Raw genomic sequence first — 72,089 nt, 5'->3', positions numbered from 1 at the left:
TGCGGGGGATTAAAATAGTGAAGACTCTGACTATTAATCTTCTGACCTCCATAGACCCTTCTTAATGTCAATAAAATGGTCTATTCGTACACAAATATCAAGGAAAATGTGTCCCAGTATTGAAGGGATTAAAAACCTGAATGTGTCATCGATAGAGTTGATGCAGGAACAAAGCCTTTCAAAAATAAGGATCTTACTCTGGGAATTACGGGAAAGTCATAAAAAAATAAAAATAGGCAAGGACACGCAGACGTCACACTGAAATGCGTCAGTGGTGTTGTGAGCCATTGTGTGGTGTGTGGTAGTCAGGGGGGTGTTCACCTGCCCCCACTGCTGACCACAGCCTGTCACTGAGCGGGAACACAGCAGATAAGTGTGAAACATGACGGTAGATTAATCCTCGATAGTAAATCAACGAAAATAATGAGTAGATGAGACAATGACTGCAGAAATGAAGAAATCACGGTAGGGGACATGGCAAGATTGCGTGAAATATGAAGATTGATTTATTTTCAATAGAAAATCAACAGAATAATGTATAAATGAGTAAATGGATGTTGAAATAAGTACTGTGGTAGAAGACAATGCGATAAGTGTCAACATAATAATAGTAATGACGATAATGAAAGCAGTTAATGATTACGAAAACTGGAAAATTCATTGAAGTGCAGAATGAAATTGTGTAAATGAATAAACATAATCTCGTCACAAAACTAGCATAGCACCACACATGAAAACGAACAAAAGAATGAATACAGTAACCAATATAAATCAGATAAACAACTTGACAAGCAGAGTAAACGAAAAAAAAAAAATCAAATAAGAAAAAAGAGGAAACAATAACCAAGAAATAAAGAATAATAACAAAAACTAAAAAAATATGACCAAATGTAATAATGACACATACGAAATCCACCAAACCAGTAAAATAATCCAGTAAATACAGAAAAGAAGAGACGAAAGTTAAACAGAGAGAGATAAGCAAGATAAAGGATTAATTAGATCACTGTAATAGAATATGGGTCGGAAGAAAACGCAGACAGATAAGAGATAACAGACAGATAGTGAACAAAGGGGGTCACAACACACTAACTGGGAATCTCTCTCTCTCTCTCTCTCTCTCTCTCTCTCTCTCTCTCTCTCTCTCTCTCTCGGCAACATTTTTTTCTTTCATATTATTTTTATTGACAATGCCTTTAGTTTCTTTTGTCACCACTCGCGTCCTCTTCTTGTAAGGACGAGGATAAGGACAGCCACGAGGAGGAAGACGAGAAGGAAGAGGAGGAAGAGGAGGAGGAGGAGGAGGAGGAGGAGGATGAGAAGGAGGTTTTGCTATTCACGGCTAGCAACATGATTTTCTTTCTTCTTCCCCTCCTCCTCCTCCTACACATCTATTACTACTACTACTACTTCTACTACTACTACTACTACTACTACTACTGCTACTACTTCTAGTACTACTTAACTTATTCTTCCACTATCACTGCCACTATCACTACCACTACTACTGCTTCTATTATTATTACTACCATCACTACTACTACTACTACTACTACTATACCACTGTCACTACCACCACTACTACTGCTACCACCACCACCACCACCACCACAACCACCACCACTACTACTACTACTACTACTACTACTACTTCTACTACTGCATGTAAACCAAGGACAGAACGAAGATAATTACAGAATGGTCTTTAAACCACCACCATTACCACCATCACCAACAACAACAACCACAACAGAATCACGACCACCTCCTCATCCTCCTCCTCCTCGCTGTCTATGTGTCCGCACCCGCATGCAAACAGTCCACCTCACTCAGCACAATCTTTGAACTTTGTAATAAGATCAATACAACATGTTTGGATTCCCTTTTATCTAATCGCGGGGTGGGACGAGAGAGAGAGAGAGAGAGAGAGAGAGAGAGAGAGAGAGAGAGAATATGAGTACTGCACTCCATCTTAGGTCAGTCGTCTCCTCCTCTTCTTCCTCTTCATTCTCTTTCTCTTCCTCCTCCTCCTCCTCCTCCTCCTCCTCCTCCTCCTCCTCCTCCTCCTCTTTCCTTTTTTTCTCCTCCTCCTCCTCTTCCTCATTGTATCTCATAATGATGTGGGTTAAGAGAGAGAGAGAGAGAGAGAGAGTGTACAAAAGCAGTAGTTAACCACCAGTTCATCTCTTCTATACTCTCTCTCTCTCTCTCTCTCTCTCTCTCTCTCTGAACAACCAATAGCAGGGTCGAGTCCGGCAGCCAATAATAACCGAGATCATTGCATATAATGTTTGCATCCCGTTGCGTCTGTCCTCCCTTGATTAACTCTCTCACTCCTCCGCTAGGGGACCAACGCTGCTACTTGCCTACTTCGGGCTTCCACACAGCCAGCGAGGGTGCGAGCTTAAGGTTCTTAATCTCAAACACTTTCTGCGCTTCACCTATACTATTTCAAAAGGCTTTATTTATATGTACACGAGTTTTTAAGGGTGTTTTTACGGTTCTAGAGGCAGATTAACAAGATGTATACATCATTAACTGCAGAAACACTTGAAAACCCGACAAATCATCTCTGTGGCCTTGGAAAGTAGTCGTGGTGCGAGAGTAAACCATTTTGTTATATTGGAGAGACGCTTGCATGATGTTTCTGCTGTTCTAGAGGCAGATAGACAAGATTTCTACATTATCAACTGGAGAAATACTCTTGAAAACGCCGTCAAATCATCTCTGTGGCCTTGGAAATTCGTCGTGGTGGGAGAGCAAAGCTTATCTTAATACTGGAGAGACGCTTGCATGTATACTGTACGTACCTACCCACCTTTCTTCGCTTGCGTGTTGTGGTCATCAAGAGAGTGGTTTCAGTGAGGCTGTGGTTGAATTGTTCTTCGTTCTCGCTATCAGGATGAGAAGCTTTTGCCCTTGACCGGCGTAATAGGATACAGTCAGTTATTGTGAGGGAAGGGGCGGGTCAGTCCGATGTAGAGAGAGAGAGAGAGGAGGGGGGATGGAGATCAGGGTGAAGAGGAGAGAGAGAGAGACTATTTGCGTTCATATTCGTATCTTTGTGTGTGTGTGTGTGTGTGTGTGTGTGTGTGTACATAAAGTAAGGGATGCTACAAGAGGCATTTCCTGTGTAAAACGTTGCTTCCATTATTGCCTACCTACCGTCCCTATCCATATATCCAAGCTTCTTTTAACCTGACCTCTTACTGTTACTTCTGCCTTTGCTTATGAACCTTCCTTTTTTTTTTGTCTCTTTTTTTCAATTTAACTTTATCAAACCGTTATTTCTTGCCCAATCCTAACGAGAGAGAGAGAGAGAGAGAGAGAAATCACCACCACCACCATCACAATACAATAAAAAAACAACACCATTAGTAGATAATCCACACATGTTATGATACCGAGCGTTCACCACAACACAGGCATTTGTCCACCTTCTCATCCTCTCCTTTGACGTGTCCCTACCTGTCTGTGCCTCAATCTCGTATTCTCAAACACTTCTATGCTTCACTTTCATCATTCAAAAGGTTCTGTTTGAATTTGCATGAGTTTTCTAAGTTTATTTCAATGGTTGTAGAGGAAGAGTGATAAGATTTCTACATTATTAATCGGAGAAATTCTTAAAAACCTCGCTAATCATCTTTGTGGTCTTTTAAAATAGTCGTGGTGAGTGAGCAAAGTGTTTTTAAGGTGTTTTATGGTTCTAGAGACACATTGACAAGATTTTTACATTATTAACTGGAGAAACACTAATAATTTCTGTGGCCTTGGAAAATAGTCGTGCTGAGAGAACAGAGCGTTTCTGAATACGGGCCTCACTGCAGGGCGGCAAGACTCACACCTTGCCCTCACCGCCTCCCAAGAAGAAATAACAACCGCAGTGAACTTTAATGAAGAAATAAATGGAAAAGTTTTTACGCCTGTCCTATTGCCCTTGTTGAGAGAGAGAGAGAGAGAGAGAGAGAGAGAGAGACGCCCACCAGGTCATCGTCTCCGTTGTCCGCCTTGCACGTAAACCCACACGAGTGCGTGAGTCACACACACACACACACACACAGAGAGAGAGAGAGAGAGAGAGAGAGAGAGAGAGAGAACAGACAGAGCCATGGATAACTGATAGACTATGATAGGGGGAGTGTCAACTAAAAATAGTACTTATAACACACACACACACACACACACACACACACACACACACACACACACACAAGGAACAAATTATATTACACACTAAAAACGGACAAAAACAGGCACCAATATCACGTGGTTATTATTTTTTTTTCCAGTTTATTTCTTCACTTTGTTATTGCCACACAAGAGAAACTATCACGTGCACAAAGTGGTATTATAACTATCCACGAAAAACAGTCTGAAATTCCAAATAGGTGAGTATTATAAGGGCGTGTAATGCATCTACGTGGTGATAAAGTTACAACACGTACAAGTCAATAAATCAATAACGTTAGCTTGCCTTATAGTATCACACGTCCCATGAAGCTCCTTACTGCAGCTACTTCTAACAATCGGTAGTGAAAGTTACTATAGTTTACATGATTGCAATAATAGTTTAACCCTTTCAATACTGAAACACATTTTTTACCTTAAGATTTGTGTACGATTAGACTATTTTGTTGACATTGAAAAGGGTTTATGGAGGTCAGAAGATTGATGTTCACAGTCTTCACTATTTCAATCCCCATATAAATTGTAAGCAGAATCAATATGAAAACATGTCCTGGTACTCAAGGGTTTAGCAGTTATCGTGCATCATCAGTGGGAATATGACATTAATGAGAGTCGCAATGATCATCTCCATAACATATTGATTTTCACAGTAATGTTACCCCGTTGTAATGGAAGACAAACTGCAACTCATTTGTTAACCATCATGAGACGAAGAGAGATGACGTGAGGAAGGGGAGGAGAGGGAGCTTTGCGCGAACACACACACACACACACACACACACGGTCTCATGTCCTTGTCTTGTTGACGTCATAGTGATGGTGGAAAAATAATAGTAGATTTAAAACTATGTGATTGTTATAGAATAGTAGTAGTAGTAGTAGTAGTAGTAGTAGTAGTGTTGTTGTTGTTGTTGTTGTTGTTGTTGTTGTTGTTGTTGTTGTTGTAAAAGCAATAGTAGTAGTTGTTGTTATAGGGCGAGGAGGGGGAGAAGGTGTGTGTGTGTGTGTGTGTGTGTGTGTAAGGATCTGACTGGTCAACAACACCGAACCGCTGATAACACACACACACACACGCGCGCACACAGTACACGAAGGAAACCCATCTCCTGTCACGTCAGCATAATTTCCTTCCATGCTTGGTGACGAGAACAATTAACACTACTAAGAACAAAGGCAGGGATCGCGATAACTTAGAAATTTACTGCCTCGCCCATCCTGTCTTCCATTTCTGTGTATTCCTCATCCTCACACCATGGTAGTCCTCCTCCTCTCCCTCTACCTCCCCATTTTCCCCCTCCTCCTTCTCCTCCTCCTCCTCATCCTCTTCTTTCTCTTTACTATTAACTCATTATTGTCTCATAAACTCTCTATTTTATTTTCCCTTTCTTTCTTTCAGTCTTCCGTTTCTTTATTTTCTTCATTATGTATTCGTATATAATGAACAAAGAATCAAAAGCCTGATACGTTTTCTTTATTATCGTTGTTGATCCTAATTTCATCGTATTTCAAAGGGATCGGATCTCTTAATTAACAGACTGACGTTGTTAGAACCTTGCGTCGGTCAACTGTCCTCTTATCATAAAAAATCTTATAAAAGTATTACTGTTTTCAATTATTTATATATTCTATATGTGTGTGTGTGTGTGTGTGTGTGTGTGTGTGTGTGTGTGTGTGTGTGTGTGTGTGTGTGCATTTTTTCTTCTTCATACTGTCCTTTCCCTTCGACCTCTTCCTCCTTCACCTCCTCCTGCTGCTGCTTGTCCATCTCATTCTCCTCCTTTTCATCTCTCTCTCTCTCTCTCTCTCTCTCTCTCTCTCTCTCTCTCTCTCTCTCTCTCTCTCTCTCTTTCCGCATCTGTCAAATTCTTCCCAATAATCCTTTCTCTTCCTTTTCCTCCTCCTTATTCTTTTTCCTGTTGTCCATTGTGTCCTCCTTTTCTGGATATATTTATTTTATCTTCACGTTCTTCTCCAATACGTGCGTTGCTCCTCCTCCTCCTCCTCCTCCTCCTCCTCCTCCTCCTCCTCCTCCTCCTCCTCCTACAGGCCTGCAATGAGGTCTCTTGCACCGAGGTTAGATAGACCAAACACAGGCCTCCTCCTCCTCCTCCTCCTCCTCCTCCTCCTCCTCCAAGTATACAGTAGTTCGTTTCTAAGTTAGAGGCATGACATTTCTTTTTTCTCCTTCTCCTTCTTCTTTTTCTTCTTCTTCTTCTTCTTCTTTTCTTCTTTACTTCTTCTGATTTCTTTATTTTTTATTTTTTCTATCTTCTTTTCTTTCATTTCTTTTTTTTTCTGCCGTTAGTCTCTCTCTCTCTCTCTCTCTCTCTCTCTCTCTCTCTCTCTCTCTCTCTCTATTTGCTTGCTTGCTCTCCAGTGCTTTTTTTAAGTGCATTTGCTTTAGTCTCTCTCTCTCTCTCTCTCTCTCTCTCTCTCTCTCTCTCTCTCTCTCTCTCTCTCTCTCTCAGCAATTAAATAGGAGAAGATGAAGAAGAAGAAGACGAAGAAGAAGAAGAAGAAGAAGAAGAAGAAGAAGAAGAAGAAGAAGAAGAAGAAGAAGATGTGAAATGGCAATAGAGAAAAGGCAATGACACACCGTAAGAAGAAAGAGAAAGTAAGTAAAGTAAGCAACCAAGTTAAAGAAAACATTACGTCATTCACCGTAACTTAACTGACAACCTCTCCCCTCCCAACTCCAACACTTACAGCTCACCTCCTCCTCCTCCTCCTCCTCCTCCTCCTCGAAAGGATCTGACGGTTGGTTTTCCTGCGGCTGACTCAGAGGGCGGCTGGTCATTGGTCAGCGCCTACAGGACAAAGGTTACGCCGTCATCCATCTGCTCCCCAGTACCGGTAGCTCACTCTCCTTTGTCTCACCTAAATGTCCCTTGAATGACTAATGTTTGAACTCCCGAGAACCGCTGGGTGTGTCAGGTTCTCACTCATTAACCTCTTCAGTACCGTGACACGTTTTCATATTCATTCTGATTACTATTTGGTGATTTTATACAGCTTCAGAAACTTATGTGGGGATTAAAGATAGTGAAGACTTTGGTCATTAATCTTTTGATCTCCATAGAGCCTTCCTAATGCCAGTTAAATCGTCTAATCATACACAAATCTCATGGTAAAAATGCGTCTCAATACTAAAACGGTTGTTAAAAGGTTCTATTGTGAAACAACTATCTACACGACTTTTCTTTTCTTCTTTCATTTTCTCATTTTAGTAGAGATTTTTAATTAAGAAGTGTACTGTACTTGATTCAATTAGTAACTCACCGGAGAAAGCAGTCATGAAATTAGTTTTTTTTTTTTTTTTTTACGAATATTCAGCTTCATTCCATTTACTGATTACAGGAGAACATCAGGAAGCGAGAATGAATTATTTAATTCCTTCACTACTGGAACGCATTTTTACTACTAGTTTTGGGTATGATTAGACGATTTTATTTACATTAGCTTGGGTCTATGGAGATCAGAAGATTAAAGGCCAGAGTCTTCATTATTTCAAATCCCCACAGAATTTCCTGGAGCTGTATAAAATCAACAAATAGTAAGTAAAATGAATATATGAAAACGTGTCATAGTACAGTAGAGGTTGGCACGAATGTTAGCCACCTATGCAAGATTCAGTTTGTAAAATATGATGACTTCTTTACCACCTTCGGAGTTTCCTTCCAATAATACTTCTTTCAACTTGTTTGGGGAGCGGCACCTCAGTGGGCCTTTTTTCAAATCACAGTTTTTGTTACTCTAGGTCGATTTTTTTCTCTTATGTAAAAAGAAAATCACTTATTTCAGGAGAAGAATCATGTTGAAGGGTTTTTTCTTATGATTATTGCTTGTTTGACGGCTCTAGTAGAAGTTTGTGTGTGTGTGTGTGTGTGTGTGTGTGTGTGTGTGTGTGTGTGTTCAGAAATTTGTTATAATTCTAGTGGAAGTGTAAAAAAAAAAAAACGCGAATAGGTGAAAAAAAATATAATAACGTGACAAATCAGCTCTGTTGTCTCCGAAAAAAAAAAAAAAAAAGTGCAAATGAGAGGCCAAAACTTCTAAGAATACGGACCCCGCCTGATCCTGCATTGGCAAGTGGCGCGAGACTGGCCAGACTAGACACTGGATCATGCCCCTCCTTCCTCCGTCCCTCCTGGCCCCAACCACACCCCATCCCGCAGCGTGTTTGCCTTTGCTCTCTCTCTCTCTCTCTCTCTCTCTCTCTCTCTCTCTCTCTCTCTCTCTCTCTCTCTCTCTCAATATTCCACACTTAAGGGAGTAATATAATGAAATAACAAAAAGATGACGGTATTCTTGAACTAAAAATTATCACTGTCTTATATTCAAAACTCTCTCTCTCTCTCTCTCTCTCTCTCTCTCTCTCTCTCTCTCTCTCTCTCTCTCTCTGGTGTCTGGGGTGTCATTAGGGAGCTGTCTGTCTGCATTCACTGACGCAAAGAAACGGAGAAGTGGACAGGAGACAGACAAGACGTGAAAATTGATGCTTGTTCGTAGGAGCTGCCAGAGAGAGAGAGAGAGAGAGAGAAAAGGAAGGTGAAGTGAAAGTTGTTTTGTTGACACTGGTGCACACACGAGAGAGAGAGAGAGAGAGAGAGAGAGAGAGAGAGAGAGAGAGAAAATTTAACCTTAATGTCTCCTCATTCCTCCTCCTCCTCCTCCTCCTCCTCACATCCAAGGACTCACCTCATCTTTCCCTCCCTCCTCCTATCCCCTCCTCTTCTCTCCCTCCAGTCACTGCCCTTTGGCTCAGAGTCAGAGGCGAGGAATAAATTTTGATGTAAGGCAGATAGCGTCCTCTCACCACCTGCAGACACACTACAGAGACCCTACAGACAAACCAATTGAGCTCATTCGTTATGTATATCCTCCTTCCTTTACACTCTTATCTACCAACGCACACATACATTACCTTTCTCTCTCTCTCTCTCTCTCTCTCTCTCTCTCTCTCTCTCTCTCTCTCTCTCTCTCTCTGTCCCGTAGTCAGAAACGCTTTGCTCTCTCACTTCGAATATTTTTCAAGCCCACAGAATGATTAGCGGGATTTTCAAGAGTGTCTCTCTAGTTGTTAATGTAGAAATCTTGTCATCCTGCTTCTAAAACAGTGAAAACACTTTAAAAACGCGTGTAAATTTAAATAAAATCTTTGGAAAGTGGAGATGAATCACAGAAGTGTTTAAGAATACGAGCTCTCTCTCTCTCTCTCTCTCTCTCTCTCTCTCTCTCTCTCTCTCTCTCTCTCTCTCAACGTAAACACATTATTTTTCTCTCCTTCCTCTTATTTCACTCACAATTATTTTTCTCCTTATCATGAGGCTTGCTGGCACCTTATCCTGGCGGTGACAGTCTTGCTCTCTATCTCTTTGCCTGTCTGCCTGGCTTCGAGTACGTGTTAAGCTGCCACTCAAACTTTGCACATGAAATTGGTCTCTTACTACAATCATCCTTGCTATAGATGAGGTCATGGTGGTGGTGTGGTAGTAGTAGTAGTAGTAGTAGTAGTAGTAGTAGTAGTAGTAGTAGTAGTATATCAATCAGTTACTCAATTAGTCTTTATTTCGTTGTACATCAAATAATTGACTAACAAAATCGATGTAATTTGGTTGAAGTACACATTTGAAATTCTCTATAATTATAGTAGTAGTAGTAGTAGTAGTTGTTGTTGTTGTTGTTGTTGGTGGTGGTGGTAATGTTGTTGTTTCTGCTGCTGCAGTAGTGTGACTATTATTGTATTGTTGGCTCAAACTTTTTATTATTCTTTCATCTTTCAATTATTTTGTTTTTCCAACAATGATTATGGACGTGATGAGCCCCATGTCACAGGACGTCGGCCATTTCGGACGTGTGTGTGTGTGTGTGTGTGTGTGTGTGTGTGTGTGTGTGTAATTCACCTCGGTCGTCTGCTGGCCACCCAGCCAGTCTTCCCCATTACGGAGAGAGCTCAGAGCTCATAGACCGATCTTCGGGTAGGACTGAGACCACAACACTCCACACACCGGGAAAGCGAGGCCACAACCCCTCGAGTTACATCCCGTACCTATTTACTGCTAGGTGAACAGGGGCCACACATTAAGAGGCTTGCCCATTTGCCTCGCCGCACCGGGACTCGAACCCAGGCCTCTCGATTGTGAGCTGAGCGTGCTAACCACTACACTACGCGATGTAGTGGTTAGCACTGTGTGTGTGTGTGTGTGTGTGTGTGTGTGTGTTAGTGCGCTCCATTCACAGCTGCTCAGTTACTTGAGAGTATTGAGCTACTGCCACATATGTAAGTAGTATGTACTGCACACCCATGTAAGTAAAGAAATGTAATAGTGGCGGTGAGGAAAAGGAGTGGTGACCTTCACTCGTCACTTCAGGTGGTCGACACTCCTCCCGAACAGCACCTCTTTCATCGATTGTAGTTTTCCAAGTTTCATGTTTTACTTTGTTGATATAATTGTAAGCAGCAGCTGAAGGGGTGCGCAGTCAGGTTCACATAGCAGAGCCATCGAGGAGGGTGGTGACATCAGAGGTGTAGGTGTGTAGGTGTGCTGTGTAGAGTAATGCCGACCCTCAGCGTGACTCATTAAAAGAACACCTGTGTCCGCCCCGCACCTGCCCCACGAGACCTTCACCCTACCTAACAAACTGGCCGATGCCTCCTACGCACATCTAAACTTGTCCCCCAATATGGATTTTTCTTTACCGTGCCTTCTCTTTTTGGTGTTATGACCTGTGCCTGAAGAGGAACAGTTTTAGGTCGCGCGCGCGCATACACACACACACAAACACACACACACACACACACACACACACACACACACATATATATATATATATATATATATATATATATATATATATATATATATATATATATATATATATATATATATATATATATATATATATATATATATATATATATATATATATATATATATATATATATATATATATATATATATATATATATATATATATATATATATATATATATATATATATATATATATATATATATATATATATGAAAGGTTTGACGCAGGAACAGTTTTAGGTCGCGCGAGCGCATACACACACACACACACACACACACACACACACACACACATATATATATATATATATATATATATATATATATATATATATATATATATATATATATATATATGAAAGGTTTGACGCAGTGTCACGATAAAGCATCCTTGGGCAGCCTGAGAGCGGCAGCCGCCTGGCCCCCACCGCCACTGCCACCCATAGCAACACTAGTGGATGGAGTCCTATCACGTGATGACGGCCGTCAAGGCGTCTGTCGGCGAGGACCGACGTCCTGCAAGATGAAGCTGAGGGAACGCTGAGCTGCAGCTCTATGGCGGCAGCATGGTGGTGGTCAGCAGATCCAGCACTCAGGGCAGGTCTACCATGTTGCTTCCACTCTGCCCTGCAGTGTCACTGTGGCGGGCCCGTGGTGGTGTTTCCTCCGTGCAGTTTCGGGGACGATTGGCACAAACATTCCATTACCCTTGCCAGTGGCTCCTGGCGCCTGGGAGTCCCAAGGCCGCCTGCCGCAGCCTGTAGTAACCTGGCTTGTTTTTTTGCAGGATACCGGTACCGGCCCCCCGGCCTCCTCTGCACCCGCCCCTTCATGTTCTGAGATCCCAGTTCTCAGGCCCACAACACTTACTGGGGATATGTATATGCATGAGAGAGAGAGAGAGAGAGAGAGAGAGAGAGAGAGAGAGAGAGAGAGAGAGAGAGAGATTAATCTATTAATTTTACTATTTAGTCGATAATATAGAAAATTAGACTGGTTACATACATGTTAATGACCAATAATTTGTTTCTCTGGTCAGCTTTGTACGTGTGCTGCATCTTTTTTATTTTGATCAAATGTTTATTTCCAGTGCATCGCCATCGTACAATCAAAATTTAATCTTGTCGCCACACCGCGCCATCCATATAGTGAAGTCCGTCTTTCCTCTCAAGGATGACCACCAAGTATGACGCCTTCTTGTTTTCTGGTTGTTCGATAGTTGGAAGTTTAGAACTGACATGTCTAAATTGTACAAATTGTTCTTTACGAGAGAGAGAGAGAGAGAGAGAGAGAGAGAGAGAGAGTAGGTGGGACAAACAATACCACCACAGACCAGTAGATAATGACGAACAACACAGCCCGTTATCTGTTTTTGGCTGTGTGTGTGTGTGTGTGTGTGTGTGTGTGTGTGTGTGTGTGTGTGTGTGTGTGTGTGTGTGTGTGTGTGTGTGTGTGTGTGTGTGTGTGTATGTGTTTGCCAGTGGATAATGTTGTCATTGGCGGGGTGTAAGCAGATGTGTGATAAAGGTACTGATAAGACTCCAGGAGAGAGAGAGAGAGAGAGAGAGAGAGAGAGAGCAGTGATAGGGATGATAACCAAACAACCTCACTAACCCATGACAGTTTAACCACATAAGCTGACACATATTCCTAAGTCTAGCACTGAGTTGTGTAATAATAAAGTTGCGTAAAAGAGACAAGTATTAATGATCTGCAAAGCTTAGTATTCTAATGGGGGACTAATTTAAGGACCCCAAGGATGATTAATATGACTCATGTGGTTGTTTTTTCCTCGTTAAACTATCAAGAAATTTCCGAAACACTCTGGAAGACATTAATGTTCTATTATAAAAGATATATTAATCGGATTCACATTTTTTTCCTCCTATACAGTAGATGGGATATAATTCTCGCGTATCACTATAACTACCTAATAGACATCCTTCAAACTATCAATAAAGCCTCTACTCGCCATCAATAAACTTATATAAGTTCTGTTATATACAAAAACGGCTAATCGTGATCACATAGTCATCTTTCCTTTACATGGGACGTCATTAATGCTAAACCATCACTAGCATCGTTCAGACAAGATATTTCCTTCAGAACGTTATGTAAGAAGCCGAAGTAAATTCACTAAAACACTACGTATAGAGAATTCAATCCATGTTCGTTTAGAATATGTGTGAATAGAAAATAAATATTTGTTTTTGGGAGTGTCAATGAGTGAGGCATCATAGCAAGGTTGTGGTGTGGTGCAGGTGTATTAGGAACTATAAAAAAAAATAGCCTACCTGATTACCTTGATATCTATTGCTCGTATCCTCAAACACTTTTCTGCTTCATCTTTTCTATTTAAATATACACCGGTTTCCTTAAGTGTTTTTATGGTTCTAGGGAAAGAGTGACAAATTTTCTACATAGTTAAGTGGAGAAACACTTTAGAAAATCTCACTAATCATCCCTGTGGTCTTTGAAAATCAGTCGTTGTGAGAGAGCAAAGCGTTTCTGAATACGGACTATCTACAGTACAGTGCTTTAGTTATATTTTCCATTCCATATGGTGTTGTAGTTTGAGTATGGAAAGACAGAAAATAAATGAGATTATACGAATGTAAATGCATCTATCCTAATAATTCATACACAGCTATCTAACGTCTCCATTATCATTTGTATTTGTTTTTTTGTTTTTATAAATCGTATAGTAACTGAAAAGTGAGCTATTTAATGTATGTAGTCTCCCCACCCTCCTCTTTGCCTATTCCCAGATCATACACAACTGTATTAGTACTGTATGTCTATATCGTTTATATTATTTTAGTAAATATCAAACAAACAAAACAAGGTTTGGAAGGTAACCCCTATGTTTCTTGGTTGGTTGACTTTCACTTTCATAATTCTTCTCAAAATTAACTAGGTCCCAGAAGTTGTTTAGTGCAAACCGTCTCCTAATATGAGAGAGGGAATGTGTTCAGTAATCATTCACATGTACCTACTGGCTTGTTAATAAGTACTGCTTATTATAGATGCTTTCAGAATTTTCTAGAAAGATTATCCCTCTCGTGTAGAGTTTCATGTAGTGCTGTGTAGGAAATTATATGTTTCATGTAGCCTTCGATATTCATTGTATATCTAATTGTATTCGGATGATGTGTTTCCAGGACAATCGAGTATAATTATGTAATTAGTACACAAACAGTAGTTGTAGTGAGGTTCGTCCGGTCTGCGCGGGACCTTTAAAAATATGGTGCAGTGGGAGAAACGATAACTACCAAATACCTCTTTGCATGACTCCACTCCTGTCTGTTCGTTGCAGAAATCCATTTTCTGTTTCTGTTGTTTTGTACACGATATCTGTATTGCAGGAATTACGAAGTGTGTATACAGGATATCACAGAATTTAAAAAATCTAGTAGACAGGAAGGAAGCAGTGGAATGTATTGAACTGCTTGTTTTGCCGAAAGACTGTTCACATATTGTATTAATCTCTATCATCAGCATACAATGCATATTACATAGTGTATATCATCCAGTATAAGGGTTTTCTAGAAGCATACACGGTCAACAGAATTAAGGAAATGAGTGTGGAGATAATGATAATGTGGCGAGGGGAAGGCGAGCGGGAGAGAACAGCCGGGAACGGAAGGTGGAGCTAAACCTGACGCAGTAGTTGTCAGGCAGTGGTGCGGGTCGGTTGTGTCAGCGTTTGACTGGGATTTTCTTTCATCATGGCTCGGTGTACTGTTCTATTTGCTGCACTGCTGCTCCTGTCGGGTAAGTGTCACGCAGTTATTGAAGTGGTCTTCTATCAGTGTCTTGGCAGACTGAATCGGTGAAGCCTTGTTGAACAGTGGCGGATGGCGACAACCACTCATCGCTGACGGGGACTTTGTGGTGGGGTCGTCCTCTCCACGACCTCATTATGTACTTCGCCCTGATGTGTTCATTTAGTTGATGCACGTGTGATTATGCTCACGCTTACATGAAGGTGGAAGTATGGTAGAGGCAGGAAGGTGAGGGCAACGGAGGCTAGAGTGAAGGAGGAGGATGTGTAGGGGATCCGTCCGTCCAGTGTAGTGGGGGTCGGGGGTGGGGGGTTCTGGCCGTGTCATGTGATCTGGTCAGTCAAGCTGCTGCGACGCCCCCTAGCCCCTAGCCATGTTCATGAACCCTTGGTGGGGCCTGCTGCTGGCCGGCCTGTGTCTTGATGATCAGCCTGACAGGGACGTGAAGCTGGAAATCGATGTGGAGATGTGGTTGCCACGTGATGTGTGACTGGTTAGAATCTGGTAGGGGTGGAAATTACCCCTATGTACGTACTAGTACGACACATCTCAGAGTATTCATGTCCACTCCCTCATCTAACCTTAAAGTAATGGGGTGTTGTTGCCGTCAGCACACAATTTGCCTAACAGATTTTAAAGATTGATTAAAGGGCGTTATTGTCTCTTGTTTTGACTGGGTCAGGTGCAGCTGTGGTGTGGCCACCAAGGAAATGCCTTTAGTCAAGAAGGATGAGACGGTTAGCTCGATGCTTAAACTGCTTCCCTTGAGTATTCTTAAGTTGGTTTACAGCTGCTTTTTGAGTGGGGACGGCAGGGTTAGGTGGCGCAGTTGTGCCGTGGCAGGGGGTGTCAGGCGCTGAAACCACCCGCCTGATGCGTGGGCGGTGTGAACGGTTCAAGGTGGCTTTGTGGAGACGCATGGTTATTGATGTCAGACGATGATGTATTGACGGGAACTACGAGTTATACCAATACACAAGTGCACTGAATTTAGTGTCTAAATATGTCCCATACGTCGTTTCTGCAAGACAAGTGAAATAAATTGTCAGTCTGTGCCATGTCTTTTCTGGAAGATAGAGGAAACAAGACTTAGATTTATATCCATATCTACTCCGGTTATGTTTCTAAATTTTTCTTGCCAGTTATTACTAAACCATTAACCCTTTGTTCTGTATAGAAACTTTTATAGTTTAGTCTAAGCTCCCTTACATCTAATTTCGCTTAGTGTTAGGGATGGAGAAAAGGAATCCTTTTTGTGAGGCAGTCTTTCCATGGCTAGACATAAAAAACGAAGTGTTACATCATTGTTAGGAAACGGTTGGCATAGTGTTGTATATAGCAATATGGAACTTAATTCTATCAGCTTGAAGATAAATTTCATGGTTTGTAGTGCCCAGATATGTCTTGAGTGCTTCTTGTAAATGTCTCCTAACAAATATTCGGGTAAAATAGCATATGCAAGAGAAAACTGAAATAGGTGAAGACTGGTGGGTTTACATGTGGATTCAGTCATTGTTTTGGATGCATATTCCCAAATTTTTGTAAGGCTTGATTTAGTTGTTTATGAAAATTGAGGTATGAAGCAAAGTATGGATGTTTGATTCAGTAAGTATAGATCAGTCATCATACATGGTGAGAGCAGGTATTGTAAATGTCCTAAAGATAGTTATTGCATGGTGAGAGGATTGTCTTTATTCCAGGGACTGTAAATTCTATTTTCAGAGTTCAAGAATGAGACAAGCTATATTTTTCTTATCCCCTTTTTGTTTCTGTACTTTGTGATGTTAGTGTTGGTTTTCACTAGAAGGAATAGACTAAGCTAGTTTGCCATTACCTAGGGTTATCAAATTTTATGTTCAGAGTAGATGACTTTAAGAATATATTCCTACCTACAGCTTGTTTTTAAGTGTTTTCAAATGCTTAAATCAGGATTTCATAATTTATCTGGACAAATCACCTGATTTTCGTTTTCATTTTTTTTAAGGTTCTCATTTGTTCCTAACTTAAATTTTAGTTTGAAGTACAACCCTTCCTTGATAAACAATTGGAAATCTTTTGCAGGTTCGGTCATCGCCGAGTCAGACTTTAGTGGCTTTGAAGGATCTGATCCATCTGACACACCAACCACCGCTGATCCAGACACTACCACTACCACTTCCACCTCGAGCACCTCAACAACCACTACCACAGAAGCTACGACTCCAACCACCACGCCAACCACCACCACCACCACGCCAACCACCACCACCACGCCAACCACCACCACCGCGCCAACCACCACCACCGCGCCCACCACCACCACCGCTCCCACCACTACTCCAACCCCCACCACTACTCCAACCCCCACTCCAGCACCTAAGCCAACATCGCACATCAACTACAATGTGACGGAAGATAATGTGACCTGTGTGAAGATTGCCGGAGAGATCTTCTTCAACATAAACTACTCGCGCACAGACAATGTAAGTCTGCGCTATTTGTTTGATGTGGGTAGTGTACTCAGCATTCTGGAAGTAGCTTAGTACCATTTTAGCATTTTGTTATGGGTAGTGTACTCGTTATTCTAGAAGTAGGTTAATACCATTTTAGTGTACGAGTAAGGATATCTTTATTACAAGACTGTCTCCAAGTTTCCAATAATTAGATGGATTTTGTAGAAAGCTGAAAATATTGCAGTATTGTCTCCAAGTTTACAATAAATAGATGGACGTTGCAAAAAAGTGAAAAGCATCCCCCTGCAGGGAGGACGATGTTGATACACAAACCTCTCACAGAACTGTGACCTCTTCCTCTCTTCTTCTCTTCTCTTGATTACTTAAACATTTCTATGAATGTCTACAGTTTCTAATACTAATGTATACAGTTTATAATACTAGTACCTTTTGCAAACAGGCGGTGGCATAGTGGATAAGGTGGTGAGCATGGAATCGGGCAGACGCCCATGCGTAGGTTTGAATCCCACCACGTACAGCCTTAAACACTTTGCCATTTGTCGAGTGGTTTAAAGTTACCTACATGTCACCATGATACCCAAGTTCTAGGTGGTTACACCCAAGATGAGCTTTGGGGGTGATGTGCCCTAATATGGGTATCACTATAAATAAAATTGCCTGCGCCACTAATGGGCGGAAGCTGAACAGCGCTTCCCATACTCTCCAAGTGTCTATAGGCTGCAATGAAGAGAGCAGCTAGTCTCCTGTGGGTGGAAATTTTTGTAAGCTCCAGAGTGCAGTAGCTGATCAGTGCAAAGGGGGTGTGGAACAAGATGGAGGATTAAAGTTCTGTAGTACTGGTGACATTACAGTATTCCCTCCACCCTATTGACAAGATTGGAAACGAACTCTTTCCTATGGCAACGCTTTCGTATGGCACATACCACCCACAAAATTTGTGTTGTATCAGTTAAAAAAAACTACTTGGCCAGTCACAAACTTGAAATTCACAATCCTGGCAGTAGTACTGTAATTTAGAGGAGTTTGTTTAAGGATTGTTAGCATTTACTATTCACTCTTTATTACTTATTGATGACAAACACCTTCAAAATGTATATATGGGAAGGGTAAGTGGTAAATGGTAATGTTCACCTTTGTAGGGTCACCTCTTTAGGTTTAGAGCAAGGTAAATATTGTAAATGGGAATACTTTTCTTTTCAGACCACAGTCATTGGCAAAGTGTTTGTGCCATCCCTAGGAGTTGAGGTGGATGGCTCCTGCAATGAAACTGATGGCAGCCAGTTCATTTCCTTCACCTGGGGCAAGAATCACGTTCGGATGAACTTTGACCCCGCAGACAAGAACTCCTGGACCTTCACAGACCTCACTGCCAGTCTGTCCATGGATGACTTGGACAATGCCACTGAAGCTGGTGTGTATTTTGTAGGATGATAGAAATGAGCTTCTCTGCTCTCAACCATGAATGTATAAGAATGTAAGAAGGTATGGTATCTAAGAAACCATCGGGCTTACATATGGCAGTTCATGTATGAAATGCATCCATTTCCATCTATCTACATCCTCAATATTTTTTTTTTTTTTTTTTTTATGTAGGATCATAGACCATTTTCATCATCAACCAAGATAATGTCATAATGCAAATTTATGGACAGACAAATGTGAAGTTACAAGTGACACTGAACATGAGATGCACCTGCTCCAGGGTTTGTCATCTTGACTCCCTTAGTGTTAAGAAATCTTGAATTTTGCAGTAGACCACTGGGGATGATTTAATTGGAGAACTTGCATAGGTGCATCTTGACTTGACTTCAAAACTTGTTCAAAACCTCAGCCTTGTCATTTTTTATCAAAGGCAGCCACATGCCATACTACCACAGGAAACCTATATCTTGTAGAAATTATTAAGATTGTTTTATGAAACCAGAATTTTAATTAAGGTAGCCACATGCCATACTACCACAGGAAACCTATTATCTTGAAATTATTAAAATTATGTATTATGAAACCAGAATTTCAGCGTTTTTATCTTCCAGGTAAGACTCTGACATTGACTGTGGACTACAACTTCAACCCTGGTGAAGTGAGTGTCAACCATAGCTTCATCTGCCGTGCAGATCTCTCTACCTCCAACGTGACTGCTATGCTTGACAAGGATCATTATAACCCTACAATCACGTCCACCCTCAAGAACATCCAGATTCAAGCCTTCAACCAGATTGGCAAAGAGAAGGACTTTGTGGACTGTGAGCATTCAAAGTTTTTTGTTGATACTTCTTGTATGAAACTTTGTTGATGAAAGTATTTTTTGTATTAACATTTCATTGAAATTTAATGATAGGGTTTCATGGGAATGTTATTGACTAATACAAAAGTTATATATTAGGCTGGTAGTACTACATTGGATGCCCCAAGTGACTAAAATCTCAGACAAATCTTAATCCACACATTTTCTCTTACAGCTGTGCATTGCACTGCAGACAATATCTCTGATGTTGTACCCATTGCTGTTGGCTGTGCTCTGGCTGGACTGGTGGTGCTTGTCCTCATTGCCTACCTGGTGGGGCGGCGCAGGAGGTCGGGAGCGTATCAGTCAGTTTGAGGAGGTTTAAGTGGGAAACCTGTGTAAGGATTAGTATATTGGCATACTATTTGGGATATAGTGGGCTGGCATTCACTGTGATATGTAGATGAAGGAAGTATTTGTGATGAAAAATTTGTTTTAATTCAGCTGAAAACAGCACTAAGCAGTGTCTATGAAGATTACTCATTTCTGCCTATTGAACTACTAGCATTGGTTGTGGTAATTTAAGACTACCCTTTCCTCACTTAGCACAGGGTGGCATGATTAAATTTTCAACATAGTTTGTCAACAATGTATAAACTTGTCATGAGTGCTATGGCATTGGAATTTATATATTGTAAATAGTTGTGGAAAGATTTGTTTGATAGTCTGGATGATCATGAGGTTTTCATTCCTCTTGGGTATAATAAGTATAGATCTGATTTTGTAGGATTAAAGTATGTCCTCCCTTGATTTGTTGTGCCATCTCTTCATCTCATGCAATGTACAGATATTGGGTGTCTTGTTTAGTAGTTTGCAAGTGATATTAAGTAAAGTATATATGAAAGAAAAATAAGACAATGACAGCACTACCTACCTATATGGGAAATCTCCAATGCTGTAGTAGTGTAGGACCAAATTAACCTTAAAAGGGTGAAGGTGCATTTCCCTAGTCAGAAGGTTAACACTTAGCTTTACAACTTGTGCTCGAGTTGTAAAGATGGGTAATGAGTCTTGATTCTTGTCTGGTAGCAATCTTTCCAGCTCTAAGAATTTTTTGAAAAGAAAATAGTTTAGGTGACCATGTTCAAAATTGTATAATTAGTGTATGAACAGGTAGGGTGTTGAAGAGCAACTTCCATCCTTGTTAGATGCCTTACCTTGTTTACATTCTTAGTCCTTCATGACCTGAGAACTTCATACAGTCTAGTTATGGGTGTAAGTATTTTATGGTGTGAAGTTTATATAAGTTTTCCAAGTAAATAATTGAATTACTATGGCCTTTATCCTTCCTGTGCTTTTGTAATGAACATGTTGCAGGAATGTTATCTAGCTTTGTTTTGCAAAAGGTTATGTAATTGGAAGAATGAATGTCATGCAGGAAAGTTATCTAACCTCGTAAGTCTTTCATATTTGACTAGTGGGTTAGGGTTGGATAAATTAGAACTAAATGGAAGGTGCTTGTCTATTTTTTAACGCAAATCCACCCATGTTAACATTATAGAATATTTAAACTCCTAAGCACTCCCATACATCCATCCTTTTATTGCCCCCCCACCCCCACCATCCACTTGCATACCTTGTCCTCTAGACTTTTCAAACAACCCTGTTTTAGAAGTTCCATTAATTCGATGGATTGATGTAGGTACTGTTGCGGTTGGTGCGTAAGAGGAGAATCTCTGCATAAAGTCCCAAGTGAGCTCCATCGATGTCTTCGTATTGGGGGTTGAGTTCGTTCTCCTCGTAGGTCAGCAGCTTGAAACCAAGATTCGCCAGCTCTTCCAGGGTAGCTAGACATGAGGCTATTCGGGCCCTTTTCTCGCTTAGTGATTTGCCATGAAGCTCTATGTGGATCTAAGCGGATATGGAGAAAAGTGACCAAATTTATAGACACTGAAAATTAGTACTGATGTAAATTTTTTAGCACACAACCAGAATGACTATTACATCCGTACTTCTAAAGAAAGCTGAGCAGTAGATGCGAGGGTGGCCGATGAGTTTTGATGGTGCAGGATCTGGCTGAGCACCGACCACTCCTCGCTCTCGATATCCATTTTCAAATAGGAGAGACGCCGACCACCGTGATCGAGAAGCCTGTAAGTTGTTTGGTATGAGTGTCTGGACAGAGAGAACACTAAAGAAATTTTCATCTCGTCTTGGTTTTGTCAATGAGTTCCTATAAATAGCATATGAACTATCTTAAGCATTCTAAATACTCAACAGATATACTGCATGTTTGGCGTACTTTGTAATGTCTGCGAGGGTGAGGTAGTTGATGAGAGGATCACACACGTCACCGTCACATGACCTGCAAAAGGAGGCTATTACAGTGACAGTGCGGTGACTTCATAATGAGTTAGTACTACTATAGTAAGCAAGCAATTACATTCGGATAGCAAGTCACACCAGGAAATAAAATCAACAGTTCTCATATATATATATATATATATATATATATATATATATATATATATATATATATATATATATATATATATATATATATATATATATATATATATATATATATATATATATATATATATATATATATATATATATATATATATATATATATATATATATATATATATATATATATATATATATATATATATATATATATATATATATATATATATATATATATATATATATATATATATATATATATATATATATATATATATATATATATATATATATATATATATATATATATATATATATATATATATATATATATATATATATATATATATATATATATATATATATATATATATATATATATATATATATATATATATATATATATATATATATATATATATATATATATATATATATATATATATATATATATATATATATATATATATATATATATATATATATATATATATATATATATATATATATATATATATATATATATATATATATATATATATATATATATATATATATATATATATATATATATATATATATATATATATATATATATATATATATATATATATATATATATATATATATATATATATATATATATATATATATATATATATATATATATATATATATATATATATATATATATATATATATATATATATATATATATATATATATATATATATATATATATATATATATATATATATATATATATATATATATATATATATATATATATATATATATATATATATATATATATATATATATATATATATATATATATATATATATATATATATATATATATATATATATATATATATATATATATATATATATATATATATATATATATATATATATATATATATATATATATATATATATATATATATATATATATATATATATATATATATATATATATATATATATATATATATATATATATATATATATATATATATATATATATATATATATATATATATATATATATATATATATATATATATATATATATATATATATATATATATATATATATATATATATATATATATATATATATATATATATATATATATATATATATATATATATATATATATATATATATATATATATATATATATATATATATATATATATATATATATATATATATATATATATATATATATATATATATATATATATATATATATATATATATATATATATATATATATATATATATATATATATATATATATATATATATATATATATATATATATATATATATATATATATATATATATATATATATATATATATATATGTGTGTGTGTGTGTGTGTGTTTGGCTCTAGTGGTGTTACAGGTATACAATATATCTTAATTATATTTATGGGACAGCTCGGGTTGAGGCAGAGGAAGACTGTTACCCAGTAGGCTGTGATGGTTGTATAGGCAGCAGGCATGGGAGCAAATTCCTCCAAACACCCTCTTGCCAAGTTGATCTCCATACGTATCTAGTTGTTATTTACATAGTATGGGGAAAAAAGAAAAAAAATACATATACCGAAATAACTTATAAATATTCTTTAATCAAATTTCATCTACAATAATTGCGATGAGAGAAAACGGTGTGTAGGCAACTTTTCCCACCAACCTTTTATGACGCCAAGCCCCGCCCAGGCACAACAAGCCTTCCTGCCTAGCACAATAACCAAGGAACTCATTCTCTGAACTTTCAACATCTCATGTTCATAATTTTTTGCAGATTCTGGTGAATGATGATAGTTTTTATTCTTCCCTTATGATTACAATGACGGTTTACGAGGGTTTTGCATCATCAGTGGAAAAAATTCGCTACGATAACTCCATTATTTGCCTCTTTGGCAGCATGTGAGTGCAAAGCATTTTGATGATATGCACGTCCTGAACGCAGCATTCTCAAGCAAGTCATTATTTCATCAACCATCATCCCATAGTAAGATCTGATTTCCTTCATTCAGGCCTAGAGTGAGCAAAGGGCGAGGTGGTTTCAGGTTATGCTGCTGTAATATTACCCGGAACAGGGCCTGTGTTGTGAAACGCTTTGTTCTCTCGTTAGGACTACTCTTGAGTACTTTCGAAGGGCACATGGCTATTCAACTGGGCTTTCATCTTTTTCTCACTGATGGTGTAAAATCCTTAATAAAGTACCGCTTAATCGAATCATGAAGATTGCATTGGAAACTACATGAAATTCCAATACAAAATGTTAAAAATAGTCAAGCAGATATATTGGATTTACGATTCTTCTGCAGTCTGGATGTTACGAGGGAAAGCACGGACATGGCACAATGGAATATCCCGTTTTTCGTGCTAACTTCACAGGAAACGAAATGAAATGGTGAAGGGCAGCGATTCTTTCTGGACACACCACGCGCTGCTACAGACTCATGGTGACTTCCTCAGGATATACTGCAAATCAATGGTGGAAAATGTCATAGGTAGATGAAGTGAGTGGAAATGCATCAGACGGTGAGGGTATTTTTGAAAGATGACGTACTACATAACCGTATTATCATAGGAATCACCTCATGTATCCTGTCTCCGAACCGATGCGGGCTTTGTGGAAGAAAGCAGTGGGACCCAGGCGGTAGTCGTAGTGCTCGTGGTCCGCGTCGTGGTCAAAGGCATGAACCTCGCAGCCCAAGTCCTGTTTCGGCCGCACCGCCAGCCAGATGACATGGTGGATGTAATTAGAGTAGCTATGCGTTAGAACTTTCTTTGAGAATTTCTTAATTAGGGAGGGAAAATTTTAATCTTAAATATTACTTTTACTTAATTAGGATAGAAACTATTCATCCGTTATGGCACAGACAACGACGAACAGTTATGACACACTGCGAACGACCATGCACTGTTTAGTGAAATAATTATCATGAATGGAGAGGGAAACATTCTAATTTCAAAATGTGTAGGAAGTCATCATTTAATATTTCTATTAAGGGAAAAAATTATAGAATATTGGCTAGGAAAATATTTAATTTTGAAAAAAAAATGCATTTACTTAGATATCGTATAAATTGGGGCCGCAAATTTTCAAATATTGATAATTACTCCGAGTGGTCTATGTACGTTTATATGTATGTGTGTGTGTGTGTATATATATATATATATATATATATATATATATATATATATATATATATATAGAGAGAGAGAGAGAGAGAGAGAGAGAGAGAGAGAGAGATATATATATATATATATATATATATATATATATATATATATATATATATAGAGAGAGAGAGAGAGAGAGAGAGAGAGAGAGAGAGAGAGAGAGAGAGAGAGAGAGAGAGAGAGAGAAGGGTGAATGCACAATGCTGAGGGAATGATGATATATGGAATCGAGAGTTTAGTATAAACATTTCCTTGCCTCTCGTATTTTTTCTTTTCTTTTGTTTTATTTAAGTTCTCTGTTCACGCATGCATTATACATATTGTAGATCTACCCTTGTGACTAGCGGCGTATCTCTCACCTTACCTGCATATGCTCATCAAAAGTGAAGTCGTGGCCGATCCCGAAGGAGTACACTAAGCAGTCTTGAGGCACCAGGCCGACCCACTCATCCAGACATACCAGCTGTAACAGTTGTAGTAGTAGTAGTAGTAGTAGTCATGTTGATTACCACAATACTTTGATTTGAAATGTTAAAATGCAGCCACTATTTACTCCGTGTTATCTCTTCCTTTCTCAGCGGTTAGCCTCATAAAAGCATTAAATATCCACTCACTCACTTTTGAACCATCGTAAGCACCTAGGCAGGATCGACCGCCTACTCGGATCAACTTCCTGCAGGAGGTAGTTGGGTGCGTCAGGAGTCGGTGTAGGCGTTGAGCGGGCGTTTCCTCCTCTAGGTCAACGCTGCGAGAATGCGTGGGGGTATTATTGTACATATAAACCGTTGACATTGCTCCTCTTGCTCTACTCATCCTCGAATATTTATCACTTTCAAATGACCAGTAAGAGGAAAAGTAACTGATTCTGAGTCCTTCATTCTGATGGGTCTTCAGCGTCGCCTGCCTTGCCTCAACTCTGTGATCCGGTGATTGCGTGTGGCAACATGTAAGATGGTGTATGAGCCACAACACACCCAGCGCCACAACAACACACAACGCAGCCACAACCACCCACTGACACGCAACCCTTGAACCGCGCCTAGGTAGTTTTCCTCGCTCAAACTTGACACGTACGACCTCAGGTGACATTTTCACGTCAGCAAGGCACATATGTAAGGAAAGTGGCGAGCGCACCGATTGTTACGTTGCTGCGTGGCCCAAGGAAGTGAAGCAGCTTTTGAGGAGTACAGGAAAATTAACCCAATATTCTTTTCCCCTTCAAATAGTAAGTTGATTTATAATATATATATATATATATATATATATATATATATATATATATATATATATATATATATATATATATATATATATATATATATATATATATATATACGTATTTACGTATTTGTTTATTGTTCCATCTGAGACGGATACTCATTCATTTTGAAATTTGATGTGTCACTCGAGCATTTCCCAAAGTAGCACCCGTTGCAGTAATGGTCAAACGTGGACAACCTGCTGTCGCCAGCGGCCACCGACTATACTTAGTAAGAATGTGCTCGGTCATGCAAAGCAGGAACACTGAGTGTTTATGTAACCTTTGACCTTATGTAGAGCTATATTGCAGTTGCCATGATAGATGCTGCATAAGAAGGTCACGTCAGTATAAAAATATATTGTTATATCATTCATTTAAGTTCTCACTTCATAATTCAAGAAACAATACTTCCCAATTATAAACAAATTTTATGAGCTAAGTGTAACACCATTAATGGTTCAAGTAATGGAGGTGGTATAACACATTCTCGTTATGCTGTGCTCAGTCTGTATGCAATATATGTGTAATCTGGTGAGATTAGTATCCACTCCCGTTGTCTACCTTGACAAATTTTTGCAAGTTGTAACCTGTTGTAATCTCCTTTAAGCATCTTGCTATGCAATCTAATGTTATGATGAAAATTCAACTAATGTGGCAGTGTAGCACTAAGAAGAATGTATATGTAAATGAAGATTTAAAAGTGACGGTTACCAGTGCCTCCCTGCTGTTGAATCACCTATGCAATGTAATGTGATAGTAGTAGACAAAACGCAACAAACAAATAATTAATTAATAAATGCATTCGCCTGTAGCAAAGCTTTATGCATTTAGCAGAAGAAAAGTACAATTAAAAGATCTTGCATCACTGTCCTTTTAAAAAGAGCGGAGATACACGAGGCGTTGGACCTTGGGATTATGGTGCGGCTCGCTGGGGAGGAGCACGTGACCCTGTCAAGGTTGGACCCCGTTGACCGCTGCAGTAGGTACTAGGTAGACACTGCACAGGAAGTGTTAATATTCTTTTTAAGGACTCGTGCTTTTGTCACATTATAAGCATAGAATACTAATGTATATGCAAAGAAATGCGCAAGGATCCATCATACATTTTAAAGCATGATTTAAAGTGTTCCACGTGACCAGTCTCCAGAGGAACACCCGGCCGACGGCTGATGGTTGGTTGGCCTTGATTCATTCTACCGACGTGAGTTGACACACGACTATCACTGTAAAATACAGCTGATGTTTGCGTACAAGAAACTTTGGTAATACTTCGCAGTTATCACAGATCAATGCCTCTGCTTGATCAGTATTAAAACATTAATAATAATAAATGGAACGTGTGGATGCAGCATGACATACACTTTCGTAGCGTAGTATACAAGGCCCCGGTCCGGGACTGCTGCTGCCGGTCACCTGTTAACGTGGGGAGAAAGTTCCTAACTCAGGGACTGCCTTGGGGAGTCTTGTGTACTATCTACTATGTAATGGCAGCTACTGTGTGTGAATCTCTCTCTCCCTCTCTCTCTCACTTGGAAGGTGTTTGGTGGATAAATTTACGTCGTGGTATAGAACCGAGATCAAAAAGGACAGGATTGAGTACAGTATGTTTATCTTGGTGGAGTGGTAGTGGTGGTGGAGGTATAGTACAGTGGGCGGGTGAGACCCAGCTGACCGCCGTCCCGCTGCCCACCACAAGTGTGTCGCTGCCGCTACACCGCCGCTCCGCTTCCCTCCTCTCTCCTTCCCTCCCATCCCTTCCCATCCTCCCTTCCGCTGACTGGTTGGTCCCATAGCCAGCACCACTTGAGCAAAAAGTGAAGGCTTATTCTCCTAGGTTTGCCGTTATATTCTTTATGAACGTGCCTCATAAGAGTGTTACGTACAACTGTAGGATGAATGATTAATGTGTTTGGGGTTTGCAGGTTAAAAAAGAAAAACCCTATTGAACCTGGTATATCTTAAAAGTAAAGCTATATGCAAGCGTCACGTAGAACCTGAGGCAAAACGTGTCTTATGCTATCTATTTTTTTCTCTTATCTTTTCTTTTCCAGACGTCAGCAGTTGTCCCAGGTGCATCAGCCAGATTAACCAATGAAAGCAAAAAATAATTAACATGTTTTATGATAAACTATGCAGTTAGTTTGATATACTTTTAATTGCCTGGAAAGTTAGATTGTTCAAACCGTTATCAAATTTTGTTGGGAGAAACTCGGGTTACAGGCCCCATCACCTTCAGCCCATGGCGCGTTGGCTAACACAGTACACAGTACACAATACTTCCCTACAGGAAACACACAATAGTAATACTGAAACATATGTTTTTATTTTTCATGAATTGTTATAAACGAATCTTTTAGAATATAGTTATTATCGCAGAATCAAAGAATTTGCGTATACTGTGAACGGACGAGACTTCAGTTCTTGGCAAGGCCCTCACCAGCTGGGCCATTTAACTCTACACACATCGACCTTATGGCATGTATACCCGTGAAGGAGCGTAATGCTTCTTTAATCTAACTATACGAGTATATCAGTCATATATACGCTCTAATAAAGTACTGAGATATACAATTAAATAATGGAATCCATAAAAATACACTTCATGGACTAGTTGTGGTCTTAGTAAATGAAACAGGGCAGTTGAATTTGCCAAGGCTTTGCTGAGGTTCGTGTCTTTGTTTACCAAAATACCGTGGCTTTAAATCGACAGTGGGGGCATCTGGCGGCAGTCAGTTTAAAATTTGGACTTTTTGTTTATATAGGTATTTTGACAAACAGAGACATTATCAGAACTCAAGACTATAATCATGAAATGTTGTTATAAATAAAAGTCTGACTTAAAAACTTAGATGGCATCAAAAGGAGGTGTGAGAGGAGAAATTTAGTGAAAATAGTGTGCAACGCTCGCTGAGTGGGACTGGCGGGAAATTTGTATGGCATCAGGATTAGATTTTGGCGCCACTTATTGTTCACTGGCGGACTGGCGGCGGGAGGGAGAGTGGCGCTCTCCGCATTTCACCTCATAATTGGAGTAAGTAACACTTTAGAAGCCTTTGGACCACTTTTCCGGTTACCTTCATACCTCTTCTTTGGTGTGGGCCACGTAGATGTGCTATAGATTGAGGCACGACTGTGTGATAAAGGGCGGAAGTAAAGATGCAGTTTTGGCGGGCTGGCGGCCATCTCGGGGCCAGCATGGGAGACGCTCACCGACGGCACTGTGCCTCACCTGGATTTTACCACGCTCCCAGCTATCTAAATACTACCTACTGCCCAGGTCAGACAAGAAGGGTGGCTAGTGGTCGTAGAGATAACGTCTCCAGGTCACTATTTGTTCAGGGATATCCAAAGCGGATGCAGTGTTGCCGTATCTTGTGGGTCGGGTTGTGGTGGTGGTGAGATGAGGGTCGCTGTCGGGCTCCTGTCGTGACCACCGGCACCCATGACATCTGTGGGGCTACCCTTGTCACCAGGGCTGCATTAGGGCCCTTCTGTGCCGGACCTACTTCCCGCTAGGCCACATGCTTAGTAGAGGAGCGTTGGTTTAGGAGAAAAGGTATCGGTGGCCCTGTGCCCTCGTGGCCGTGGGGGAAGGCCGTTCTCAGCGCCCTGCCAAGGTGAGGGGCATTTAAACAGATGTGGTGCCCATCTGAGGCCCCGAGGTAACTATTACTCAGGTGTAGTACAGCGTGCAGGAAGATGTTTGAGAGACATTTAGTGAGTGATGGTGATTAATGAAGCCTGGAGTCCAAGGATGATGGGTGTCCTAAGGACATCGGCTGGCTTGAGGGAGGGACACCGCCACTTCTACCATTCTTTAACTCAGCAATGAGAACACCAGCACACTCTTGTACATCAGCTAGCTCCTGTTAAGCCACAAATATGATGATTTTGTTTTAGAATAACGATCCTTCCTTTAAAGAAATGTTCCACAAAAAAAATTCCCGAGACGAGTGTGCAGTCTCACAACGGTTTCCCTATCTGAAATAAATGTATTACGACAGGAAGTAAAAGTACATCAAGGCTCTGCTGGAAACTAATAAAGAATGGCTTCTGTGTGTACTGGACACATCTAGGATTCTTTTGAATGATGTTTACATGATTTTTAGTGAAGGCACAATTTTCTGAGGCACTTTATTTTCTATTCTTTTCTAAGTTTTGACTAAATGTTGGGTATTCTTAAGTCTAATGTAAAATGCAGATAGATTTCCATTTCTGCAAGCAATAATGCTATGAAGACACAATTAACTACTTTTTTGTGAGCTAACATGTTATGAATTTGAATGAATTGGTGATTCTATAAAGATGATTATATATGATTATTTCATACACTGCTTTGAAAACTTAAAACTAAAGTTTACTTTATAATCAGTGGACTGATTTAACCACACTTAAGTGATAGGATTGAGTCAATGGCAAAGTAGGTATTTATGACTGCTTTCAACATATTCACCAGAAATGAGTAATGAACTCAACATCACAGGAAGTTCAGACTGGCTAGTTAAGGATGAATCAAAACAGGATAGTTTTCTAAACTGAATGTATTCCATCCTCATTTAAATTGACTTAGGTCATAGCCACACCAGAGGTCCCTGGTGATAGCTGACCATACCTTGGTCCCATATTTGTGGTGCAAACATCATCTTACCCCCTACCATTGTCACTGTTACTGGCTGCTTGTAGGGGCTATGTACTGCATTAAAGCTTCATCACAACCACCACCACTTTCATTCTCCTTTCCATGTTATTTATCTTATTAAATTAATCATTAAAAATATCAAGTCATTTGCTTAATTTCACCATGTACATTTTAGTTGTGCAATTACAATTTCAATTCCTTCTATTATTCCTTGAGCTCTACAACAGTGAAAAGTTTTGAAATGATAAATTTAACATGGAAAGGAAAATAAAGGGAGTGGTGGTGAGGTTTTAATACAATACAAGTAGCCAGCAACAGTAACAATGCTTGGGAAATGTGTATATACCACAAGTATGGGACCGAGGAAAGGTCGTCCACTCCCAGGTGGGTTAGGTTAGGTTAGGTTAGATCTCAGCCACCCTGGGTATCTTTATCGTGCCTAAGACCTAAGCTAGTTTAAATGAGGATGGAATACATTCAGTTTAGAAAAATATCCTGCCTTTGTTCATCCTTAAATAGCTGGTCTGAACTTCTTGTGAAATAAAGTTCACTACTCAATTTTGATAGTTTGTTCCTTGCTAATTTTATTACTGTGTGGCAAGTGTTTTGTGTACTAAGGAAAGTGGATTGATCCAATGTGCTCAGAGAAAATCAGCATTGATGAAAATTATTGCAGCATTGGTTGCTTACTTAGTGTAGTATAATTGGTTGTCTGCTTGTTCAGTCACATTGTCGTAAAGTTGACTTAAAAGTCCTCATATCTGCCAATAAAGTACTAACAAAGATAGAATTGACCAATGTTCCATCAGATGGGAACATGTGAGCTTGCAGGAAAAAAAAAAAAGCAGTCATCACGATGGGACAAAAACATATTGCAGGTTAAGGCTCTGTGCAGCAGTGGCTTAAAAACCTGGAGTAAATTTTTTTTCAAGAGTAGTAGATGGCTGTAATACAATCAGTAGTTAGATTGTTAATGCAAAGGCAATAGGGAGCTTTAAAGCAAGATTAGATAAGTTTATAGATAAGCATGGTAGGTAGGTGGACTTAACTGTTTTATAAAAGAACTGCCATGTATGGATCTGTTGGCTTCTTGTAGCTTCTCTAATGGGGTTATCAGAGAAAGGGAAAATACTCTTGGATCAGAGAAGTGAACAGAAGGCCACAGTAAGGGAACAGGAGGAAGAGAGGTATACAATTGACATGAAAATAGTGATAAAAGATAGTAAGAAATGCAAAACTGTAGTGATGGAAGAGTAGCTGAAAACAGTTAATTAGAGGAGAGAAGTTGAAAAGACAAAAAAAAAAATTTTGATTTTGCATTGTCCAAAGTGAATGGTGAGAGGGAAGGAAATGAAAGGATAAGGCTTGCCTGTCTCAAAGCAATTCCTCTTGAATCAGCTTATGACACTTATTTCATACATGATTCTTAAGTCATCATTTATTTATAGGGAAAGACATTGCATTCAACATATTAATGGGATCACATGAAGATGAGGTATCCCTGCTGTGTTTGAGTGGGACTTTATGCTCCAGTTAAATCTAAAAATGGAACCTATCCAAACCTAACCTAATCCAGCCAAGCTTTTTAGCCCCTGAAGTAGCAAAGGTGTGTGATTGATCTTATCTTGCATCACCTAAATCAGCTTAACCTAACCAAATCTAACTTGAGTCTCATTTCAAAGGTATGGGGAACGGCTGGTTTTCATGTAATTAATAATTGCTTTGAAGCTGAAATAAATTAACAATCATTTATTGTATACCATGAAAGTAGGCAATTAGCTATGGCATAATTAGCATCCATAAGTCAGATAATCTTGGACAGATGTATATAAAGAAAAAGCTACATATTTATGATCAATAAAAAAAACATTTAACTTCAATACCAGTACCTTTTAAAAATTAAATGGATTGTAAGTGCATACTATAGTAAATAGAAATGCAGGACAAGTATTGAGGGCTGCTGTGGAAGTGGTCAGTATTTGGAATAATTTATGGAGAGGCTTATGTCTTATGAGAAGAGGAAGATGCCAGATAGGAAGTGGTAAGCAGAAGTGTAGGTTGTGAAGGAGGTAGAAAGGATGGCCCACCACAGCAGGTGTGTGCAAAAACAAAAACAAAGGAAATTAATTGGGTAGAAAATTCATCATAATGTGGTATTAAAAAGTTAGTACTTTGGTAACAACTAACAGTTATTCATATAGAACCTTAATTTCCTTATGTTTATTTATTCATTTGTATATTTTCCTGATGCGCACACACACACACACACACACACACACACACACACACACACACACACACACACACACACACACACACACACACACACACACACACACACACACACACACACACACACACACACACACACACACACACACACACACACACACACACACACACACACACCCGAAGCCAGCCAGGGAAAAAAGAAGGGCCCATTTGATAACCAGTTCCTTTAAAGAATAATAGAATTATCCAAAAACTGGGATAAATGTCTTGAAACCTCCCTCTTATAAGAAGTCAAGTCGTAGGAAGATAGATACATAGAGGCAGGCAGGGAGTTCAGTTTTCAAAGTGTTCCCATGGGGCATGAAAATTGGTTGATCATTATAGTTAGTATGTATTAGTCTTCTTTTGTTCACTATAACACAATTCCTCTTGTGTGTTTACTCTTGAAGTGGCATGATGATCTAAGGTGTAAAACTGACGACCTGTCACTCTAGTCTTCCTTTTGTGATCTTCTAAGCCAATCCTTTTTCTTTATCCTATCCTTTCCCTGCTTCTTGCTTTTTTTTTTTTTTTTTTTTTTTTTTTTTTTTAATTTATTTATTTAAGTACCATACCCACATTAGTATCCAGTCTCTCTCTCTCTCTCTCTCTCTCTCTCTCTCTCTCTCTCTCTCTCTCTCTCTCTCTCTCTCTCTCTCTCTCTCTCTCTCTCTCTCTCTCTCTCTCTCTCTCTCTCTCTCTCTCTCATAAAGATTTGAGCTACATTACCTCCCGCATCTTGATATTTCAGTCATACTCACTACCTCATCCACAAGTACATTCATTCATATACCAAATATATTTTGCTACTCTCCACATGTCCACATTCATTCTGAATTTACTCTTCATTCACATTTATTTCACCATCTATAGTATCATTTTTGCCCACATCCATATAAAAAAACATTCATTTCTATCCTCCTCCCTTATTCACATGATGGCATTTACTCATTCATCCACATGTTAGTTTTATTAATTTTAATTCACTTCACTTCACTTTACTTCACATGACATTCACTATCTCATGCACATTGTAGTTGCATTCATTCATTCAGCCTCTGCTTCATTTATTCACTTGCCACCCATACTCAACCACATGCATCCTTCCTTCACTCCTTCATCCACACACACACACACACACACACACACACACACACACACACACACACACATATAATATATATATTTATATGTATATAATATATATATTTATATGTATATAATATATATATTTATGTGTATATAATATATATATTTATATGTATATAATATATATATATTTATATGTATATAATATATATATTTATATGTATATAATATATATATATATATATATATATATATATATATATATATATATATATATATATATATATATATATATATATATATATATATATATATATATATATTTATATGTATATATATATATATTTATATGTATATATATATATATTTATATGTATATAATATATATATATATATATATATATATATATATATATATATATATATATATATATATATATATATATATATATATATATATATATATATATATATATATATATATATATATATATATATATATATATATATATATATATATATATATATATATATATATATATATATATATATATATATATATATATATATATATATATATATATATATATATATATATATATATATATATATATATATATATATATATATATATATATATATATATATATATATATATATATATATATATATATATATATATATATATATATATATATATATATATATATATATATATATATATATATATATATATATATATATATATATATATATATATATATATATATATATATATATATATATATATATATATATATATATATATATATATATATATATATATATATATATATATATATATATATATATATATATATATATATATATATATATATATATATATATATATATATATATATATATATATATATATATATATATATATATATATATATATATATATATATATATATATATATATATATATATATATATATATATATATATATATATATATATATATATATATATATATATATATATATATATATATATATATATATATATATATATATATATATATATATATATATATATATATATATGTATGTATGTATATATATATATATATATATATATATATATATATATATATATATATATATATATATATATATATATATATTAGTTTTTTTTTTTTTTTTTTCACCCTCAGTCATCCATGTCACCTACATCCATACCCACAATCAATCCCTTATCCATAAGACATCTCTATATTCCTCTCCCTCACTTTTTTTTTTTTTTTTTTTTTTTTTTTTTTTTTTTTGCTGACCAACTTGTATTTTCCTGCCCCTTCATTGTTGTCGCCTGTGTATCCCGGTCTTGTAGACTTGGTGGTGGCTAGTGCCAAGGAAAGTACTGAGGGTAATACTTAGGAAGGCTGTCTCTTTCCCCCTACAGTGTGAGGGCAGTGTGCATCCTGAGGGTTGCCCAAGGAGGGGAACTTGTATGTACACACTCAACATTAAGTAAGTCTGGGTGTGATATTTTCTTTAGTATTTGTGTGTATGTTTTATTTTCCCCCCTTCCCCCACTCCGTCTCCCTTCCCAAAAGACTGAAGTACAATTTGCATGTTTGTTTGCATATGGATTGTTGATGTTGAGTATTTTTCAAAGGTTTGGTGGTATTAACAGGGAATGCGTTTGAAATTTAGTTAATTGTTTGTATGTTGATTTTGAGATGAATTGTAAGGTTAGTGTAAATTTGTGTTCACTCCTTATAAATTGCTGTTGTGATAATGTTAAATCCTAGAAACTTTCACCAATAATTGCAGTATGTTTTGTGTAACTGATTCACATTAGAACATAGGAATACTATAAGAAGCCAGTAGGTCTATATATGGCAGTCCTATACATACCTATCTCTACTCATCTATCATCCCTAGCAATAATATTTAAAGTCTTATTGGCTGATAACTCATTCATCAAACACTATTGTTAAGACATTGGTGTACATTGTGTGTAATGTTACCAGGTATATGAGCCATGGAGAGTGTGGGGACACCTTCCTCTGGAGGGTTGTCTGTGGTTGGGGGCACAGTGCTGAGTGTATGTGATGGCCTCACCTACACCCAGCTGCTGGACCATGGCTATGGTCTCACCCCCATCACCCCCAGCAACTCCCAGGAGTCCCCCTCAGTCACCCCGGGCCGCACACAGGCAAGTGCTGGGCAAGGTGTCACAGAGAGGCTAGGAACACAGTGTGATGTGTGGGGAAAGTTGAGATAGATTTGTTGGGTAACATTTGGTAGGGAGAATGGTATATTTTTATGAAGTACTTTGTGTGTGTATTGATTTGATGTGCTAATTGGTTGTATTTGTACCTCAGAGTGTGAAGCGCCGCCTGGTGTTGGAGGAGGGGGGTGTTGACGGCGAGGGCTTCAGGACCCCCGTCAAGACCCCCCGGCGTGCCAGGCAGAAGTCCGTGTCCTCCACCCATTACACTCCACCGTCCAAGGGAAAGGCGCCTGGTGGGTGGTGGTTGTGGTGGTGTTTACTCATGTACTTAACCTTAATGATGTGCAAAGTTTACTGGGTTAGTTTTCTCTTGCATTTTTGTCAATTACATTTCATAGGGTATGATTTTTTTTTTTTTTTTTTTTTTTTTTTTTTTTTTGCTGTGTTGGAAAATTACAAACTTTAGATGTCAGGGGAGATGTGAAAGAAGTACTTTGAAGACATGAATGGTAATGTGTATAAAGAAATGTAAAACAAGCATGCTCTTCATGAGTCTTACTGGAGGGAGCTGACTAACCCTAATATATAAAAAGTGGTGGCCAACAAAAGCTATGGTTTTTGTGTGACCAACTTGTATATATTTTTATTGGCCTTAATACATACATAGTGTAAATGATGAGTTCATAATATACTTAAAGAATATTTCCTTTCCCTTCGTCAGCTGTTCCTCCAGCCCCTTCTCCAGGCAAAACATCCCGATATGACACTTCCCTAGGACTCCTCACCAAGCGCTTTGTGGATCTGCTACAAACTGCTCCTGATGGCACAGTTGATCTTAACAAGGTATTGAAGTTATTTACTATTATGTTATCTTAACAAGTCCATGGATGCATTGTTAACACCCATATCCTCTAGTAGTGCTTTGGGGTCCGAGGGGTCTCCAAGCGCACGGGTTCGAATCCTGTCCACAGTCTGAGTGTAGGTTGGGCTTCCTCACTCGGGGCAATGGTTTCCTAGTGGGTGGGCTTTGAGTTAGAAGGTACCCCAAAAAGTATCCCCTTTAGCCCATAAATTCCCGTGAAAAGCCCACATGGTATGAAAAAGAGAGAGAAAAAAACAAAAACATGTGAACATGCCATTGCTAGACTTGTTGTACTGTTCAGTGTCATTAGTTTGTTTTGATTGTGACCTGAGTGGTCTGTGCTGATTCAACAGAAAGTAGATGCTGTTTATAGGAAATCCTCAACTTCTACACAATGAATATGTAGGTGTGTTTGATGTGTGTCAGTCACATACTTTTCTCAAAATAAGTTAGTGGTGTTTATTCTAACTTCGTGTGGCATCTTTTCTCAACAGGCATCTGACATGCTGTCAGTTCAAAAGCGAAGAATATATGATATCACAAACGTGTTGGAGGGCATTGGTCTAGTCAACAAGAAATCCAAAAACAACGTCCAGTGGTTGTAAGTTGATGTTCTTTGCACACTTTTGTATATGTAGCTTCTTAATACTCTTGTAACTATTCTCTGAATTCCTGGGGGTGTGTTGGTAGGATTTGGAGTTCTTTGTTCATCTTTCTATCCTTTTGTCAGACATTCATCTTGGAAAGGTGTTACTCTGCACCTTCATGCATGAAACTATTCTCTCCTTGAAAGGGACTTGGTATGTGTCATTCCCTTGAAGGAAATTTCTATACATGTAATAGTCATAAGTTTTATTGTTATTTTTCTGTAAATGTACTAGTATTCATTGTTATACCTAGTTAGTATATTTTGTTAATTGTTGACCTGTACTGGAAGCATTAGACTGTGTTTGGCAACACTGTCTGTTTGTGGCAGGCAGTAGCAGAAGAGCAGAGCAATGCAGGGAGCATGTGAGACCAGCATTCTCCCTCATGTTTGTTGATGCATGATTGGGTTGTGCTCTTAGTAATCCTTAACACATTTAAGTAAGATGGTATGGGAGCTGATAGGTTATATACTCATATATGTATTTACATATGCATAAGGGAAGATATTTTATAGGGCAGCATAATTATTTCCTTCATCTCCAAATAAGAATTGCCTTTTATCTTCTATTTCTTTTTATTGGATTCAAGTTCCTCATGTTTACCAGATTTTTGTATCATATTCAGTGTATTCACTATATTCAAGATTTCCTACCAGTGCAAACAGCTTTATCCCAGATAGTATATTTTGAAATCTTGGATCCCTACTTGCTTTGCTTCCCTCACCTATGTACAGATGTATGTACATTGGTATTGAAGTTTGTGGTATAAGTATACAGTTGTGATCATGATTCATGTGGGTGGTCATGTGGTAATATCTGTGAATGTTGATTTTCATGTGGACATATAGGTATTGTGTTGATGGGTGCGTGTGTGCATGTGCATATAGGTGGTGTTGTGTTGCAGAGCGGCCAGAGTGAGCAGCGAGGATCTAGGAGAGGAACTACAGGACCTGGAAGCCAAGGAGAACGAGCTCGATAACCTTATAGAGCAAGCAGGTGCGGAGCTGCTTTCATTTAATCTCCACACTTTTTAAACCTAAGATTATAGCATATAGTGTGTGCAGTTGAACATTGATAGAGCATTTAGTGTTTGCAGTCTGAGCATTGACCATCACATTGCTAGATATTAGATGCATACTTGTTGATTTGAACTGTTCTAAGAAGTTGATTGCCATAATTTTGTATTCGATGATAATGGTTAGATCAATGGACTTGTATCTCATTCCTGGTTTGAATCTATTTATTTCTCGTGGTTTATTTTATTCGATTGCTTAGGGTCATGTTAAGTAAAGGCTGGCAAAAATACTGCAGTATAGTGTTATATTTCCTTCTCATGACACATGCCTTAGAGCTCCCCTAATTATTATTTGTTTACTTTTTTGAGGGGGGAGGGGGGATTTGTTTTTGTTGTTGAGGTGTAGTTTTAAGCTGTATATCAATTCTACAAACCAGACCTCACTCCTAACATTCTAACCAGTGATAGTCATTGACTTGCTTTCTTCTCTCTTACATTGAATTCTTCACACAAATTTTCATTCCTCATATATTCTGATTCTTCTTTGTACACACTCCTGATTATCTTTTGTTGTACTTCTTCCAGACCACTGTCATAACAACCTTACACAAGGGTAGGTACCACAGTTCCTTCACGTACAGTACTCCCCTTGCACACTGGTTCCTCTGCACTCTTAATGATAACCAACCATGCCACCTGTCATCGATCAGCATTATTACATTTCTGCTATAAAGAGTGTACAGCTTGGATCCCCCCTGAGGTGCTGGATCTCTGTTCCCTGTTTGTTAGCACTTCCCAGATTTTTTGTTTTTATTTATTGATTTTTTTAAAATCCTAATATTGGGTAACTTTAGATAAAGTATTTTACTTCCACCACATCCCATTTCCTTTGATAATTGGAACCTTGTCTTTTTCTATTGGTATGTGTTCCTATAAACCAAACTTTGTAGGATGAATGTGTGGACCATCCAGCTATGGGTAAAGTCACATCATTTAATGGTGGCAAGGATTATTTATAGATGACACTTGTTCCCTTTGATATATTCCAGAATTGGTTAGCTTTGGTACTCATCAGGGTATATTTAGGAATTTTAATAGATCATTTGATGTTATATTAAATGATAAATAACGACACGTTGTGGAGTTTGTACTATTCAATTTTGGAATAACTTTTTTTCATGAAGCATTTGGGAAGCTTTACCAGTATAGGGAGATCTGGTCCTTGCTGCAAACATTTTTATAGCAAATTTTCATTGCCTCATGTTATAGTTTTGATTTTTTAGGGTTTTATCCAGTATAAAAATTATCAAATAATAATAAGCTTTATACTGGAAAAGTTCTCTGACCATCAGTGGTATGTTAAAGTCATGGTTGTAAAGAACAGCCAGTATTGTGTTTTCAAAGTGACTAGGTATTTGCAGTTTTCTTTCTTCAGTTATCCAGACTAGTAATTACAGGATGGTTTTGTAGCCGTCTGTGTGCCGCATGTCTGGTAAAGCATTGCTGGGCGAGCCTATATTTCATTCATTAAAGCTACACTAGCTTTAATGGCATTATCTTGCTCCACATAATACATTTATGATACATCTGCTTTAGTGTATTTATCAGGTACCAGATTTAAATGTGTGAACTTTTCATTGAGTTAATTAATTGTAATATATGAAATGAATTGTGCTGGCAATGGTATATTGAACCTATGTAATGACTAAAACATTGAAAAGTTTGAAGGATTTGTGTAACATCTTGTGGGTGACAAGTTTGTGGTGTGCAAGGATCAGAAGGATAAGCTTTAGATTAACGGAACACGTTGATAAGTTGTGTAGATCTCAGGTGTGATTTGAGTAACATGGAACTTGTGCACTGATACTTGGCATGAGTACCGTAGTATCATAGAGAAGTCATCAGTAAGTCTATTATTTGTCTGACTGGTTTTCACCTTACAAGTAACTTGCTCTTCTTGACGAGAGTATCATGGCTGAGTGAAGACAAGAAGCTATACTCTCTCAATGGAGCATGCCTCATTATGAACTTTCATTGTGTCTGTGGTGGACACAATACTCTCTCTCTCTCTCTCTCTCTCTCTCTCTCTCTCTCTCTCTCTCTCTCTCTCTCTCTCTCTCTCTCTCTCTCTCTCTCTCTCTCTCTCTCTCTCTCTCTCTCTCTCTCTCTCTCTCTCTCTCTCTCTCTCTCTCTCTCTCTCCAATACCATAATCATCCATGATTAGAACCAAAACCTTAATTAACACCTAACCTATTTACATACCTGTGTGTTGGACCACATTACTATTCATTTATACGCTTTATCTCCTTAATTACTGAACTTGAAAAGTAACTGAAGCCTAATTTGTTTATTAGCCTTAATATTTGAATGCATGTGGTTTGGATGGGCTATGGGAAAGTGAACTAGGTTTTGCTGTCATTGTATGCCATTACAAATATGAGGGTTGACCTTAGCTGTGTTGCACACATGCTTGCTCTCATCCGTCTGTCAATTTAATTTGTTTGCATTTCCTTATTTTCCCTTTGGGGGACCTGCTCATGAGAGGCCATGGTCATAAACATAAGCGATGTTCAAGCTTTGATGGTTATAAGTGTCACCCACTAAGTGTCCTGCAGGAGGCTGTGTGTCACCTGTTGGATAGAGTTTGAGAAACAGCCTGACCAGTGACTTGTGGTGCAGACTGTTTATGCTCCATCAGAAATTTGTCATAGTGATGTTTATCATTGTTACTGAATAATACTGGACAGGACCAGTAAGCATTGAAAACCTATATCATCATTAGAATTAAGGTTCTCCTTGTTGTTACGTGTTAAGAAGGTATGATTATTAGGATGAATAAGAATAGGTTTAAGATTTGGAGTATCATTATTGTAATTGTTAATAGTTACACCTTTAATAACCTTGTATAAATAATTATTGTAAAGAATGATATCCAAAAGCCTACACAATGTCAGTTATTCACAGCTACATTTCCTTTGTAAATCTGGTCCCTGTGCTAACAGATGGTGTCCCACCCCCATATTATCCTTTATATTTCTTTATATTTTATTTATTTATTTATTTTTTATTTTTATGTATTTATTTTTTTTTATTATTTTTTTTTTTTTTTTTTTTAGGAATTAGTTACCGGCTTTGTGTAATAATTCTTCCCAGCATTATCTTTCAATTAATTTTCATACATGATCAAATTTTCACTCTTATAAACTTGAATATGACTAATATATTTATTTCTGCAATTTTTATAGTTATAAGTAAATAATGAAGAGAAAGAATAGTTAAGTTTTGTATAGTCTTTCGTATTACTGAAGTGTGTTTATGAGAATGTTTATATTTCATATATATATATATATATATATATATATATATATATATATATATATATATATATATATTCTAAAATTAGTTTAGTAATGGAATTCATTTCACCTACATACATACTCAATAATGATTATGGGGCCGCCGTGGTACAGTGGAACCATGCGTGCTTTGGGATCCTAGAGGTCTCCAAGCGCACGGGTTCAAATCCTGTCCACGGTCTGAGTGTAGGTTGGGCTTCCTCACTCGGGGCAACGGTTTCCTAGCAGGTGGGCTTTAAGATAGGAGGTACCCTAAAAAGTATCCCCTTTAGCCCATAAATTCCCGTGAAAAGCCCACATGGTATAAAAAAAAAAAAATAGCTATTTTCTTCAGATGATTAGTATAGGTGAATGCATGGAAGTAGTTTTGGATTTGTGTTTGACTTGCATTTCTCAATTTGCAGAGAGAGACTTGAGACAGTTGAGTCAGGACAAGAGGTTTGCTTATATTACGTACCAGGACTTGCACACCATCAAAGATTATAAGGACAAGACTGTGTTCGCCATCAAGGCGCCACCTGGCACGCAGCTACAGGTGCCTCAAGAATTGAAAAAAGAGGTACTTATGTGGGAGTTTTATTCTTGGGTCCTACAGTACTCATAAAAGCTTGTAATGTTTAGTAATGGAATTCATTTCACCTACATACATACTTCTGTATGTTTCCTCTAACTTTTTAGTTGTTCTCAGGTATTTCAACACTCCTTATTTTATAGACACATTCAATCTTTTATATATATATATATATATATATATATATATATATATATATATATATATATATATATATATATATATATGATTGTCAAATAATAACTTTTGTTTTGTTTCTCTTTCAGAGTTGTATACTCCATTTAAAGAGTGATAATGGTCCTATAGAAGTCTACCTGTCTGAGTCTGCCATAGGAGAAAGCCCTGCCAAAGAACAGGCCAGCAGACAGAGCCCTCTTAAGGCCTCTACGTCAGCAGCCAACACTTCCAGGACCAAACTGAGGCCCACACGGACAAAGGCCAACAAAGCATTACTGCAGACACGCAAGCCTGTCTTTAAAACACCAAAGAAGGTAAGACTACAATGCTTAGGTATAAATTATAATTCATGAATGAAAAGCAGTCTGATAATTCTTTTGACATATTTTGGCTTTTATTCTGTGTAGTGTCTATCTTTTGACTATTTTCATGATTTTCTTTGCTGTTATTTTTTATCATGTCTGTAGATTATTGATAACCAAAATTTTTAGATATTGTATTGATGTGATGAATTTTTCTATACAGGAAATAGAGTCACCTGCAGAAGTGGAAATTAAGACAGAAGTACCTGATCCAGATGAAGAGGACCTCTTGGGAGCCTCATCCAGTTTGGACCTCAATAATGATGAAGGTCTACGCACTGCCCTTATCCTTGGCTCAGAGGACTTGGGACCTGTAGGGGGCAAACTCCAACTCCAAATGGAGGACCAGCCAGGTAGTGGTGAAGGTAAGTTGATTTACTGTTGTTGGTTTGCCTTCCTTGTACATGAGCCATTGTTTATTTGCTTTCCGCAGCAAGACAATAATCTGGATGGGAATTGCAGGAACTATCACTGTGGTATGTCACTTAGTTATATCACAGTGTTAGTTACCTTCAGGTCCTGTTCTCTAGACATCGGTGACTGACGTTATATAGTAAGTTGTAGTAAAATAAACTGAGTAATAAGTGTCACTTCCTGAAAGTTGTGATACAAGCTACAGAGAGGAGAAGAGAAGAGCATCAGGTCGTGTTGGATCCGCTGGTTCTGTGATGGGCTGCCATAGCACCAGTGGATTCAGCATGACCTGGGGCTCACCACCGCCAGCAACACCACTGCAAGTGGAGAAACAAGGATCACATTTTTTATTCCTAATGATTTGTAAATGTACTGTATCATATTTTGTTAGTCACATAAAGTGTTTGGAGGAAAAGGTGCAGTTGAAATTAAGAATAGGAATAAACATGTTTTTCATGAGTGGGTTGAGGTATCACCATTTTATGTGTGGTGTCCTGAGCTCTAATATTGTGTTGCAGGTGGGTCTGAAGATGTGATGCTGGGCTGCACCTCAGGCTCTCCTCTACCCTTCCTCACCCTGGAACCTCCCATCTCAGACACAGACTACAATTTCTCACTTGACATTACTGAGGGAGTGTATGATCTCTTTGATTTTAACTTCTGACCAATCGAAGTATAGTCCAGGGTGTGTTGTATTTTGTAAAGAAATTAGATCTTGTTTCTACACAATTATTCCTTAATGCAGTTTAAGTTCTTGACACTTTCACCTGCATAATGTAAACTTTCAGACATTGTCTGGAAATGTAGACATTTGTAGTGTTCTCTCACTCCTTTATGAGAAGTGTTCTAGGCCAAAGGTTGGTTTTTTTTATGACTTGATAGAATTCTTTTATTCTTAATTCATATTGTTTCTATAGTATAAAAGTTATTTTCAGCAATAAAGTATTTATGTATGTAGAGACTTGACTGACCAAACATGAACAAACCAGAAGTGAAAGCAGCACAGTGGTGGTGGTTTCCACGTGCTTTGAAGCCTCTTGGCAAGAAGACAAACATATGCTGTGGTGCATTTTTTGCTTCAGACTTGACTGTTGAACCCCAGATAGCTGTGAATCTTTGTTCATGACTGAAAACTTGCATGTCAGCCCCATAGTACCTGTGCTCTGGTGACCAAGGGCTGCCTCCACAACTGTAATGGAAGCGCATCAGTGCAGCTCATGTTGCATTCCTCATGAAATTCAATCCGCAGAGTATTTAACCAATTACTTCCATGATTACTTTAGGGGTCAAGTAGTAGTGAATTATATTTAATATTTTTATTAGGTAATTTTCTTTGTTTGCTTCTTTTGACTTTGTTTCAGATCTTTCTTATTTGATGTTTCCTAAGTTTTGATAAGAATGACAGGATTAATTTTATTTTCTTATGTTGTGCTAGAATTGCAATTTAAGCTTTAATGGTCGATAGACTTGGCCTTTGGGTGCAGAGCGAGCCATTACTTCCATCCATTAATTTGCTTATTGAATATATATAAAGAAATTTGATTGCTTTCCATAATGATAATGTGCCAATCAGATTTTAGCTAAATGCCTATTTTAGAAGGAAAAAATTATCATTTTAAAACATTTTATCATTGCAATCTCTTACTTTTAAACGACTGAAATAGTTGCCTTATACCAAAACCAAATCTGATCTTTTGCATGGTTACATTTTTATTCACTGAAAATTTTTAATTGAACTTTTTATAAGGAAGATGGATTTTTGGGAAAACTAGGTATAGTGAGAGCATGTTTTGTAAATCATGCTTATGCAAATTAATAATTGGCATAGACCATTAACATGAGTGATGTACCTAAGTGAATGTTGATAAATGTTCTTTTTACACTAAAATTGGGCCTATTGGACCCTCTGGTGGCCAAGACGTATGTAGGGCTGTCATTTACAGGGTTGGATGGGTCAGAGAGCCTTGAAAGGAATTAAATTTCTTCTGTAGTATGTCATGTTTAAGTCTAATCTAGTGCTAAAGCTTTTTAAAGATGTGTGTGCATTTTTGCAAATGAATTTGATTTACACCCAATTTCACTGCCATGCAAATTATGCTGTCATTTAAGTGAAGGTAGTCCAGGTAGTGGTTACAGTGACAGCTTGAGCTGGACCACATCATGGCCTGGGACTCACCAGGTGCCCTCAAGACAAAACGGTGGAACTCATTCTGTTTGCATGCAAAGAATGTGTATTATTTTGAGACATTTTGCGGAATGACACTTTTCTGTGATGAATTGTAGTCGGTGATTAATAATGTGAAATTTCTTACTTTGGTCCTCAACTCATTGACAACATTACTACACAAACACTAGTGCTTCATTTTCATACGTGTTGGATTGCTCATGCCTAAGGTAGCATCATGAAAGATGTTTCTAGAGTTCATGTTTTGTAAATTCATGGTTTTTAAGTACAAATTATATTCATTCAGTGACACAGCTGTGAGTAGAATGGCTAAGTGTGGTGGTAGACCTTGTAAAGTGACTTAATTGCTGCCTTGAACCAAATAAGATTTGGGTAAAGCCTCTGCTGTAGACTTGCACTCAGCCAGGCTTCTCACAGCTGTGTCTTGTAACACATTTGTTAAAAAAATGGAAATAAAAGAGATATATGAAAAATACATTCTCATGTACTTAACCTTGCTTTTCATGTCAAATGACCTGCAGACATTGTTGCATCATTAAGCATACTATATAAATAAAAATGCGTCTTTTCTTTTACATGTACTAATCCTCTATTGTTGCTTTCTTGATGTTTTATGGGTATTAACAATTTCTAAAATGCTCCCCTCTCTACCCTTTGCTTCCAGGCATGTAAGTGCTGACAATAATGTGTTTATGTGCTTGTTACTTCCATCCATGTTGGCCTCTTTGTTTCCCATTCACTTCTCCCCACACCTCATTGCTTAAGACAATAGCAACACCCTCCTCTGCATGCAACCTGCAACTTTTTATTTTTCTCATGCCTTTCACTTTTGGAATGTTTGGTTATGGTGAAATGAACACAATTTGGAACATCTATGCAACTTGATTACAAGTAGGACTTAATAATGTTTGGTAATGAAATAGTTTTAGAAATTTCATGATACAGTCTGATAACACCTTCCTGATAATGTCTCACATGACACTTCTTGTTTAATGATAGTACAGTAGGACAAATATTGATAGAGATGGAAGGAGTAAACAATTTTTTTTATTAATTTTATTTATTATTTTTTTTTCATGTAGGAGGGGAAGTTAGATTTAAAAAAAAGGTTCATTATTAAAGAAAAGGACCACTATTAAAAAGGCTCAACATATCAATTATTATACATATATATATATCATTGAAATTGCTCATTGAGACGCGCACACCAGTTGACTGGAAGAGTAGCGCTACCACCAACACGCACACAGATGACTTTGTGTGAAGTGTATTGACGACCACTAGACCACCATACCACACCATGCAAGTAGTACATACTATACAAATTACATAGGGCTATGACCACAACCACCACCATTATTATTATTGTCATTGCACACACACACACTTCTCTCGGCACCAAGCTTAAACACCTTCAAGCAGCAGTCCTTCATTAATTAAGGTAAGTAGACTCAGCGCAGTGGTGGGCAGCTGACGGAGTGGGAGGACATCACTTCCGTCCACCTAACCTTATAGGTTGGCCGTAATACCCTAATCTATTCACCCTCCTCTCCAGGCTGTATTGTCAGGTATTGGTTATGTGGATAATTTTTTTCAGGTCATTGCTTTATTTATATATTTATTATATATTTTTTAGTAGGTTTTCTTTACGTGTGAGAGTGGTTGCAAAATTTGGCAAATTTTGAAAGGTAGCAAGCAGTCAATCAGCTTAGGGGAAGGTAGGTCGTCTCTATTATCACACAATATTGCCTTAATTTCTCATTCATTGTAAGCCAAACATAGCTCAGAGTGGAGCCACCTCCACACCATTATATCGCATCACATCATACAGACTCTGCTTAATTTTGATATGAGGCAAGAAGGACGTCCCACCAGCCAGCCCGTCAACTGAAGGTGCCACAGCCGTCTCTTAGTTCAGCCCACCCGCTGGTTCAAATACATTTTCTTATTATTTCCTAACACCATTATCCTGTTGTTTAATGATGTTTTTGGGGTTTCTGTAAATCTGTCGTTGCTTTTGAAGTGTCTCGCGCCTCTGGTAAATATTTGGTGATGCAATATGATGTAAGTGAATCTTTCCAACTCAAAATTTTCATCATTTCATTTACAGATTTTTTAAAAATCAAAATTATAACTGGACCTTTATGGTATTGCAGAATTACCTATGATCTTTTTTAAGTGTCACACTGTCATTGAGTCAAATATGTGAATTTTATAATGGTGTTTAGTCCTATTAAACGTAAATTATATATTAGCTTATGTTTATATGTCATGGTATGGCTCGTTGTAGAATGTTATAAAAGATAGCTCGGATGTAAAGTCTGTTAAGACTAAGGGGGAAGCTGCAAGAGGACTACATGTGGCAGTCCCTGTGTGGTTAAAGCTACCTAATTCCATCTATCATCACCATCCATGAACTTATCTAATCTTTTAAAGCTCCCTATTGACTTAGCCCTGACTACATGACCACTGAGTCCGTTCCACTCATCAACCATTCTGTTTAAAACCAGTTTCTTCCCATTTCTCTCCTAAACCTGAATTTTTCAAATTTAAACCCAGTATTTCTGATTCTGTCCCTACTACTGATCCTATTAACTTCGTTCATGCCCGCTTTGTTAAAACTCTTACACCACTTAAATATTTTGAGTTTCTTCAGTCTCGCTTCATAAGGAATATCCTTCATCCCCAGTATCTTTTTAGTCATCCTCCTTTGCACTGACTCCAACAGAGCTACATCCTTCCTATCATGGTACAATAATTTTTTGTACCATGCTTCCTAAATTGTGGGGACCAGAATTGTACCGCATAGTCAAGATGTGGCAGACCAGCGCCAAGTATAATATTTTTAGTATTACTTCAGGACTTCAAAAAATTAATCCTAGTACCCTATTCACCTTATTCCTGCCCTCAATACATTGCTTCCTTGGACTAAGATTGGAGCTAACTATGACTTCTAAATCTTTCTCATACTTGGAGCTTCCTAGTGCCTCATTATTTATTGCGTACCTATTGTGTGGATTATCTCTACCTACGCTCAGTACCCTTCACTTGTTAATATTGAACTGCATTTGCCATTTTTATCTGTCCATTCTTTCATCCTATCCAAATCTGCCTGCAAGGCAATGACATCCAAATCAGACCTAATTAAACTACCTATCTTCGTGTCGTCTGCAAATTTACTAATGTCACTACTAATTGCACTATCCAAGTCATTAATATATATTGAAAAAAATAATGGCCCTAAAACAGCCCTGTGGCACCCCACTAATTACTTCATCCTACTCTGAATTAAATCCATTAATTAGTACTTCTGTCACCTATTGTCTAACCACGCTTTAATCCAGCTTAATATTCTAGCCTCTATACCGTGCACTTTAACCTTTCTCAAGAGCCTCTGGTGAAGTATCTTGTCAAAGGCTTTACTGAAATCTAAGTATAGAATGTCATAATTATCACCATTATCTGCCACCTCATAAACCTTACTATAAAAACTCAACAACTTTGTACGGCATGATTTTCCCTTCGTAAAGCCATGCTGTGTTTGTTTTATCAACTCGTTTTTGTCTAGATGTTCCTTAATGTTTTTCGCTATTATTGATTCCATTAATTTACCCTAAAGTGAAGTTAAGCTGACAGGCCTTTAATTAGACGTTAGGGTTTTATCTCCCTTCTTAAATATGAGAGCAACATTAGCTTCTCTCCACCTGACTCCAGTGACATCCTGTAAAGCACTGCTAATGGCTCACTGATGACCTTGCACTCGTTAAGTACCCTTGAGTATATCTCATCAGGTCCTGGTGACTTAAATTTCTTTACTTTATCTATCTTGTTCTATCATCACCTTAGTTATATGAATATCTGTCTGCTATTCACTATCCTCTGTCCTAAAAATCTGTTCGCTATCTGGGATTTCCTGTGTATTTTCTTGGGTGAAGACAGTTAAAAAATACTCGTTCATAATTCTACTAATCTCTTTCCCAGAACTATCCATCTCCTCATTTGGTGTCCTGAAGGGACCTATTTCATTTCTGCTTTTCGTCTTATATAACTGAAAAAAATCTCTTGGGGTCCGTCTTTGCTTGGCTGGCTACTCTCATATCATATTCGCTTTTAGCTTTCCTCGTTAACCTTTTAACCGTTCTTACTAATTCATTGTATAATGGCCGTAAAACCTCATCTCCTGCTTTTAGCCACTTTATATATTCTTCTTCTGCCCTCTACATTAGCTTTAATATTTCTATCATCCACTTAGGATCGTTGCTTTGCGATTTTATTGTTTTACATGGAATGTTAGCTATCTGACCCCTATGTAATTTATTAAGAAAGTACCTATACATCTTACAAACCCTCAGCTGTCCTGGCTTCCTCTCATCCCGTCCTAATTCAGATCCCACCACCTAACCCCCCTCTCCCTCTCCCCTTCTCCAACTTCACACCACTGATCCTGCCTTCCTTCTTCTACTTGCATACAGGACCTTACCTGACCAATTGTTGCCAGTTGACTTCTTGTAAATGCCCCTTAAGCCCTCAAAATTAGCCTTCCTGAAGTCAGGTACTTTCCTATTGCTCCTTTTCCAAGAATTTCAATTTCGTTGTTATCACTGTTACCTAACTGACCACCAACCTCCACCTGCATAACTGCCTCCTCCCTGTTTGTCAAAATGAAATCTAGAATATTATTTCCCCGTGTGGATTCTAAAATGACTTGCTTTAAAAAATTATCCTGAATGACTCTAAGGAATTCTTCTGCATTTTTTTTTTTTTTTTTTTTTTTTTTTTTTACGGTAAGGCCTATAGCGCCTGTAGGCACACTTGAAGAGTGTATGAGAAGCGCTGTTCAGCTTCCGCCCATTAGTGGCGCAGGCAATTTTATTTATAGTGGTACCCATATCACCGCCCAAGCTCATCTTGAGTGTAACCACCTAGAACCTGGGTATCATGGTGATATGTAGGTAACTTTAGACCACTCGACAAATGGCAAAGTGTTTTAAGGCTGTTAGTGGTGGGATTCGAACCTACGCGTGTTGCCAACCATCAAGCTACAATCAACTTTCCTATAGTTGAAATCCCCTACCACACATTCCTAACTGTATCTGGCTGCTCTATTTATTTCCTCCTATAGGGAAGAGTTTATTTGGTTTCAAGCATTAAGTGGCCTGTACACTAAATCTATTACTACTGATTGTGACCCGTCCTTAATATCTACCCATGTAGACTCTGTTTTGCTGTCTTAATTCTGCTGTTTATGCAACATTGCAATGTGTCCTTAACGTATAAGACCATTCCTACCCCTCTTCTGTTTCCCCTATATCCTTATGAAAAAGTGTATAACCATCAATTTTCCTTGACATGTCTAACCAAGTTTCTGTTAACGCAATTATATCAAAATTTTCAACACAAGCTGCTCCGCTAAGCAAATCCATCTTATTTAGAATAAATACTCCTACAGTTCGTGTAATACACACTTCAACTATTCCTTGCATTTACTAATCTGGTTACTTTTCTAGATTTTTAACTATTCTCTCCCTATGGATCTCCGATGTCCATTCTCTCTCTTGACTTACGAAAAAGGCGCTCGAGTGCATTTAACTCGCCTTCAAGTGTTCCAGCCAAAACATTTTTTTTTCTTTTTTTACGGTAAGGCCTATAGCGCCTGTAGGCACACTTGAAGAGTGTATGGGAAGCGCTGTTCAGCTTCCGTCCATTAGTGGCGCAGGCAATTTTATTTATAGTGGTACCCATATTAGGGCCCATATCACCACCCAAGCTCATCTTGAGTGTAACCACCTAGAACCTGGGCATCATGGTGATATGTAGGTAACTTTAAACCACTCGACAAATGGCAAAGTGTTTTAAGGCTGTACGTGGTGGGATTCCAACCTACGCGTGGACGTCTGCCCGATCCCACGCTCACCACCGTATCCACTATGCCACCGCCTCCCCATGAACACCTTGGCGTGATAAATGCACATCATTCCTGGCATTCAAGGTGTCTTTGCCGTAAAAGAGGTCCCAATTATCGATGAACGCCCCTCTATTGATCCTACAGTGATTTGCAAGCCTGCAAATCACTGCAATAGCCGCGGATAGCCATTCACCTCCCAGTCCCCTCCTTGGCAACACACCGCATACCACAGGGGTTGCACCCTTATTCCTTATCTTAGCCAAAGCCTCCTTAAATCTCCTAAACAGCTGCTCACTCCTTATCTTACAAAGGTCATTTTCCCCGGCGCTGAGGAAAACAATGGGTTTCGTCCCGTCCGCTTCCACGCACGTGTCTAGCTGAGCACTTACCTTCTCAATTCCAGCACCCAACAAACACATCCTCGTTTTCTTGTTCTTAGCACAAAACGCCAAGTCCAAGTGACTGTCCCTGACCACCAGAATCTTACCTATGGGTAGGGAAAAAATCACCTGTCCCTTCCCTCCTCACCTCGTCACTTCCTGCCTTCTTCCCCCTCCTCCTCCACTTCCTTCAACACAGCGAAGGAGTTCGTCGTCTCCACGCGTTGAGGTGCTCTGAGGACCTCTTCGCACCAGCAGACACCAGTCGCCACTCCTCTTGGTCCTGCATCTCATTACTTGGTAAGGAGACTGCAGGAACCGCCACTCCTTCAGTCGCTGAGCTCATCCAACAGAACTCAGCCTGCAAGTTAGAGTTCGCCCTCGAAACTCCTCCCTCATCTCCAAGATCCTTCGATGGAACTCAGCCTCCACCTCTGAGACCTTCATAACATAACATATAACACAAATAATAGGATAACAAAGGGCCACCAGGGCCCATCTAGGTTATCCTGTATCAGTCGCACAGCGACCTCGTCATCAGTACTTAAAGATACACTAACAAGTACATAATACATTATATACTAATTCTAAATATTTGGCCCATTAACAGGGCTAAGTCCTGCAGCGAAATCCTCTACAATTTGTGGTCCCCATACATGGGGATCATGTCTTGTTTAACTATAGTAAATTTCTTATAAAAACTATCATGCAGTGCTATACATAATTATAAATCTAATAAATTTAACTGCTTATCTAATCTGTTTTTAAACATTGTCAAACTAGTGCTATTTACAACCGTCTCTGGCAATGCATTCCAGAAGTCTACCACCCTATGACTAAAGAAATATTTTCTTATATCTAACCTGCAGCCTTGCTTTCTAATCTTCCTGCCATGATTTCTAGTCCTATTTCCCTCCTCTAAGGTAAAGAAAGATCTCTCGTTACGAAGGTCTCGAAGATAAGAGAAATAACACACCCACCCGAAACCGTAGCTAGGGAAAGCGGCCATCTCTACATAAACAAGCCACAGATCACGTTAGTGTACTTGCCAAGTGAAAATGGTTAGATTTTACAAATGTTTTTAACAAGTTAAGGTTTTAATGCTCCTTTTTTTACATTAATATTCTTTCATGCATTCACTTCTGGTTCTCGGTAAGTTTTGGATGCCTGAGAAGATAATTTATTATGTCTAATATTCTGTAAAAGAAGTATAAAGTCGAAATGGCTGGACGTTTTAGTAGTTTTATAAGTGAAAATATTTTCATACTTCTACCATACTTAATTTAGACATTTCTTTAAAACTACTTAGGCTGGAGATGTTATGATGCTTTAAACATTAATCAAAGTATCTGTGAAGTCATAAAATATCAAACATTTGTGTCTGGCTTAATTTTTTCTGTAAATCAATTTTGAAATGAGTTTTGTTACGTACGTAAAATCAAGTGTCACCAGCCCGCTCGGCCAGGGGTGTGACGTCATGAAGTGGGCAGGGCTGGCTTAGCTGTCGTCTTCCGGCTGTGTTTATAGGTAATATTTGGCACACTTAGCATTGTTTTCCCGCCACTGGTGTTACTAAATGAAGCCATATGACCATGCTTGGCTATCACCTATTCAGATACAGCTGTCATGTGTGTGTGCTGGTGTGGTGAAGTAAGTCAGGCAGAACGGTCTTGCCAGCAGGGGCGGCGGCGACATAGCTGCAGTCTCCACCTCTACACAAGCATCACAAGTCTTGATCCGGTTGCCCGTGTCAAATTTACCCTCCTCTTCCTCCATCTTCACCACAAGTACCTACACTCACGCCTTTCCCAAATATTCCCAGCTCCTTTCTAAACGCCATCCTCCTCCTCGTATTGTTGGGCGTTTTAAGTGTTTTTTTTTTTTGGGGGGGGCGGGTTATTTTGTGTTTTGTTTAGGTTTGGCGTGTTGATTTTGTGTTGATTTTGGCTATATTTTGTGTGCATTAATTGTGGTCGCAGTCTTATGAAGATCAGTAACGAACTCTGATCGCTACCACTATGAGCTAGTGAGAGGCTATAGCCGCGCACTGCATGATGATCGTGTGTGTGTGTGTGTGTGTGTGTGATTCACTGTTTGATCTGCTGCAGTCTCTGATGAGACAGCCAGACGTTATCCTACGGAACGAGCTCAGAACTCATTATTTCCGATCTTCGGATAGGCCTGAGACCAGGCACACACCACACACCGGGACAACAAGGTCACAACTTCTCGATTTACATCCCGTACCTACTCACTGCTAGGTGAACAGGGGCTACACGTGAAAGGAGACACACCTAAATAGCTCCACCCGGCCGGGGAATCGAACCCCGGTCCTTTGGCTTGTGAAGCCAGCGCTCTAACCACTGAGCTACCGGGCCGTGTGTGTGTGTGTGTGTGTGTGTGTGTGTGTGTGTGTATTTACCGTAACAACTTCATCATTTAATGCATTCCACTTTTCCACCGTTCTATGTGGAAAACTATTTTCCAATATCCTTCACACACTGCCTCTTCCTAATCTTTGCATGTCCTCTTGTTCTAGCTTCATCTGTCACCAGCACTAGGTGTGTGTGTGTGTGTGTGTGTGTGGGTACCTTTAGGTAGAAATCACGCTCTCTCACATGCGCTCACCATGCAAATTTCAGTGCGGCATGGATCTTGTCACATGCCACCAATACACGTACCCAAAAATTAAACGCTCTCTCTCTCTCTCTCTCTCTCTCTGAGTTGTCATAGCGTTTTTCAAAGATAACACGATTTTTGCAACATCACATGATGGGGGGGAGGGGGCTTTTGTCCAAGGGTCTGTGATGGCGAAGTAGTATATTTATAAATCATATTAAATAATAGTCTAGTCTATGTCATACTGCAACAAGCTCGGTCCAGACGGCAGTGTTCCTGCAGGAGCAGGAAAGCAGAATCTGACTGTGGGAGAGGTAACGCGACAGAATATGTCCAATGTCCATCACCATGAGGAATGATGGACAAAGCGGGCTGACAGTCACAGATAACATTGCACCATTAATCCCTCTCTGACAAGCGACACACAGAAGACACACAGACTAAAAACACACATCACACAAGCCGTCACCAACCCCACGGCCAATCAACACGCAGGAGGCGGCGAGGCGGCGGTAAGTCAGGCAGAAGACGCCACCACCACGTACCACTCAGGTACCCATGGCACCACATCCTCCTCCAGTCTTGTTCCTGTACGGTACTACTGTATGGAGGCAGCCTATCCTTCAAGTGTTAATGCTCACCCATGCTGCCTCCGTCTTGACAAACATACACACACACACGTTACTACTTTAATTCCAGAACATGAAAAAATACACTATATCGTGAAGAATTTAGTCAGTAGGTACTGGTAAATACACGTAGAGTGTATCTGATCAAACAAATAGACTACCGTTACTGTTTTATTAAATTTTAGACTCTCGTGTGACCGGCCAGCTGTCATCGAAGCTGGGACCAATCAGGGCCGTCCAAACAACAACAACATGGCCAGGTTGCAGAGGTGAGTATAGCTCTGCATTTTTTAACTATTTACCGTGAATTACTTGGTTCATGTGTTGTTTTAAGATGTGAAGAGGGTGGGGTGGGTGAGGAGATAAACTTGTAGGGGAGTATTGTGTGTGTGTGTGTGATGCAATAGTGGTATTAGGGTGGCCGGGGCGCTGATGTTAGCCAGACAACGAGTAGGACACTTCAGCAGGCTTGTGTGTGCCGGCGAGGTGGTATATGCTGCACCCACACACACACACCAATGACAGAAGGATGTCGGCAACACCTTATCAGCCTGACCAAGAAAGTGAAGATAATTTTGTTGTGAAGTTCATATTTGGTTAATGAAAAATTAAAGGACTAAGAGGTTATTCATATTCTTTTGGAAACCGAGGAAAATGAACGGAAATGTAATTTTGCTTGGAATTGGGATTAGAAAGATTGAACAGCGTTAGATAATTGTAAGTACCGTTACAAAGACTAGATTTGGTCGTCACCTTAACTTAAATCTTGGCTTGGGTGCCTCTCAACAGGTGGTAGTCATGGCTTTGTTACTGGCCTCAGAGCCTCCAGTGCACAGGCATTCCTAACAACTCCTTCCATCAGAATTATGGATACAAACCAATATTTTTTTTTTACCATTTCTGGAAAGTATTGTTGAGATGTTTCTGGAAGCCAATAATTTGCAATTACTATTATCTTTGTAGGGAACTAAGAGAGAGGTCAGCTTCTTGCTCAGAAAATAAATGTTGTTACAATAGTAGCTCCTTGCAGATGTGCCATATATAGTTTTCTGTAATTACCTTATTTGTAATATGTCTGCACAAGCTACAAAGTCTGTTCCATGACATCCTTTGCTTTTCAGATTACTGTTAAGTGCAGCCTTGGTGGTCCTGGTCTGTGCTGTGGACCGTAACAACTTCAAGTCATGTGATCAGAGTAGTTTCTGCCGGTGAGTTTCTGTGACTTTGGGATTTTCTGTAACAAGTTATGAATATGAAAGTTTAGTCTTTGTATATTTTTTTGAACTAAAGAAATGGAATACCATTTTTGAAATTGTTTTATTTTCTTGATTAAACTTTTTAATACTTTGAGTTGCTTTTAATAACTCATTTCAAGTTTTATACTTTGAGTTGCTTTTAATAACTCCTTTCAATTACTGTACCATTAAGTGGCATCTTTATTATCTTATGTTTGTAAATATAGATAGAGTTTTGCTGAATTGTGGTAGTTAATTGAGAGACCCTAACATTATAGTGAACTTTGTGTTGATTTATTGAATGATGCTGCTGTATAAGTAGGAAATAAATAGTTTTAAGAGGCTGTGTAACTCAGAGGGACATGGTGAACTGTACTAGCCACACCACTTAGCAATATTTCCTTCAGGCGTCACCGAACTGTGCGTCCCGGCGAGAGTCCATATGTGTTGCTCAGCTCAACCCTGAGTGTCACCGATGAGGGCGTGTTTGGTGACCTGCTCAATGAGAAGACCAGGGTGTTCTTTACACTGGAGCTGTACCCTCTCAAGGATGCCACACTGCGCATTAAGATCAACGAGAAGAATCCCATTAAGCAGCGGTTTGAGGAGCCTTATGCCCTCGTGGGAGGCAGCCAGACTGAACAGTGAGTTACTCATTCACACTTTGTGGTGATATGAAATCTGGTTTTGTGTTTTTCTCCTCACAGCTCTCTTCATAACTAGCTCCTGGTATTTCTGGTGATTTATGAAACTTTGCAGTTTATTGTTAATGATCCGAATGCTGCTCTACCTATGTTGCCCAAGCTTTTTTTTTTTTTTTTTTTTTTTTTTATAACAATCATTCATGTTACTGTAAGGTAATATGTATTCAGTATTTGAGTGTATGGTTAATATTTAATTGGCAAGACCTACAGCATTGCTTTGATTGTTTATGCTCTTAAAACTTTACTAGGGATGATTCTGATGAAGGACATTTCACCCGCCATCACAGACGTTTCGGTAAAAAAAAAGTCAAAGTCCCAGATGTGAGGTGTGTTGATTACTACTACTACCACCACATTATACTATGCACATAGAGGTAGCTAATGAAATGATAGTAATAGCTGCATCACAGTACACCTCTGAATGTTGAGCACACATTTGCTCCCATTTTATCATGTGTTTCAGTGATCTCCTGTTCTATTTTCAAATATACACAAGATTCATTTATAACTGGAGTTTTTTTTTTTTTCAATTTTTTCTATATTGTTTTTTTATTTGTTTATATTTTCATAAAACTCATGGGTAGTTCTATGTTACTAATCCACCTCAAGGTTTATTTATCTTCAGCTTCCCTATTCACTTGATCAACTTGTGGATCTTGTTCCCATTTACTGATATCTTTAAATTTTCATCAATATATTAATCTTCTTGCTGTCTCAGAATTTTTATATTTTTTTTACAAAAAAATACAACTACAGTATCTCTTTCACAAAGGCACTTGTGTAATGTGTAGTCATGTATTAGATTAAATCTTATTCTATCAATCTTCTTTCTCTTATTTTTTTATTTTATTTATTTACTTTTTTATCAACAACAGAAGAATATCCAGTCCAAAAAGTGAAATAATGTTGGTAACTCCAAAGGAATGGAGGTACTTACAACCATCTATCACACACAGCCATTCTTCACCAGCAAACATAATATGGGTTCTCACTGCAGATTTGAGGTGGTGGACCGGTCTGAGGAAGGCTTCACCCTCAAGTTTGGGTCCAGCCATGCTGTTGTGAAGGCCAAACCACTCAAGATAGATGTGTTTAGTGGAGACACTCTTGTTGTCAGTGCCAATGCCCGCGGCCTCCTCAAGTTTGAGCACTACCGCAATAAGCCAGAAGGGTGAGTCCAGTGTACCTGTGACCTGGGAGTGCTCAGTGACTAAGGAAACTTGGCAGACACTTGGCAGACTGTAGCTTGACTATATGTGACCACACATGATTAAATGATATACTTTAACCTGTCTCAAGGTCAGGGCAATGTAGTTTTTTTCACTTTCTAGATTTAGGTTCACTAGTTTCTAAATCTTTAAATGAATAATTTTGAAGTGATTGTCTCTCATTCTAGATATATTTTATTGAAGAATTTTATTAACAGTATAGAAGTTGTATCACTTGAGTGTGGGTGGAGTCTCAGTATTCCTCTTATTTAGTGAGCCAGAGGCTCCTGAGGGAGAGGAGGAGGCAAATCCTGTTCTTGAGGATGAGGAGGACACAAATGGTTTATGGGAAGAAACCTTCAAGGGTCACACAGACTCCAAGCCCCATGGACCTGCCTCTGTAGGCATGGACATATCCTTTGTCAACTCAAAGCATGTGTATGGGATCCCAGAGCATGCTGATAGCTTCTCTCTGAAGGAGACCACGTGAGTATATTCCTCCATTCCTTGCTGTGGAGTGTGGACTATCTAAAGCATCAGGTGAAAGTTTAAATCTTGCCATATATGTAGAATTTCCTTAAAGATGTTTATAACTTTGTGTGAGATAATTGTGTAATATAAATGTGTCAGAATGCAGTAACTAATTAATAGAGTGTTCCTGCAGATCAACTGAGCCCTACCGTTTGTACAACCTGGATGTGTTTGAGTATGAAGTGGACAATCCCATGGCACTATATGGCTCAGTGCCAGTTATGATCTCCCACACTCCTAAGCACACTTCTGCCATCTTTTGGCACAATGCAGCAGAGACCTGGGTAGACATCAAGGTAGTGAACATATCTCAGTGCAGTCAGAAGAATGTGTTATATATATAATGGCTATAATTGTAATTATCCTTACTGAATTTATGATGATAATTTGCGTCCATATTGGGAAATAAATTCTCGCAAAGAATGTTGATGTATTGGCAAGTTCAGCTCAGGTATGGTTCAATATAGTCATTGGCCATAGTGAAATAATACATTGTAGGATGATGGAAGGAAGAATCTCTACAGAGTGACTTCCTCATCCCACAGAAACTTCCTGACCGGAACGTTGTGTCGTCCATCACCGGCTTCTTCTCAGGAGGTGATTCTGACCCACCCCAAATGTCTACCCATTGGTCCTCTGAGTCAGGCATCATTGACCTCTTTGTGATGCTTGGCCCTCGACCCTTGGATGTCTTCCGCCAGTATGGAATGCTGACAGGAAATACCAACCTGCCTCCGGTAAACAGGAATCTATACTGTAACCTTGATAGTATAAATTGTTGGATGATATATCTTCCATTTGACTACTTATTAATTCTAAAGCAGATGGAGTATTACAGTATTCTTTTAAATCTGGGAGTTCTCAAAAGTTTACAGATGTCAAGCCTTTGAGGTTATCAAATATCATCTTTAAGTATATCTAATGAGTGATCTTGTTTTCCCACCAGCTGTTCAGCTTGGGGTACCACCAGTGCCGCTGGAACTACAACGATGAGGAAGACGTGAGGCAGGTGAATGAGAACTTTGACCATCATGACCTTCCCATGGATGTCATGTGGCTGGACATAGAGCATACAGATGGCAAGAGGTACGACTTGGGCAAGAGAGCAGATAAATGTGTTCAAGTGTAGTATTGCAAAGAATGATAGGAAAGGAAATATGAAACTTCATTAAGACATTTTTGTTTTTCATGCTGACATGTATATATAGGTATATATATATACATATATATATATATATATATATATATATATATATATATATATATATATATATATATATATATATATATATATATATATATATGACCCTTCTGTCTGTATGGGGACTGGCATTTCAGTGGGCCTTTTTCTTTTATACCTGTTTTTGTTGCCCATGGCTGGTGCTCCTACACAGAAAAAGAAAAAAAGAAAAAAAAGTTGTTCAAAACAAGTATGGATTGAGTGTTTGCTTTCTGGGGTACAACTTGTATTCCTGACTTTTCTTGCACCAGATACTTCACTTGGGATGCACACAAGTTCTCCAACCCTCTGGAGATGACTGCCAACCTCACTGCTCGGGGTCGCAAGCTGGTCACTATCATTGACCCTCACATCAAGCGTGACAGCAACTACTTCTTCTATAAGGAGAATCATGACCGTGACCTCTTCGTCCACACCAAGGATGGGTCTGAGTTTGACGGTAGGTTATTGATAGTACAGTCATGGTCAGTAATGGTTTAATTCATTCTATGTTCTTATTATTTCTTGTCTTAAGTTTTCATAAATCTGATATCTTCTAATCTGCTTATAAAGTCAGTAATGTTGTTTCTTTAGAGATCACTACCAGGTAAGAAAACTTCAGATTAAGAGAAATCTTGATCTTTTTTTGTTATGTGTGATGATTTCTTGCTGAGTGTTGTTAGAAGAAACCTACAACCAAATCTGTAGGGCAATGTTATTTTCTTGAGGTGTTGAAGAGAACTGACTGATTGTAACATAAAATCAAAATCACCACATCTACCTCCTCTTTGTCTTTATCCTCTTCCATTGTGGAAAAAAAATCCAAATTTTAAAGATGAGTTGTTACTGTTTGGTTAAATTTATCTACCTGTACATAGCAGGCTGGTAACCCACACAAAGTAACCCAAACAGAGTGCCACCCATCATTTGCACACTCAGCACTGCTTTACCTAAATAAATCATCAAGTAGTAGAGGAGAGAAAGAGCAAGGAAAGGCTGTTCACCCTAGAGTATATCAGTAATTGTGTAAATTGAATACTGCCATAGGTTGGTGCTGGCCTGGCTCTTCATCCTACCTGGACCTGACCAATCCTGAGGCACGCAACCACTACAGTGACACCTACATGCTGGACCGCTACAAGGTGGGCTGTGCGTTGTGTTTCTCTGTAATTGTGATCCCACTGCTGCATCTGTAGTATCTTTTCCCTAAGTGTATGGAATGTGTATAAAATGTAATTTTTTTATTGCTGTGGTCTTCCTTTGTTAACTTTAAGAGGTGTTAAGCAAAAAAGATATATATTTGCATGAAAACCCACAAAAAGAATATCAAATTAATTTTGTTATCCAGGTTGCAAGATTATTTAAGAGACTAGTATAAAAGCAGTTGTCCCATGAGTGATTGATTACATGTAGGAAGAAAGAGTTAAGTTTGACATTCCTTTTTTGACACAGGGGTCGACCTTGGACACCTTCACCTGGAATGACATGAATGAGCCTTCAGTGTTCAATGGGCCAGAGATCACTATGCAGAAGGACAACATTCACCCCGGCCTTGGAGTGGAGCACCGAGAGATACACAATGTTTATGGAATGCTCTTTGTGAGTACTTCTCTACTGTTGACTCTCACTAACTCAGTCTAATTGAGGAAATGTTTAGTCCAACAAACATGAATGTCAGACTTATATACCAATTCCTCCCCCACCCCTCCATGCACACACACACATGAAAAAAAAAAAAAAAAGGCAGGATTTGTTTATTTAATTTTTGGGGATTTAAAATTTTGGTATTACATTTGCCTCTCTGAAACCTTCAGACCCTAAATTACCAGTAGGTGAAGTCTTTTTTGCTACTTAAATACCCTTCCCACCAGGAAGCTATTTTTAAATGTCTTGTGGTTGTGTCATAGCCTGACTCACACCCTATAGAGTATGTGGTCAGGCATCACAAATAACATCCTTACAGACATAAATGGATGAGGATTAGAATCAGAAACTTCAAGAGAAGACAACAAGAAATAAACAAAGGTATCACTGGGAGACAGCTGGATCTTGAATCCTTGCCTACCTTCTCCCCTTCTTCATGCTTGTTATCTCCCCCTCCAAGACTCAAGAGGCTTGCCTCACCCCAGGCCTCACTGCCACCCTTCTCCATCATCTCTCTACATCATAAGATTGCTATTATGTTTTCAAATACTTTTTTTTTCTCACTACCTTCATCACAACTATACATCACACAATTCTCACAATAACACTATTACAAAAGATTATGCTGAGACAGCAGTTATAAAGCTGGACCAGATGAGTGATAAATACTTCACTGTATCATTATCTCACTTCATCATACTAATAATGACTCAGAATGTCCAGTTCAGTAGTGAAACAGCAGATTGCTGTGACGCTGCTGATGCCACCGTGGTACAGTGGAACCATGCGTGCTTTGGGATCCAAGGGGTCTCCAAGCGCACGGGTTCGAATCCTGTCCACGGTCTGAGTGCAGGTTGGGCTTCCTCACTCAGGGCAACGGTTTCCTAGCGGGTGGGCTTTGAGATAGGAGGTACCCTAAAAAGTATCCCCTTTAGCCCATAAATTCCCGTGAAAAGCCCACATAGTATAAAAAAAAAAAAAAAAAAAAATATATGAGTGAATAATATTATCTAGAGAAGCAGGGATCTGATGCATTATCATTTTATCATACTCCTGGAAGTCACTATTGTATACATAATCATGTGTAAAAATTTCATGTCAAATAAATGAACACAAATAACAAAACGAGGATGGAATAATGGAAAAAAATTTAAGAGCAAATATCTTGAAAAGTGTTTTTTTAATCTTCAAAAATTTTCACAAAATTGGTATAAACTTTGATCCACTTTTGTTTGGTATCATTTCAAACTACAACAAAATTACAATTTTTAGTTGGAATTAGATTTTTGATAATGTTATTAGAAAACAAAAAGAAGTGATTTTTTTTTAAATAAAAAAAAAAAAAAAAAAAAAACGGCAGGCAATTCAACTGTGACTGGTCCCCAGAGTGGTCAGAGTCTGACTTATTGCGAAATCCAAGTTATTGGGGTCCAAGTTATCGAGGTTCAATAGTATATTGTATCTATTTGCTTTTGTATTCATCTGGATTGTAATCTCCATCATGTTATATTGTGGTGAGATATGTGGCAGAGCTAGGAGATTTATTGTTGTCATTTAGAATTGCATGCACTTTTTGTAGTGTTTGATATCACAGCTTCTTATGTTCAGTAGTTTGCTGTTATTATGTTCTGGGAATTTGTGTGTGTCTATGTTTGAAGAAAAAGAAGATATAACAATATTTTTCTAAACAGCATCAGTCCACCTATGAGGGTCACCTGCGGAGATCAGAGGGTCGCCTGCGACCATTCATCCTGACCCGTGCCTTCTATGCCGGGTCACAGCGCTCTGCTGCGGTGTGGACAGGTGACAATACAGCTGACTGGAATCACCTACGCATATCTGAGCCCATGCTGCTGACACACTCTGTCACTGGCATCACCCACATTGGCGCAGATGTTGGTGGGTTCTTCGGCAACCCTGATGTCTATCTTCTGACCAGGTGGTACCAGGTATGTCTTCTGTATCCTTCCCTTGTTCCTTGTCTTGCCTGGTATGAATATTAGGATTTCTTGATCCTGTAAGTGATTCGCATCTACATATTGTGTAGCCTGGACTCTTCTTGGCCCCAAGATCAACTTAATAGAGAGCTCTAATTTTGGTGACAAAGGGCAGTAAGCATTCAGTTGTGTTGTGTGTATAGCATGCTTCTCACCCTTACAGGCAGCAGCATTCCAACCATTCATGAGAGCCCACGCCCATCTGGATACCAAGAGACGTGAGCCCTGGCTGTTTGATGCGGAGACCCTTAACATCATTAGGAACACCTTGAGGCAACGCTACCAGTATCTGCCTCTGTGGTACACCTTGTTCTATGAGAATGAGTTGACAGGTGAATCAACACTGTCATGGTTGAGAAGGAAACTGATAACAATGAGAGAGGGGATGATACCTTGGAATAGAGCATAGAGATGTGGAATAATGTGAAATTATATAATTTTAGATCTAGATTTGTTAAGGATGAGTGTATATAAGAATGTAAGGGAAGTGCAGTGGAAGTAAAGTAATGCACAGGCAGGGATTTCATTTGTAAAGAAAAGGAGCTAGATGGACATGATGAGCATTAATGAAGGTGAAAAAAAGGTGACTTTTGACATACATGTATGTCCAAGGGTAAATTTGTGGAATAAACAAACTGAATAATTGCAGTAGGTAAAAAGATGGAAGGGAGATTTGATTGATATATAGTAGCTGAAGACTTTATCTGTCATGGGCATTGGGCAGGATGTAACTGAATATTCGTAATCAGTTTTATATTTGTCACAGGTGCTCCCCCGATGAGGCCTCTGTGGGTGGAGTTCCCAGAAGATGAGACGTCCTTTGACATTGATTATGAGCACCTGGTTGGCTCGGCCCTGCTGGTGCGGCCAGTGGTAACAGAGGGTTCCAACACTGCCTCAGTCTACTTCCCGCCTGGTGTGTGGTATGATGTCATAGACCTCACCAAGTACACTGGGCCAAGTTCCACCACTGTGTCTGCACCAAGGGACAAGGTATGTATGTATCTACTGATGGTTCTTCTCAGAAGCTCTACTACTTGTTTCCTTTTGTTGTTAGTTGTTGGGTTTTAGTTCCGGTATCCAACACAGTTGGTGCTTTCCATGGGGGTTTACTTTTTTGCACTGCTAAATGTACGGATCTATAAAGGAGTGCTTATATTGCATTGTAAGAAACCCACTCAGTTGATAATGGTATTTGTTTCATAGAAGGAAGTGTATCCCGGTGAGTATTTGGTTTTGTTACTGCTGCTGCTGATCCTTTTATAGATGTAAGTCTCATTTAATGTAACAGAAGTTTTAAAAATTTTTTTTTATTTATTTATTTATTTATTTGTTTGTTTGTTTGTTTTTTATAGGTATGTATTACTCTACATTTGAAATGGTAATCAACATACTTGAAAAGTAATCACTTTTCTTCCTTCTGTTGTGTTGTACAGTCGACTCCATACTTGGTGATGCAGCCTTTGTAGCCTTACTGTCAGTTAAAATTTGCCACATGTTAGCTCAAAGGATTTTCAAAGGTCAATAGCATTGGCTGGAAGTTTGATGAGTGAGTTGTGCTGCTTGTGTGGACACGCAATACAAGCTTAATTATCTTGTTGCAGATTCCTGTGTACCAACGAGGTGGCAGCATCATCCCTCGCAAGGACAGAGTGCGGCGTGCCTCCTCACTAATGCGGGAAGACCCCTACACCCTGGTGGTGGCCTTGGATACACAGGGCAAGGCTCAAGGCACACTGTACATTGATGACGAACACACCTTTGATTACCGCCAGGTTAGAAACGGCCTCTCACCAAGCTATGATTTTTATTATTTGGATTGTTTGCTCATATGATGTAGAAGAAATTTTGTGTGTGTATGTATTTATGACTTCACCAACTTGTACACCAAAGGAATTACTTAGTAAGGAGTTCCAGGCAAATGGTCTAATTCACTTGTAGAGTTTTAAGAAGCACAAATGTTTCCAAATCCTTGCTAGTATTATTGCCATAGAACATTAATGAATTCAGTCATTTATTCCTATGCAGTAGAAAGAATTGTGGCTCTGATACTTTATTATCATCTCTACAAATGAGTTTAAGTTGAGGAGTGAAGCCATCACTCAGATCACTCAGTGTTCAAAAGATGACAGGCTACCAAACTCCATGTGTTCCTGACTCATGAAGCAAATTTTTTGGCAATGATCTTCTCAGGGTAAATTCCTCTACATGGGATTGTCGTATGAGAAAGGAGTGTTGACTTCACATCGACTAGACCCCAGTGGTACCTATGAGACAGGCTCATGGCTGGAGAGGGTCATCGTTATTGGCCTTGACAAGCGGCCGGCCAAGGTCACTCTGAACAGTGCCTGTGAGTATTTCTTTAATTGTGAGTTCTATTGGGATGGAGTTCAGATTAGTTAATATATCACTTGAATTAGACCAGAATTATTTTTAAGGAAATTAAAAATGCATAAAATGGATCCTTATTACATCGACTTATTTATTTTTACCAAAGTTATTTACAATTTTGTGAAAGTGAATTGTGTGGAATTAATTCATTGATCATTCATGCAAAAAATGAAAAAAAACTGAGATGAGATGATGTTTTATTAGAACAAATAGCTTACATGCAGATAGTGTTGTAGTGGAGAACAAGTGAAGCCTCACTGAATTTTTCAAAGAAGACTTACTGGTTTATTGACACTGCTTCTTACTCATTCTCTGCAGCACAAGGCACCCAGGCACTGGAGAGCTCCTATGAGAACGGCAGCAGCATACACGCAGGCCGCCTCACTATACGGAAGCCAGGCATCAGCATGAAAGAAGACTTCACTATCACCATCCAATGAGTGTTGTTTAGTCTACTTAGCAAGTATATGTTACATCTAGGGAGGGGTTACAATACTTTGAAAAAATATTATTATTTCTTTCCCCTTATTTTTGTTTATTATTTTTTTCACTGGTTAACTTTTTTTTGTATTTTTTTTTCTCAAGAGAAAATTATGTGTTGTGAGTGATACTAAAATTAGTTTTCTTATTTATTATTAAGTGCAATTTATTTCTTAACTGATATCACTGTTTTACAAGTTGTTGAAAGGAGTACATTTAAGATCATGAGATATGTTGTGGTTCCTACATATGGGGCTTGTTAATGTTTCTAGGCATTTTTTACACACACACACGAAAAAACATTTTGTGGTATCTATTTATTAGTTTTTAGGCTGTTTGATTGAAAAGATTGTAACAAGGGGGATATGTATAGGATATGTGTATGGATGTATTTGTAGATGTGATATGAATTCATACACATACAGTACCACAACAAGCACATAATGTTAATTTTCATGTTTGATCACTTGAGGGCATGGCTGAGTAAGTGTTAATGTTTATTTTTAAGTGCCATGTAATGCAATACATCTAGATGGCATGAGATACTTCAAGGGAAGCTGCACAGAGCTGCTGCTGCTGCTGCTGCTGCAGGGGTTGAAAGATGAAGAAACATCTACATAATTTTTAAAAGCAGAAGTGAACCTTGGTAAGGTAAGTTGTTGTCAGGACTTGTATGGATCCATTGCAGTGACTTTGGTGTAGAAGACTAGAATTTGTTATATTCATGAAAGTATGGATGTAGAGTTTAAAAGTTTACTAAAATAAGTGTGGGCTATCTTATTTTTTTTAGGAGTGAAGGTTATTTTGTAATTGCATCCTTGTTGAAGATAAAAGTAGTCCTCTAAAAGCATTTGGAACTATATGATGTAACACCAGGGAAAATATTTGTGCTCTTGATGTGAATGTTAACTCAGGTTTAGTACTTCAGCAAGTGAATTGCGAGTGAGTGTCTGTCACAAGTCACATTCCGGAAATGTATGTGAGAATGCACAATGCTTAGAGAAATTAAAAAGTTTTATATTCATTGCAGTTTTATGAAAATAGTTTATCCTAGTTATTTGTGTGATATTGAAATCATATAATATACATGACAAATGGCCAAGCATTGGTTGAACACTATAGTGGCTGCAGTGTAACAGATGTGAATGTGTAGAGCAATCCCTCAAGAACATATCACTCTACTTGACGCACACTAGTTATATTTTAGATTGCAGTTAAAACATTTACCAACCAATAATCTCAACATTTATCCAGTGAAAGAGTCAAGTGCCAAGGAAGTTTTTTTTAGAATGAAATGTACTCTCTCTCTCTCTCTCTCTCTCTCTCTCTCTCTCTCTCTCTCTCTCTCTCTCTCTCTCTCTCTCTCTCTCTCTCTCTCTCTCTCTCTCTCTCTCTCTCTCTCTCTCTCTCTCTCTCTCTCTCTCTCTCTCTCTCTCTCCACACACAATCACACACTTGCAATCCACCAAATAAATATAAAAAAGCAGCTACTGCTTGAGAACACATTTTAATTATCCATCAAAATGGTTAAGGAGATAAGTAGTAATTATGAAGGAAGGAATAGGGTGTGAAGTGAAGAAGTGATAAGAAGAACCAGTTGCCAACACCCAAGCATGCAGCGGCACCTACAGATATTTGAGAACCAGTGAGGGAAGTGGTGGTCAAGATCACTCCTGTATTGTTTTGTGTGTTTTTGTATGTACACATGTTATAAGTAGGTACTATATCCTGGGCATTACTCATAATTCAGATAGGGTTACATTTCTTGTGTTCTTCAGTGAGTTCACTTTTCAGGACGCAATATGAGGCAGACTGACCTACCTTGCAGGGTGACTTGGGTGTGAGGCGGAGGTGTCTCCACAGTTCACCATGCCCTGACTTATTAATGTACTGATAATTAACTTTGACATTCCACACTCTTATAATTTAATTTTACTGTTTTTTTTTTTCCTTCACACATATAGTCTCAGCCAATTTGGAATGGTTTGCTGTGTCTGCATTGCCAGTGACAGGGCAATGCATAAAGTTGATGGAAAGCTGCTTGAACAACCCGTTAGTCAGAGTAAGCAGGTCACAATAGTCAACAGGGTTGCACTTCTAAGCATAGAATTGTATGAGCAACAAAAATAGGTTGTGGAAGTAAAACAAATAAATATTGTGGAAGAGTTATTCATTAATTTTCCTTCATGTAAATTCTGCTACTTGCCTTCATCGTCTTTGTTTGAATTGATACCTCGTGTGTGCTGTACTAACCCTTTTAATACTGGGACATATTCTTACCTTGAATTTTGTGTAAGATTAGACCATTTTATTGACAACAGAAAGGGTCTATGAAGGTCAGAAGATTAATGGCCACAGCCTTCACTATTCTAATCCCCACTTAAGTTTCTGAAGCTGTGTAAAATCACCAAAAGGTAACCAGAATGAATATGAAAATGCGTCATGGTACTTAAAGTTCTTTTACAGGTGTTTCATTGAAGGTCTTGCCTGTTTCGAGATTTCTAAGGAGGAGCTTGTCAGGAGTATTGTGCTTAGCAAGTATCTTTGCTTAATCAATTATCAATGGCATGCGAACTAGCGAGCAAGAAGAGAAAGAGTGAACATATCTTTGTTTCTCCTGTTCTTATGCATTTTGTTAACCCTTTCAGTACTGGAATGCATTTTTACATTAATTTTTTTGGTACAATTAGACCATTTTATTGACATAGGAAGGGCCTATGGAGGCCAGAAGATTAATGGCCACAGTCTTTACTATTTTAATCCCTACTTGAGTTTCTGAAACTATAAAATCACCAAATAGTAACCAGAATGAATAGGAAGACGCATCATGGGACTTAGTGGTTAAGAAGTCTTCGAGCAGTTCTTGTTAAAATATAAACCGCGATTTTATTTGGGAGTTATTTTTTTCATGAACAATCCACATAACGTGTTATTGCGTGTCATGTAGTATATATACGATTTGAATGAATGTACAACTTATTCTGAGAAAGCCTGAACACACATATCCTTAAACTGATTAATCTGGTTCTAGTGTTTAGTGTTTCATTTCCTCGTGTCCAAGTTTCGAACAAAGCCTTAACCATTCAATGACGTGCTTTGCGGGCGTGGCGGGCGAATCCATTATCAAGGTATGGGGATGTAGGATATAGTGCGATTACGGTCAGAATAGAGAGGATTAAAAATGTAGGTCAAGGTCATTGTCAGAAGGGGAGGAAAGATGGTTGGTGGGCGAGTCCATTGTAAGAGGGGTAGGATCGGATGGTGGACGAGTCCATTGTAAGAATGGGGGAGAAATGTTGGTGGGCGAGTCCATTGTAAAAGGGGTAGGATCGGTTGGGTCAGAATAGAGGATTAAAAATGTAGGTCAAGGTCATTGTCAGAACGGGAGGAAAGATGGTTGGTGGGCGAGTCCATTGTAAGAGGGGTAGGATCGGATGGTGGACGAGTCCATTGTAAGAAGGGGGGGAGAAATGTTTGTGGGCGAGTCCATTGCGAGACCTTAACCTGGCCGACGATCGAAACAAACCCACTTTCCACGAATTACTTATGATTACATACAATTACTTATGATTACTTACAATTACAAAGGAAACTACGGGTACCTTGATCTTGATCTTGAGTGATTATCTCTGACCTGCTCGAACGACCCTCTCATTGATTTGAAACAGTATCTATACAAGTAGTTACCTATCTTTTCCTGCCATCATCTCATGCGCCGTGAACACCGTATTCATTCCCTTACCTAAAGAATGAATAACTATCACTTGCAAAGATAAAATAGCAATTCATAGATAGGCTATGTCTTGTCAGAAATTGTGAAATCAAAACTGTTGCCTCAACGGTGCTCTCTAGAAACAAGTTTATATCTTAACATATTTATTTACTTTGCCTTGGTTAGTAATTAAGTGAACGCACCTTTATCAATATTTATTTATTTCACCTTAATTGGTATGGTGGTAACATATACACATCTGAGGTCAGGAAGCAATACATAGCTACGCTTTAACCATGAAGACTGCGGTGGATTAACGATTACATACATCTTACATAATCAGGGAGGTACACTGGTCTTTACAAAATTATAAACTCTCCAGGATGAGTCGAGCCGTACGTGGTTGTATACCTGATGCAACCAAACCAAGATGTGCTTAGCTAGGTCAGGTCTTCCACACCTCCACCAAGGCAGCGTCTAAGGGGCACCAGTTGTGGATGAGGTATTGGAGCTGAGCGAGCAGCACTTCGATCGCCATTCATTTCAAGAATGATATATTGTTGCGCAGTGCCATGCAGTCACCTACTGTAGAGCTCTAGCTGCGTTATGACAGATGTTACAAGTTCAATGCTGTGGGAATCCTCGGTACAATAGTTCATTCACAAACTTATCCTCTGAAAAGAACAGTGGCAGGTCTTCATCAGAGAGAGAGAGAGAGAGAGAGAGAGAGAGAGAGATTTAATCAATTTATTGTCCATGATGCGTCAGTCCAATACATAATTGAGGCATTGATTTCATCACATAGGTAATTACAAAGAGCAGATATAACACGTGACACACACACACACGGTCCGGTAGCTCAGTGGTGGTTAGAGCGCTGGCTTCACAAGCCAGAGGACCGGGGTTCGATTCCCCGGCCGGGTGGAGATATTTGGGTGTGTCTCCTTTCACGTGTAGGCCCTGTTCACCTAGCAGTGAGTAGGTACGGGATGTAAATCGAGGAGTTGTGACCTTGTTGTCCCGGTGTGTGTTGTGTGCCTGGTCTCAGGCCTATCCGAAGATCGGAAATAATGAGCTCTGAGCTCGTTCAGTAGGGTAACGTTTGGCTGTCTCGTCAGAGACTGCAGCAGATCAAACAGTGTATCACACACACACAAGAACATTACTGTAAGGATGGAGTACTATATACAATATTAAAGTCTAGCAGTGACAGCTGTGCA

The 72,089-nt window shown here is 38.5% G+C and overlaps 4 protein-coding genes across 7 annotated transcripts; 3 read left to right on the top strand and 1 right to left on the bottom strand.

Annotated features, from left to right (window-relative positions):
- Positions 1 to 14,617: 14,617 nt before the first annotated feature.
- On the top strand, positions 14,618 to 20,796 carry LOC123513975 (lysosome-associated membrane glycoprotein 1-like). Its single transcript, XM_045271493.1, has 5 exons — positions 14,618 to 14,776; positions 16,849 to 17,249; positions 18,441 to 18,651; positions 19,274 to 19,483; positions 19,700 to 20,796. The coding sequence occupies exons 1-5, from the start codon at positions 14,731 to 14,733 to the stop codon at positions 19,837 to 19,839; spliced, it is 1,008 nt and encodes a 335-aa protein (XP_045127428.1). The 5' UTR covers positions 14,618 to 14,730; the 3' UTR covers positions 19,840 to 20,796.
- Positions 20,797 to 20,972: 176 nt separating this feature from the next.
- Positions 20,973 to 26,362, bottom strand: LOC123513973. The gene is made up of 6 exons (XM_045271492.1): positions 25,764 to 26,362; positions 25,510 to 25,608; positions 24,557 to 24,678; positions 21,767 to 21,829; positions 21,477 to 21,615; positions 20,973 to 21,375 (listed from the first exon to the last, which is right to left on the bottom strand). Exons 1-6 carry the CDS (start codon positions 26,253 to 26,255, stop codon positions 21,145 to 21,147), a joined length of 1,146 nt encoding a protein of 381 aa, XP_045127427.1. The 5' UTR covers positions 26,256 to 26,362; the 3' UTR covers positions 20,973 to 21,144.
- Positions 26,363 to 29,352: 2,990 nt separating this feature from the next.
- Positions 29,353 to 46,690, top strand: LOC123514013 (transcription factor E2F3-like). Of its 4 annotated transcripts, none has more exons than XM_045271562.1 (11): positions 29,353 to 29,437; positions 35,849 to 35,916; positions 36,423 to 36,607; positions 36,777 to 36,918; positions 37,347 to 37,468; positions 37,982 to 38,088; positions 39,039 to 39,130; positions 42,911 to 43,065; positions 43,344 to 43,568; positions 43,780 to 43,981; positions 44,549 to 46,690. In XM_045271562.1, exons 3-11 carry the CDS (start codon positions 36,434 to 36,436, stop codon positions 44,692 to 44,694), a joined length of 1,365 nt encoding a protein of 454 aa, XP_045127497.1. In that variant the 5' UTR covers positions 29,353 to 29,437; positions 35,849 to 35,916; positions 36,423 to 36,433; the 3' UTR covers positions 44,695 to 46,690. The 4 variants fall into 4 exon arrangements, with proteins under 4 accessions (XP_045127497.1, XP_045127501.1, XP_045127498.1 ...); XM_045271563.1 differs by lacking the exon at positions 29,353 to 29,437 and adding an exon at positions 29,557 to 29,683; XM_045271564.1 differs by lacking the exon at positions 29,353 to 29,437 and adding an exon at positions 29,795 to 30,023.
- Positions 46,691 to 55,655: 8,965 nt separating this feature from the next.
- On the top strand, positions 55,656 to 68,181 carry LOC123514010 (neutral alpha-glucosidase AB-like). Its single transcript, XM_045271559.1, has 18 exons — positions 55,656 to 55,709; positions 55,934 to 56,017; positions 56,870 to 56,956; positions 57,391 to 57,627; positions 58,685 to 58,858; positions 59,169 to 59,381; positions 59,560 to 59,722; positions 59,972 to 60,163; positions 60,373 to 60,512; positions 60,918 to 61,105; positions 61,693 to 61,787; positions 62,098 to 62,244; positions 63,981 to 64,238; positions 64,450 to 64,618; positions 65,053 to 65,279; positions 65,891 to 66,061; positions 66,480 to 66,636; positions 66,996 to 68,181. The coding sequence occupies exons 1-18, from the start codon at positions 55,678 to 55,680 to the stop codon at positions 67,115 to 67,117; spliced, it is 2,856 nt and encodes a 951-aa protein (XP_045127494.1). The 5' UTR covers positions 55,656 to 55,677; the 3' UTR covers positions 67,118 to 68,181.
- Positions 68,182 to 72,089: the final 3,908 nt, after the last annotated feature.

The sequence above is a fragment of the Portunus trituberculatus genome, chromosome 37, assembly GCF_017591435.1.
Source record: "Portunus trituberculatus isolate SZX2019 chromosome 37, ASM1759143v1, whole genome shotgun sequence".
NCBI classification, from domain to species: Eukaryota; Metazoa; Arthropoda; class Malacostraca; order Decapoda; family Portunidae; genus Portunus; species Portunus trituberculatus.
Note: the sequence above shows the minus strand (reverse complement) of the source record. Positions and strands in the feature narration are given on the sequence as shown.

Bases quoted from the DNA above. Each gene is read 5' to 3' on its own strand.
- LOC123513975 (XM_045271493.1), top strand. From the start codon at position 14,731: ATGGCTCGGTGTACTGTTCTATTTGCTGCACTGCTGCTCCTGTCGG. The intron at 18,652-19,273 runs GTGTGTATTTTG...TTTATCTTCCAG, and splicing joins GGACAATGCCACTGAAGCTG to GTAAGACTCTGACATTGACT. The intron at 19,484-19,699 runs GTGAGCATTCAA...TTTCTCTTACAG, and splicing joins AGAGAAGGACTTTGTGGACT to CTGTGCATTGCACTGCAGAC.
- LOC123513973 (XM_045271492.1), bottom strand. From the start codon at position 26,255: ATGTGCCTTGCTGACGTGAAAATGTCACCTGAGGTCGTACGTGTCAAG. The intron at 24,679-25,509 runs GTAAGGTGAGAG...CGGCCGAAACAG, and splicing joins CTTTTGATGAGCATATGCAG to GACTTGGGCTGCGAGGTTCA. The intron at 21,376-21,476 runs GTACGGATGTAA...ATATCCGCTTAG, and splicing joins CTGCTCAGCTTTCTTTAGAA to ATCCACATAGAGCTTCATGG.
- LOC123514013 (XM_045271562.1), top strand. From the start codon at position 36,434: ATGGAGAGTGTGGGGACACCTTCCTCTGGAGGGTTGTCTGTGGTTGGG. The intron at 43,569-43,779 runs GTAAGACTACAA...TTTTCTATACAG, and splicing joins TCTTTAAAACACCAAAGAAG to GAAATAGAGTCACCTGCAGA. The intron at 43,982-44,548 runs GTAAGTTGATTT...ATTGTGTTGCAG, and splicing joins CCAGCCAGGTAGTGGTGAAG to GTGGGTCTGAAGATGTGATG.
- LOC123514010 (XM_045271559.1), top strand. From the start codon at position 55,678: ATGGCACCACATCCTCCTCCAGTCTTGTTCCT. The intron at 65,280-65,890 runs GTATGTATGTAT...ATCTTGTTGCAG, and splicing joins TGTCTGCACCAAGGGACAAG to ATTCCTGTGTACCAACGAGG. The intron at 66,062-66,479 runs GTTAGAAACGGC...TGATCTTCTCAG, and splicing joins ACACCTTTGATTACCGCCAG to GGTAAATTCCTCTACATGGG.